This window comes from Bidens hawaiensis, unplaced genomic scaffold, assembly GCF_021521415.1.
Source record: "Bidens hawaiensis isolate Kalapana, Puna unplaced genomic scaffold, B.hawaiensis_p1.1 tig00008947_1, whole genome shotgun sequence".
In the NCBI taxonomy this organism is placed as follows: Eukaryota; Viridiplantae; Streptophyta; class Magnoliopsida; order Asterales; family Asteraceae; genus Bidens; species Bidens hawaiensis.
Window position 1 is genome coordinate 152,994 of NW_027491651.1, and position 72,089 is coordinate 225,082.

Below are 72,089 nucleotides of genomic sequence, written 5' to 3' on the forward strand. Positions count from 1 at the left end.
CTCCTATGAGTGATCAAAGTGGAGCGATACTGTAATAATACCCGAATTTCCACTAACATTAATATTTTTTCGAAATAGTTTTAAAATTAAGCTTGATTACTTATTTTGTTGTCACACATGTAGTTTGCATAATCTCACAAGTCATAATCAATGTTCGGCCCTTTTAACTCCATGGCTCCATTTGTCATGTGTTAGACATCAACCAAACTTTAGGCCTTGGGTGGGCCAATAATTATATCTAGAAACACATCATTTTCGTTTAACTATTGATGGATATGTATTTATACAAGATATCTTTTCAAACTTTTAGTACAATTAACACTCATTTTATGTCAATATCAATCTACTACCTTTTTAACAGTTTTGAGAGTCAACGAGTAACAAAAAACAATAAAGTAAAAAAAAAAAATGAACTATACACACAAACGGGAGTTTGTCAAATAGTTTAATGGCCAATGCAATTTCACTTTGTAGATAGGCTTTCTTCACCTAAGGAGAATATGAATATGTTGTGTCTCATGTGGTTACAATTCTTTAATATAGTTATATTTCAAGTGTAATATCTTTTGTTTTATAATAAGATTTTTCTTCTAAATCGAGCCAATCGAACTTTATTTACACCGAACAAAGACAATGACACTAACCAAAACAAAACTTTTTAACTCTACCGAAGTATCGGTAGTAATTTAAGGGATCAAAATAGAAGAAAAGAACGACATAATAAAACTTATACCCTCTTATTTAAATTGTTTCAATCGTGTTAAAATGAAATTGATTGTTGAGAAAGTAAGAGGACAAAATGATGGTGAGGGGTGATCCCATGAAGTTAGTTAGTTTTCCGTTACAAGAGATGACGAGATATTGATGATAATGATTATATTCTTGGAACTAAAATGATAAGCCAGATCAAAGCATGTTGGTTTGTTCTTGAAAGTAAATAACGGTATTTTTATAACATAATGATCAACACTTGTCTAAGCTTTTTTAATATGTAAACATCCTAATGCAATTATTAAGTTTTTTTCTCCAATATGTTACCTATTGTTTAAGTTTTCCATTTTTCTTTTAAATGCATTTTTTTTCATAGAAAAATCCAATCATATTTTGAAACTTAGGATTTTAAACTTAGTCTCAATTGTTTATTTAAACACCATTGTATATACTGACTTTTTTTTATCATTTTAATACTTGTTTTTTTTTTAACGGGCAACAAGCATAGAACATATAAATACTCCGTACGGGGTGACCCAATGACAAAAGGTCACCGCCAGCTAGCCCAACCCAGCCGTACGAAACCCTTAAGCGTCTCCAAATTGTCTACAGTTTCGGGGGAAACCTACCTGCCCGTAGGCCCATTAGTGGTAAAATCTCGACGTTCTCAGGATCGAGCTGAAGATCATAAAGATCTCAGTCAAAACCTAAAGTGTTGTGAGGATTGAATTTGAGTCTCTATTGAAAAACGCATGTTTCCTATCACTACATCATATTAGAAATGACACTTCGTTAAATAAATATAACAAAGTGTCATTTTAGTACTAACTTCAAATAATTTAAGATACAAATTTCGTTAAATAAATATAAAAAACAATAATAAGTTAAGGAAAAGAAAAGAAAAGGAAATTAAGGCGGGAAATGGCCGAAATTTGCGGTGAGTAAAGTTGGGGGAAAGAACACTGAAGGGTCAAACATATCAGCTTTTGACCTCGACTCACTTCTCCAAGGTTTCTCGATTTAATTAAACTAATAATAAATCTACATTTATCATTTATTTGTCTTCTTTTATCCTTATCAAATGAATAAATAAGACAATATGACCGAACATTCCATTTTTAACGTATGAAACCTTATACTAACCAATTAAATGCCACATAAGTTAAACTTGAAGGTATATAAATCTCATACTAAGTAATTAAACGTAATTTACATAAGTTAAATTTGGTATTTGTCTTATATAGTTTGATGCGCTTTACATATGTTTACTTTTTTTTTGTTAGTTTTAGTTTGATACAAATTTGAACACGGATTTTCCATTGCCTTTGAGGTCCTTGAGGACATGATCGATATAGGAGTTTTTAGAGGGCGTATATGTTCGTCTTAGCGTGTATGTTTGGTCTTACCTTTTTGTGATTATACATGTCTCTTTATTATAATTGGATCCTTTTATTTTTAATATATGAATGTCAAAATTATTTATGCTTTTACATGTTAAACAAAAAGAACAAAAGATATTGTTTCTTTTTATCTAGAGGTCTCATTGTGAACAAATGATACCGATCTTTTAAAAAATAGGTAATGTTTGCACTTATTTCACCATCCCACGCCATATGTACGGATGTGATTTTTAATGGATATGTTCGTTTGTTATTTTTCAATATTGTTCACTTATGATGGATGGCATGGAAGCGAGAAGAACCAACCTGGTAGGGTGTTTAAGAAATCCGAAATTCGAAAAAAACCCAAATAAACCGATCTGAATTCTTATTCGGATATTCGGATCGGATCAATCCGAATAACTAATTCGGATTCGGATCGGATTCGGATATGGAAATTTAAAAAATTCGGATTGTTCGGATTATTTGGATATCTGTTTAATCCGAATAAAAACATGTTTTTAGTGCTATTTTCCTGTTTGGTATATTTATTAGACTATTATTTGAAGTTTAAACTTAAAATTTGTGTTCGTAGTAATTCTTATTTTTCGGTTTATATGCTTATTGTGATTCTAAACTATTAAATGTTAGGAACATAAAAATAGGAAATTTTTTATGTTTATTTCGGATTTTTGATAATTTCGGATTATTGGATATATCCGAATTGAATTCGGATAGATTCGGATCGGATAGGAATATTCCTAATTCGGATCGGATCGGGTTTCGAATAGGATCCAAAAATTTTCAAATCTGAATAACCCGAATAATCCGTTATCCGATCCGATGAACACCCCTACAACCTGGGGGGGCGAGGGGTGGGGGTGTGTGCTAGTTCAGTACCAGCTAGAACACCACCGCTTTTGATGTATAAATAGGAGAACCTGTGACATACTTCAGACTTGTTTGAAATTATTGTTAGATCAATGGGTTGAATTTTAAAAAGAGTGTTTGATACTTGAAGAGGTAGGTCCCAGCAGAGCCCAGTTGGACCCGCAAGACTCACCTCAAAGAGGGACGTCTGCGCAGTTGAGCCCGCAAGACACCTTCAACAGGGACGTCTGCGCAAAGGCTAAACTCGCAAGACTCACCTTGAAGAGACGTCTGCGCAGAAACCAACTGGGTCCGCAGAACCCACCATGCTCAGAGACGTGACGTCCTTACGCGCAGTACGCAAGCTGTTCCCGCAGGAAAAGCCTCCCAATGGTCGACGTACTCCGCCTGTTCCCGCAGCAACGGATACTAGCCATCAGGGGAGGCTACCCGCGCAGCAAGGCTACACGCACAAGGCACTTAACTCTTAAATAATTCAGTAATGTCACCTGAAGGAGTGAGCAAGCCGGGAATACTCCCGCCCAAAGCCGGGAAAACTCCCGCCCAAATGAGCCAGTCCGTACGCTACCGGAGGATCTTTTGTACTGTACCTGACGAGGTATGGACAAAAGATCTGACCAAAGCTACGACAGCTCACTGACAACAGTACAACGAGCAGCATGCTCTATTACTTAATGTCACTATCAGCCGCTGCCTACTCACCAACCTGTCGTAGCACGTGCATAGCCTGCAGTTGGTGGAAAAGGAATAGTACACAGCCGGCCTGGTCACTATCAGCCGCTGCCTACCCACCAACCACCAGCATGGCATGTGCGTAGCCCACAGTTGGCAGAACAGGAATACTATTCAGCCGGCTGTACCTTCTTTGAAACCTACATTCGGCTATAAATACTCCAACACCTTGGAATGGTAGGATTATCTGATATCTCATTATCTTATCTTCTCTAGCAATCTCTCAATATATACACTTATATTCAAGAGCAATCTAGTCTGATTCTCACGCCGGAGGGTGGTCACAAGGAGGTACCCCCCCTTCTCAGTGACGAGCTCACGGTGTCTGTTTTGCAGGTCATCAGAAGAACCATCTTTGCCGGACATAACCCTCGTGGGAAACATCTATTTAACCCCCAGATTATCCGTAATCTGCCTGTGGTCAATTAGTGTTTCTTCAATACTGAAAGTGAAAATCTTGAAAGTAATTAACCGTAGTATTTTAAAGGTGGATGCCATAATTAGCATACATTGGTTTCAGGTCACTTTTAATTCTATTCATCAAAAACCATTATATGGTGGTGACTCATTACCATGGATGACTTGTTGAATATATGATTCATTTCCAATCCATGGATGAACTTAGAGATAAGAGGATATACTATTAGGCCAAACGCAGTGGGCGAGATTAGGGTGAAATTAGGGTGGAACACCGCCCCCTAGGCGAAATTTGGGCGAAATGGGACGGGGGCGGGGTTAGTTTGTCACCTGCGAGATTGATTAATAATAATAATAATAATAATAATAATAATAATAATAATAATAATGTTACCGTTGGGTAACGGCTAAATATATAAAAAAAAATTAATTTAAAAACTTAATATATATATCAAACCAATTAAACCATTTTCACCCTATCATACACAAACCCAAACATAAAAATACCAATCATTTTTATCTTTTCCATACTTCTTCAAACCCAATGAGTTCCCCGGATTCCACGAACTCTGCCGAGATTTGGGATCAATTAATCAACGAGAGTCGAAAAATTCATCAGATTCATCGACAAGTGGCGGAAGAGCATTTAGAGGTTACGAACGCGGTTCGGGCCGTCGCCAATAACATGGTGTCCCGGCACCACGTAGACGGTCATATATCATTCGGGATCGTATGCAAGCGAACGCTCGTTTAATGAAGGACTACTTCGACAACGCACCTACATTTAACGACGCTATGTTTCTACGTCGTTTTCGGATGTCCAAGCGTTTATTTTTGCGCATCGTTGGAGATATGGAGCGGGAGTATGAGTATTTTCAACAGAAACCCGACGCAAGAGGATATATAGGATTCTTCGCCATCCAAAAGTGTACTTCGGCTCTACGCATCCTCGCATACGGCAACACGACCGATATCAATGACGAGTATTTAAAGATGGCTGAGAAAACAACGAGAGGTGCGTTGGAGAATTTTTGCATCGGTAATATTTAAATTGTTTGTATTAACTATTGTTTTTAATATAAATATTGTTTAATAATTTATTTGTATAGGGATAATACAATTATACTCTCGTCGTTATCTGAGGATTCCTACTTCAATCAACCTGACTCGCATATATGATGTACACGAAATCAAACATTCTTTTCCAGGCATGATCGGGAGTATAAATTGCATGTATTGGGAGTGGGTCAACTGTCCAACCGCAGGGCGAGGTCAATACACTCGTGGTGACCATGGAGTGCCAACGGTTAGTCTTCAAGCCATTTGTTCACACGACATTTGGATTTGGTCAGCCTACTTTGGCTCAGTCGGGTCCAACAACGACATAAACGTTCTCAACGTGTCACCCGTGTTAGAGTATTACATCAGCCGTAGCATACCGGTCTTAGCGTTTTATGCCAACAATACCTTCTATCGTTACGGATACTATTTGGGAGATGGGATATATCCAGAGTACTCGATCATCGTCAAGACGTTTCAAGACCCTATCGAAGAAAAAAGAGATTATTTTAAGAAGAAGCAAGAGTCCGCGAGAAAGGATATCGAGAGGTGTTTCGGGGTTCTAACAAAACATTGGCATTATGTGAAAAACCCTTGTCGTGTATGGACGTTGGAAAAAATGAGCGATGCCATGTATACGTGTATCATATTGCATAATAGGATTTTAGAAGACGAGGGAAAAGCAATATGTCAACACTATATACCATGAAGCGTTCCAGAACAGTTCCCTGAACCAACCCAAGAACAACGAACGTATAACATTCACCAGCTCATATCAAGTGATATACATAACCAACTGAAGGCGGATTTGGTTCAACACGTGTAGGATAATCGTCCCGTTGAGGAGGAGGACGAAGGCGAGTACGGGGACGAAGACGAGAACGGGGACGAAGACGAAGATGAAGACGAATAGATTAGTTTTTTTATAGAAATTTTTATGTGTATTTTTATTTTGGTGTGTTTTTTTATTATAATTTATTTTTATTATTCGTGTATTTTTTTTAGTTTATGTATTTTTTTGTATTTATTTTTTAATTTTAATACATTTTTATTTAATTATTTAAATAAATTGGTTTTTATTTAATTAGTTTAATTATAAAAAGAAAATAATAAAAAAACACATTGTGAGCCCAACTTGTAGCCCCTACACCATTACACCCCAAAAACAAATTTCCACTCCATGCTGACTGGGTGTCACGTGTCACAATTCGCCTCTAATTGTAGCCTCTCAACTACGCATGGCCTTATGATTGGTTACATTGTACAAAAGACATGAAAAAGAAGATAAGAGCAGACTCTCTTGCTTGTATACAAGTACAATTTTGTATAGATTTTATTGCAAATTACATGCCACATTCTAATTCAATTCCACAAAACACAAAACAGAAAACTCTAAGCAAGTAAGTAATCTGTGACAATATTTTTTACGTCAATTGTATCATGAGAATTCGTTTAGTCATGTTTCTTCTTCTACTGTTTGATTCCAGCTACACTACAAGTAAGTTTTGAGTACACGTGATAATGTGGATTTGTAAGATGTTAATTGAGTAGTGAAGCTTAATCTTTGTATGAATATGTAATGTTTATTTTAATGCTTTATTAGATTGTATTTATTGGGTATAAATATAATGTTCTATTAAAGTAATAAAGTTAGTTATGGTGATGGTAGTCTCTAGTGGTTGATGTTTGGTGTATAACGTCTATTTTTCTTAATCTATCACTCTATTATGTCTCTTTAGTGGTTGATAATCGTGATGGTAATTGAAGAACTTGAAGAACGTTAAGACAAGTCTCATCAAGATCATTGAACACATAATTTAAATAAATAACTTGCAATGGTAAAAAACATTAATAAGTTAATAGCTAATAATAATATGTACAAAGTAAAATTTAAATAGTGTTATAAGGTGTGGTAAGTTAATCCCACATTCCCGATTCAGTGGAATGGTAAGATGGTTAAAGTGTATGTATGATAGGAGATTGTTGGGTTAAACCTTACAAAATGAAAAAAAAAACAATTAGCTATTCAAATAAAAAAATTCTAGATTTTAGTAAGTATTCCTCCTAAAGTGAATAAATAATTAATTATACAAAAAAAATATTATAAACTGTAGCACGCATTCCAAATATTTTTTACAATAACGGATACTTTTATTAAACTACAGGATATTGAAAATTTTTATAAGAAAGATATGTGTTTAAGTTTGATATTTTTTTTAAAAGAATTATATTTTTTAACAGATAAATAATTTTATAAAAGTATTTACATGAGACGTTATATAGGTAGAGATGTCACACAACACTTACATTATCTATCCATCTACGTGAAATGTCATGTAACTATGTAAGCACTAAGATGTTATATACTTCTTTTGTTAGTTTTCTTCTGACTACGCTAAAAACCAAAATTTTGATTTTTTCAATATCTTTAAAAGTTCATGGAAAACATAGGAAAAAAACATCTTTCCGATTCTTTATACTTTCTTTATCGGTTTATCCATAAATTATATGAATTGTATATATGGATAAAGGGTTAAATAATGCTTTCTTATATTTATCTTTTCACTATATATTCTTTCTTCATAATCTACTTGTGAGTTGAGGAGAGAAATAATTGTAAAAAAATAAATAAATGTGTAGTGTTCAATTGAATAAATATAAATGTAAGGAATGAGACGTGAAATTTTTTTAAGAGACGAACAAAAAATTAAGGTTAAGGTTAAGGTTAAAGTTTAAGTTTAGTTAAATTATATGAATAAAGACAAACAATGAAATGTGAGCGTTTTTAAAAGTTAGGGGTTGGATAAGAGCCGAATACTCATTTTGGTCTGTTTTACAAAACTTAGGTTTCGGTTTTAACTTTAGACCCTATAGAATAAAACAAAACAAACAATCAAACACAAACCTAAAACAAAGTATCAAATCAGTTATTCCGATTTCGGTCGTATGAAAACATTTTTGTTTTCTTAGTTTTAGTTTATAAAGCCATGCATATTGATTTCACATGTGAGATAAAAACTAACGTGCTACAGCTGGGAGGCTACTAAAGCAGCGTTGAACGTGATTGGTTTCACATGGTTTCCAAGAAACAAAACAAATATGAAATATCGTATTACATCACTTTACCAAGAACAAACTTTGGGTACAGCTTTTTAAAGCACGCAGTACAAGCATGCTGGCATGAAATAAAAAACAACTTTTAACCGTTTTCTAAAAAGTAAATTTACATGGATTTCGTAACCCCACTTTTTAATTATGTTTCTAATTGAATCCTATGCATTTTAATTATAGGTTTCCATGTTAAATTAGTTTTGGTTTTTATTGTTTTGTGTATTTTGTTTCAACAACATTGCCTTAGGTAATGGGGTGATGCGACGAGAGAATATGAGAAGTCGGAGCAGTATTTGGGAGACAGAAGTCAATTCCCGATGGCATGATACATTTAAAAATCAAATTAACCAATTAAGATTAGATTTTAAATGATTTAGACTTGCGATTGAAGTTTTGAAGGGTGAACATTTAGACTAAGACAAGATAATTGAGCTATTTATTACACTACAAATTAGGTTGGACACTACAAACTAAGGTTGGACGGTGGGCTAGGTGGGCCTTAACCCACACTCCTATAACTATGTATCCGCCTCTGAATAACACGTAGTACGAAAATAAATTATAACATTCACGATGCATAAGTTTACATTGTTCGATTCTGATGAGGCACCTACATTCACGAGCTACAATTACAAAACAACGTATATATAGAGATAAATCTAGGGTCAACAATTTAATGAACAAGAAACAAATATTGGACCGAGCCCTTGTTCTCATTGTCGCTGAAGAAACACAAATCCACCCCTCAAGGTCTAACACGTTAGTCCGAGGGGTTCGGGTAAGTATTCCCCATGATGGGTTATGAAACATTCTTGGCGCAGACGAGTGTACCCTGCAAAACAGAACACCGTGAGCTCGTTACGAGGAATTGGGGGATTCTCTCGTAACCACCATCCGACGTGAGAATCAGTACTTGGTAGTATGAAATAGAATGTATTGATAGTGATAGTATGAGAGTGTACATCCTTTACCATTCGGAGATCGATTGGTACTTATAGCCGGAGGAGAGAGAGAGAGGATGGTCAACTATCTTGTTAGGTTTCTTCACCAATATTGTTCTCCATCTGTGTGATCGTGGAAGTTGGTGGGCATCATGGCCTTTTGACAATGACGTTTTGTACTATTTTGTACCGTTCTTTATGTGTTGTTCACTCCCCATTGGTTGGGTGTTTATTCCTATGTAAATTGTATCTTTTTGTCCCATGCTTATGAGACCTTTGCGCCACCGTTCCCTAGATGTCAGGGAATGTGTATTATATTGAGAACTAACTTTAGCGCCATGTGTTGCGCCTGGCGCATGGCATTTATGCTCGCCGCTTGTTTCGCCCAGCGTTCTAGTTGCGATGGATTTGGGTGTTATACTTTGTTAAACGGTGGGTTTAATACCCTACCTCTACAGTCGCCAATTTGAACCCAAACCTAAAACCGAATGAAATCTTCACAAATCCTAACATATTGTCCTCAAATGAGAAATACTATATGTGTAAGGACTTTATATAGAAATTAAGCAAAAGTAAGGTGGAGTAAGTAAGGATGATCGCGTTGCGTACGTCGTTTTGTCATTTTGGAGTTTTCATGTCACCGCCAATCTCATTGATTGAGAACCAATGGAAGATCGACAGTCGACACTAGTTACTACTTTACCCAAAAACATCTTATAAAGCTAAATAGAAATTAATTTTTACAACTCATTTAAAGGGTTATTTAGCTTTGATTCTTTAAAATTCAATGTCCCTACATCGATTTGAAATTTTTATAAGTATTTTAAAAACATAAATGTCTTATGACTTAACTTAATTAAGGGTGTCAATCGTGTTGGGTTGATGGGTTAACGGGTTGATGAGTTTCAGGTTGGCGGGTTAGCGTGTTTAGATTCTTCAACCCTAACCCAACCCAACTCATATTTTTATTCGTGTCGGGTCGTGTCGACCCTTTTTTAAACCCGTGCCATGTTCGGGTTGTGCATTGGGTCAACTCATTTTACATTCACATACGTATATGAGTAATATTTTTTGACTTAGTAATAAATTAAACAATTTATTGCTCTTATTCATATAAAACTTGTTAATAATTTGTGATAAATCTAATTATTTTATTTATTTCTCATTCTCAGTTTACAAACTTAGGTTCATATATTTAGCTCAAAATAAGAAAAAAAAATTTGAAATAACCAGAAAATATACGGTTAGAACTACTAAATGAAATTATTAGAAGTAATAAGTAGATAAAAGTAGTGTAAAAATAAATTAGTTTTACTTTTAAAAGTTAATTGATATATGAAAAATTAAAAAACTAAGTATTTAACTTTAAAATTTAAAACATCTTATCTATAAAATAAAAATATTAGCTTAATCTAAAATTGTTAAACGGGTTAACAGGTCAACTCATTTTGTATCGGGTCGGGTTCGGGTTGACCTGTTTAAGAAAACGGATCGTGTCAACCGACCCAAAACCTATATTTTTTCGTGTCGGGTTTGAGTTGTGTTTCGGGTCGTGTCAGGAATTGACGCCCCTAAACTTAATCAATATTTACGACAAAGCCAAAGGTTAGTCATTAGATTAAATGGTCTTTTCCTACAATATTTCTTGATTTCTGTTTTATAAATAACAAACGCATTTGTCGACTTTAAAAATGGAAATGGAATTACAAGTTATTTTAATTTGTTAATTTTGTAAGTAAGTCCATATCATGAGACTTCCCCTTACCAATCACCATGACACCATCCACTTACCCATCCATGCTCATTACCAAGCTTTTACATAAAGGGGAAGAAGCAACCCATCTTTTTCACCATTATCAAACAATGGATTATTCTTTTTCTAGCTTCTTTAGATCATCTTTAATAGGCAGTTTTTGGAGCCGTCCATACTAGGCGTGGGTGTGGAGGAGATGAAGAGAGGGATGATATACAATCCAATGTAAACGAACGACCTAGGATGAATTTAGTGACACGAGAGGACATATAAACTATAAAGGAGGGAGAGGAGGTCACCAAAACGCGTTGAAGCAATCCTATGCACCGGTGTTTTTTGAACTTGCCATTAACAATGCTCCTAGTTGACCAAGTTTCGAGTAAAAATTTATACACCTTGTTACATTTTTTTCCCTTAAAAAACATGTATCAGTTAATAAATATTTAAAAATTCCAAATTTTATACTAAAGAATACGAGCAATAAAAGTAAGTCACGTTCAACCATTTCAAATATCTTATTGATATGTATTGTTTGTGAACTATTACGAAAGTTTGAACTAGTCGAGCTTGAAGTTGAATCAAACTTGGGCTTGGCTCGATGAGAATCCCATCCGTAGTGTAAGCTTTGTTTATGAAGTGAAAATTGACAAGAAGCAAACATGACCAATCTTTATGATAAGTTAAAGAAGGCAATTGCCTGGGAGACTGGGAGAAGGGATTTTAACAATGATAGATCAGAAATAGAAAAGAGAGCCTACAAAAAGGTTGTGCTTAAACTTTTAAAGATTAAAGAGGACAACATGGATCCAATGTAATCATCATATGTTTATTGCAAACCTTTAAACATAGTCTGTATATAAGTTTTTATGTAATTAATATCTATAGAATTACTTTATTTATAAATGTACATGCACAATTTAATTAAGTTTATCTATTTTTTTTTTAAATCAATTATACTTTTAAAACGTAAATTATTTATTTATAAAATTGCATGATATTTTATATTTATTTAGTTATTTAAGGTAATCAACTATAGAAAATATTAATAACGTATAAAAACTCTTATTGAACAAATATAGTTTCACATTTAATACTCGAATGCTTTAAACACCTACATGATATTGTTTTAGTAGTTAGATAATTTCATATTTAACAAAATGCAGCATGTAGCCAAAGCTCTAATGGTATCAAGATGTTAAAATAAACCGTTCCGGTAAGAGTTGAAATTTTATTATGGACAAATGATATTGATTTAAAAAATGTTTTGTTTTTCAATTAAAGATAATAAAGACTTCTTTGTAAGTAGGAAATACTCTATTACAATACAATATACTAAAACTGAATGAAGATAACTATAAAATTACATTTTATATAAACAAAACTTGATTCAAACCATAACATTCAATGATGCTCTAGCTATTAGTTACTACGTACTCAACCACAACAATTTATTGAATGAACTTATACAAAAAGGGAATGAAAATAGCTATAAAATACATTTTTTATGTAATTTTTTTTTGACTCAAAACCATAATATTTAATGATGTTTTAGCTAGTAGCTACTAAGTCCTCAACCACAACAATTTATTGAATGAATTTATGCAAAAACTGAATGAAGATAACAACTATAAAAAAAACTTTTCTATATCAACAAAATTTGATTCAAACCACAATATTCAATGATGTTCTGGCTAGTAGCTACCACGTACTCAACCACAACAATTGAATGACCTATTTTGTCGAGTGTTGGCCAATGTTTCATATATAACACGTATCATTTCACATTTCGAGTCTCTACAAAAGAACATGTATGTTTCTTAATGTATAACAATTAGAACGATATATCTATATCTATACTATATATAATACATGAGAAGCAAATTAAAACACATACTTTAAGTAATTTGCAACTTGTAAAGCATAATGTACACATTCTATTAGTTATTAGTTACTTTTTAAGTAATTTGCAACTTTTAAGTAATTTGCAAACTTGTCCATTAGAAAATATGCATGAAAATAGTTACAACATTGCTCCCTCAACTTTGTAAATTTAAAAAATTGTTACAACTTTGAATCTTCATTTTACCCATGTGTTTCTTTTGATGTTAATTGTAACCAACTTCCCACCAACGATTTTTCAACGGGCGTAACTTATTAATACGCTAATATATTTGTTTAAAAATTGCACAATAAAATGAGCATTTTATTGTTTTTAATTTGGGTATGGTATTACTATAGTTTTTTTCAATTAAAAAAATTAACATGTTACGTATGAGCGTTTACAATTCGGTTCTAATGGTTTATAAGTTAAACTGTGAGACAAACCGTTGGTTTGATTTTTTGTTATTGAAAACCGAATCGTCAAAAAATTATAAGCCGAATCGTTACTAACGGTTTGGTTTCACGCATTGAACTTCAATAATAAGTTTATAGTCCGGTCCGGTTTTATATGGCTTATTTTGGTATAAAGTGTACACTGATCTATTTGCTATAGTTTGAACTTTGAACATTCAGAAACTAGCTAATCAAAAGTGGTGATTGGTTTAAACGTTTTTAAAGTTTCAAACGAACCTTAAACATTAGTAAGTGTTACATGATTACTATAATTTTTGTTTTTTCGTCACATCACGCAGACACTCGTCTAGTATCGTATTATATGACTCACATTATAGATCAAAACTGTAACTTGACATTACCCTAATGAGAAAACATATTTATTTAAAAAAAGTAAAACCAAAGTAAGACAATGACAATTGTCTTACGCCATGACGCCACACACAAACCAAATAATTCAACCAAAAGATATCATAATAATCAATGTCACCAAAAAACACACACACCTGTATGTATAAGGCTATGTGTAGTGGAGGGGCTATAAATGGGGGCGAATTGTGATACGTGGCGCCCAATCAGCAAAGGGGGCGAATTTGTTTTTGAGTGTAATGGTGTAGGGGCTACAAGTTGGGCCCACAATATCTTTTTTTATTATTTTCTTTTTATAATTAAACTAATCAAATAAAACTAATTTATTTAAATAATAAAATAAAAATGCATTAAAATTAAAAAGAAAGAAAAAAAAAACACAACTAAAAAAAATATATAACTAAAATTATATAAAACATATAGCTCGGTTGCCATACAAGTTTAGGTTCGAGTCGGGAAATTGAAACGGATAGCTCGGTTGGTTTAGGTTCATCGGGTTCCATTGTAAGTTCACGTTCGGTTGGTTTTGCGAACCATGGTGTTGACCGAAAGGAGGGAATAGGTGGTTCGGTTGTTTGTAGGTTTCATTTTGCATATACATATATACACACACACACAACATATATACATATACATATACATACATATATATATATATATATATATATCACACACAACATATATACATATACATATATACACACACACAACATATATATATATACATATATATACACACACAACATATAATAAAATAATAATAATTCTTCTTCTTCCAGGCGATAATATCACCTCACCCCCGCCCCAAATCGCCCACTTATCGCCTAAGGGGCGGTTTTCGCGTCCAAAAATCGTCCAAATCCGCCCCACTAGTCATAATATTAATATTAATATTAAATTAAAACTGTACACATTCATTCGCACCATATATGTCGGTGCAAAGGTGATCTGGCTAAACAATATTACCCCCTTTTCAGCCTCTCACTTGTTACTTCCTCATCTTTCTCTTCTCTTCTCTTCTCTTCATTTCTTCCCATTTTCAATTTCAATTCCACCATGGAAACCAACTCGGTTTCCAAATGGGTTTTGCTAATCTTGCTCTTAATTCAACTGGGTGTCCATCAGATTCACTGTAGTGTCACTTATGACAGCAAGGCCATTGTTATCAATGGCCAAAGAAGAATCTTGATTTCTGGCTCCATACATTATCCCAGAAGTACCCCTGAGGTGGGTTTTCACTTTTTTAAAATTTTAACTTGAAATGCAGGTTTTTGATGAGTTTGAGTTATTATTATTTTTTTTAGATGTGGGAAGATCTGATAATGAAGGCAAAAGATGGAGGGCTTGATGTGATTGAGACTTATGTGTTTTGGAATGTGCATGAGCCTACTCCTGGCAATGTAGGTTAATTTTTTGTTTAATTTTTGGGTTTTTAGGGTTTATTGGGGTTGTTTAAGTGCAAATTTTACTTTAATTTTGTTTAAAGTTTAAAACTTTACTATATTTTTTGCTATTTGGAAGAAAAATTTAGTGTTAGTTTAATAGATCTGTATTTTTAAGTAACAGTTTTATAAAGATTCATGCTTTAGATACTTGTACTTTGATTTTACCTTCTGCAATGTAGGTTAAATTTTTTTTTAAATTTTGGGTTTTTAGGGGTTTTTTAGTTCAAATTTTACTGTAATTTTTGTTTAAAGTTAAAAAATTTACCATCTTTTGTTACTTGGAAGAAATTTTAGTGTTGCTTTAATAGATCTGTATTTTTAAGTAATAAATTTATAAAGATTCATGCTTTAGTTACTTGTACTTTGATTTTAACTTGTTGCATGTGGAATTCAGTATAATTTTGAAGGGAGATATGATTTGGTGAGATTCTTGAAGACGGTGCAAAAAGCAGGGCTTTATGCTCATCTCAGAATTGGACCATATGTTTGTGCTGAATGGAATTTTGGGTAATTTTTAGAAATAAATTTGTGAAATTTTTATGTTTCAGATCTGGGATTATTTTTGGATTTTAGGGTTTAACAGTTGATGTTATGTGAAGTTAATAAAAAATTTATTTGTGTTGATATTTTCAGAGGATTCCCAGTTTGGTTGAAGTATGTTCCTGGGATTAGCTTCAGAACTGATAATGAGCCATTTAAGGTTACAATTACCTACTTTAGCTTTGCTTATTTTTATAAAAAGTAAAAACAGACTGTAGATTTGTAGTTTAGTTTTATAAGAGATATAAAAAGATATTATTTTTGTAGATTAAATTTATTATGAAAGATATAAAAGTATTGTAAATTTATAGTTTAATTTTTTAAAAGATATAAAAACCTGTAATTTGTAGGTTGATTGTTTAAAAGATATAAAAAGGTTGTAATTTTCTAGCTTAATTCTATAAGAGAGACATAAAAGTTGTAATTTTGTTGCTTAATATTATATAACATATAAAAAGGTTGTAATGTAATTTTACAATAGATATAAAAAGATTGTAACTTTGTAGTTTTCAAAAGATTGAAAAAGATTGTAGTTTTCTAGTTTAATCTTATAAAAGATATAAAATTAAAAAATTTAAATTCTTGCAGATGGCTATGAAGGGGTTTACTGAGAAAATTGTGCATATGATGAAGAAGGAAAAACTATTTGAGTCTGAAGGAGGCCCAATAATCCTCTCTCAGGTACAATAATGACTTGTACTTTGTGCAGTTGAAGCTGTACATTGCTTTGGGTTAATGACAAGAAATGTAATGTGGTTGGATGCAGATAGAAAATGAGTATGGGTCTATTGGGAAGGCACTTGGAGGTGCTGGACATAACTACATGACTTGGGCTGCAAATCTGGCCGTTGGATTAGGGACAGGTGTCCCATGGGTCATGTGCAAGCAAGAAGATGCCCCTGACCCTATTGTAAGATTCATTTCCTTCTGTCACATGCAAAAGCTTCCATTTTTACATTTTATCATGTCATAAAGATCTACTTTTTTGTTTTGTTTTCTTGTATAAGGGTATTTTAGACATTTGGTAATCATCATTCATTACTAAATTTTAAACTTTTTTTTTATTAATTGATGAGGTTAGAAAGTAATAATTTCTGGTCAATGGTCAATACTCCATTAGGAATCTTTATTTCTTTATCAGGTGCTTATAATAATGTGACATAATTAAATAACCTTGAATTAATTAATTTATTTTAATGATAGATAAACACATGCAATGGTTTCTATTGTGATGCCTTCTCCCCAAACAAGCCTTACAAACCGACCATTTGGACCGAGGCTTGGAGTGGCTGGTTCACGGAATTTGGCCGCCCGGTCCACGAGAGGCCCGTTCAAGATTTGGCATTTGGCGTGGCCCAGTTCATACAAAAGGGTGGATCTTTTTTCAACTACTACATGGTTGGTATCTTTTTCCATCCCCAAAATTTATAACTAATATAATAACAACCAAAATATAATTATTTTCTTTAATAAATCAGTACCATGGAGGAACGAATTTCGGTCGCTCTGCTGGCGGTCCGTTCATCACTACCAGTTATGACTATGATGCTCCACTTGATGAATATGGTGAGTTCAAAGTTATAGTCAACCTACTTTGACTTTTAATGCCACATTTTGACTTTAACGGTCAAACTTACTGTTTAAAATTTATAGGTTTGATTAGACAACCAAAATACGGGCATTTGAAGGAGCTTCATAAAGCTATCAAACAATGCGAACCTGCTTTAGTTTCTGCAGATCCTACAGTCACCTCTTTGGGAAACCTTCAACAGGTTATCATTATTATCTAAAAACTCAACCAAAGTCAAAGCAAAATATACAATTACTGACTATTTTACATTTCAGGCAAATATACAATTACTGACTATTTTACATTTCAGGCGCATGTTTTTTCATCCGAATCAGGACACTGTGCAGCTTTTCTGGCTAATTACGATACTAATAATGCTGCAAAAGTTATGTTCAACAACATGCATTACACTATACCACCATGGTCAATTAGTATTCTTCCCGATTGCACTAATGTTGTCTTCAACACCGCAAAAGTATGAAAATTTCATTTAATTTTCTATGCAACTTTTTTATTTTTCATGTGTTTATATTTTATAATTTGTGAAAACCGAAACAGGTCGGAGTTCAATCGACGCAAATGGAAATGTTGCCGACAAGTTCTGAATTGTTTACATGGGAGACATATAATGAAGATTTGACCATGGGTGACGACAGCTCGACTTTCACGGTGTCGGGTCTGTTGGAGCAGGTTAATGTCACTAGAGATAATAGTGATTATCTTTGGTATACAACAAAGTAAGTTTTATAAGTTCCAACACATGTTATATTTACCAATTAATCTTTATTTTTTTATTTTTTTATAAAGAACTGGCTCCTTTTATTTACCAATTAATCTTTAATTATTCATCGTTTTTGAAAGAATATGTTTTTATTTTGTAGTGTCCACGTTGATTCTTCTGAGTCGTTTTTGAGAGGCGGTGACCATCCTAAACTGTTGGTCCAGTCAACGGGTCATGCACTCCATGTGTTCGTTAATGGAGAGCTTTCAGGCATGTTAAGTTATTTTCTTGAAAATACTCGGCTCATAAGGGTTATGTGTAATATGTGTATATATGTTTAGGTTCGGCTTTTGGAACGCGAGAAAACCGGAGAATTACTTACAAAGAAAAAGCCGATCTTCGTCCTGGGAACAATAAAATATCACTACTTAGTGTTGCCATGGGATTACCGGTTAGTTTCTTTTCCGTTTCACATGTTAATTCTTAATTCTACTGTCAAATCAACTTATTTATCGGCTAACTTTATTTTATTATATTTGAAGAATATTGGAGGACATTATGAAACATGGGAAACCGGGGTCACGGGTCCGGTGGCTCTGTATGGTCTTGACCAGGGGAAGCAAGACTTGTCATGGGCTAGGTGGACCTACCAAGTTGGCTTGAAGGGTGAGGCTATGGACGTTATCTCCACGAACCGTATGTCGTCGGTCGAGTGGATGCAGGGTTCACTTATTGCCCAAAAACAACAGCCACTAACATGGCACAAGGTATTTTACATTTTGCACCACCATAAATCGTCACAAATTGCTATTTAATTGTCGCTTAATAACCTTTTTGTAATACAGGCTTCTTTCAATGCACCTGAGGGGGACGAGCCATTGGCTCTAGACATGACCAGTATGGGCAAAGGTCAAGTATGGATCAACGGTCAAAGCATAGGTCGATACTGGACCGCGTACGCCACGGGTAACTGCCAAGGGTGCCATTACACTGGGTCTTACCGCCCGCCCAAATGTCAATTCGGATGTGGACAACCAACCCAGCGATATTACCACGTGCCTCGATCATGGCTAAAACCGACAGACAACTCGTTGGTGCTGTTTGAAGAGCTCGGTGGAGACCCCACCCGCATCTCACTGGTCAAACGGTCAACCACGACCGTGTGTGCAGATATGTTTGAATACCACCCAAATATCAAGGACTGGCATATCGAAAGCTACGGTAAAACACAAGAGCTTCAAAGACCAAAGGTCCACTTACACTGCGGGCCCGGTCTAACCATTTCAGCTATTAAGTTTGCGAGCTATGGAACCCCGTTGGGTACATGTGGAACGTTCCAGCAAGGCGCTTGCCACTCTCCGACATCTTACGATGTTATTCAAAAGGTATACTTGTACTTTTAGCATTGCTAGTTTTACCAACTTAACTGATTTGTGAATTGTGTTATGCAGAGGTGCATTGGTAAAGAAATGTGTGCGGTGACCATAGCTAACAGCAACTTTGGCCAAGACCCGTGTCCGAACAAACTGAAGCGGTTGACTGTTGAAGCGGTTTGTGCTCCAAATTCAAGGGGTTGAGTGGAAAGTAAAGATGAAAGGGGAATACTGATTAACAAAGAAAGTTGTGATTTAGTTTATAGTTTATTTATTATTAAAGTTTAGAAGGTAAGGTAATGTAGGTGTAAATTAGTGAAGATCTCAGGGGTTCTAAATTGGGGGCCTCGTGATGGATCCGAGTGGCGTACTGGTTGTCTGGCGTTTTTGACCGGAAAGTAGAACCAGCTGAATATGTGGTGTGATTTAATTTGTAAGAATGTTAAGGTTGGAGGATTGAAACCTCAGAACTAGGTTCAGGTTTTAGGAATGGATCCTATACTGAACATTTATGTTAATTGTGTGCAGCTTTTTAATGTCAAGAATAAATTGTGTTTTCTCATGTCTTGTAAATTCTGCTTTAATGCTGCTGAAAGCCTGAAACATTGAATGGTGCTTAACATTTGATATTTATAATCTGTTTAGTTTAATATCCCTCAATTAACCATGTAAGGTCATAAACGGGTGTGTAAATCTAACAAGTATGGGTAATCGGCCACGTATCAAGTAATGGTGTTAGCGCCATAAATTTGTCATTTAACAATGAATTCGAAATTTTATAATTTGCAATATTATGGTAAGAAAAGCATGGAAGCACAGGTTTATTTATAACATGATGTGGTGTGGTAGTATCCAACTATCCATATCTATACTGGGCCAGGGCCCCAGGCGCATAAGTAAAACAGAAGTAAGCAAAGAAAGGCCTGCACTCGCGGAGGACCATACTTGAGGAAGAGGACAATGGGAAGAAGGCCGGGATGCCCAGGTCACGGTTAGGCCCTAGTAGCTGTTACAAAGAAGTCAACCCATGGGCATGATATCCGCAATGGATACCGGTCAAAGCATTAAATGTGCAAGATAGCATTAGAAAGAGGATATTGCCTAATAATCTCATACCATGATAGCAGCGGGATTCGATATCAGCAGTCTCCCACATAATAAGTAAATAACAAAATGTAAATTTACATAAGACAAGTAATTTGGAACAGTTTTCTTGATTTACAAATGCAAATACAAGGTATTAAATATGCAGAAAGAAAATCTAAAGTGCAGTGCATGGGTTTATGAATGCGCTAATTAGGAAATGCGGATGCAATACTAATGCATTAAGAAGGAAACATGGGAACTATGAGTCTATGGTACGATGACGGATCGTATCAGACCACTGGGTACATCCAAAATATGTACACAGAAGATATACACATTATACATCCAAAATATGTAATCTTACATGCATTTCTAGTTTCCAACTTCAGGTGTACCACCATATTTGTCCAAAGTACATACAGAACAAGGAAAAAAATACAATCGACCGATTTCCTTATACATACACGGTCAACTTTAATAAAGCAATCAAAAAACATTTGTGAAAACTACTACCTATTACAACATAGAAACTAGATCAACACACGTATCACTTCTCACAATTGTATATGCATAACTGCACGCAATCAACAGCTTCAACAAGTGACAAACCTACTAACTAGATCTGTATAATGTTCTTGAAATAATACGTACCGCAAAGATACCATCCAAACAGAATAAACACAACAAAAGCCAAAAAACTTAGAAAGTTCGCACCGCCAAAGGTAACACCCATAAACAACACAACCATAAATGGTAAATAAGATCTAACCATAGACGGCGTGTCCACCCACTTCCCTTTAAACATAATCAAAGCTGCAACATTCACCACGTTCCACCCACTCGCCTGCGACTCCAACCGGTTAAGATGGTTAGCCAGAAACGAGTGACAGTTGCAAGTTAACACACTATAAGTCTGCCTTTGGTATTCTTGTGTCGTCTTTTTCAATGCCTCGTCCCAACCGTAATGATTTCTTGCCGATTCCACCAACCTGTATTCCTCTTCGGAACCCTGTTTTTTTTACGTAAATTATTATTATTACAACACTCGTTAACAATAAGTCAGGCGAATAATGGGGAAAGTCAACGTATACATTAAATTAACGTGCTACTTGTATATATAATTACACTACTTGATTCTCATAACTAGCACGTTAATTTAATTTGTATCTGATCCAAACCTGACGAATAATAATGATGATATTAGCACTAGGTATAGTGTAAATGTGTAATGTACCTTCTCTTTCGTTATTTGGAGATAACGCGCAACGGGCCCGAACGCAAAGTTATCAACCGACACAAAGTTAGGCCCTGCAAAGTCCACAATAACTCCGTCCTCTCGGCCTATCCCGACATGACCGATGAACGGAAGCAGCCATGAAATAACCGGGAGGGGTGTCCACACGATGCAGCATGGAAACCGGGCTCTCGCCGGATCAATCTGCATACTGTTTGGAACATGATCAAGCTCAATCATCATGGACTTAGGTTCTGTGTCCAATTCCATGACTAGATCTGCAGTTATTAAATTGTATAATTTATAATGGGAAATTGAAGGTTAGTAACTACATTTAACATATACAGAATCAACATACAGATCTGATATAATCTGATATAGAAGTAAAACTAAAGGCCTAAAAACATTTGGATATAATTGAACAAGACCTAGCAATAGGAAACATGAAGAATGTAAAATAAAAATAATAATAATAATAATAATAATAATAATAATATGAGAATGAGAGTACCTTTGATGCAGCAGATAGATCTACCAAGAGGAAGTTAGTTCATGTATCCCTTTCCTCTTTTTCTGTTAATATTAATATCATAGCTGGTGACAGTTCCCATGATTTCTTTTTATTTTAATATAAGTTTTAATTTAATATTTAAGTAAAATATCTTTCTACTTCATTATAGGAATATTATTAAAGAAATGATTTGTCTAAAGTCTAAGCATTTTTATTTATAAAAATACTCCTGATAAAACTTTTGGTATTAATTCAAGAGATATAATAAAAGTGTTGACAAATCATGTCTTTAGATAAGTGTATAATTGAAATTTCAATACAAAATTCATTCTAATTTGTAGTGATTTATACGTGTGAAGCAAGTTGAAGGTGAAGATGTGGGTGACGATTTAAGGAATATCACTTTCGTTATCTCATCTTTAATATAACTGAATCGTTTTAAGGTTTTTTTTTTCATGATTGATCATCTATACACCCCTTTCAATTGTATATGCTAGATTTGACACGACTGTGTTGAGCTTCTTTTATTATATAAAATTCTTCCAAAACTCTTTGATGGTCATTATCGTTTCTCGCAACCACCCTCTCCTTACGAAAGCATTAAAAACGATTTAGAGTATGCTTTGGTTCTTCAAAACAAATATTATACAAGATAATGAGGTATAAGTATGAAGAATACATAGCATGAGGTGAAGTTATGCGTTACAAACTTGCTTAATAATACAATTAACAAAGAGTGAACTTGCATTTTTTTTTTCAAACTATGGAGGTGTTTGGGATTCCTTATTTTTTCTCCTTATAACTTTTCATTAAGTTAATAAGTTACAACATTGTAACCTATGGAACATTTCCTCTCATAATATAAGCAATTCCAAACACCTTATTACTTTTCAATAAGTTTATAAGTTGGTGAAAATAAGCAACCCCAAACACCCCCTATGTATATAATAAACAAACAAACAGGATCAAAATTACACCAAGTTGACCAATTTAAGGTTCTAAGTTTTGACTTATATTTAAACCACAAAAAAACCAAGCAAATTAATATCTCATATAACCTCTTCAATCTTGACCTCTTTACTTTCGAACACCTTCTTGATTCTCGCCTTCCAAATCCTCCAACAAGCGATTATCACAATCCCATGAAATGCCCTTTCTCGACCGGTTCGAGTTTGACAGATTTGTGTAGATCTAACAAGTCTCTAACCCAAAAACCAAATATAAGGGGAACTTTACACCAACGACTAACATGATCCCACACAATAAATTCGACCATACATCCGGTAGAACTATGGCCAGCTGATTCTTTCCCTAAATCACAAAGGGAACACAAGTCATTCGTAACCGAAACATTCCTTCTATCTAACACCACCCGTGCATAAATTCTATTTAAACCCACAATACTTTGAAATAAATAAAATTTACTAAATGAACTTACAAAATATAATGACAAAAAAAAGAAAAATCCCTACTTCAAAATAAATAAAATTTACTAAAAACATAATAATTGATGATAGTAGAGGCCGCTATGACGGTGTCGAGAAAGTACGGTTAAAGAGAGAATTAAATGCAACAAAAAAACAAAAAAAGTAATGAAATACAAAGTAAATGATAAAATGACTCTCATAATTTGATGCATTTAAAGAAAATAAAATTAGTTATTAAATAGATAATTCCACCCATTAAGACCATCTCTAACAATTTTAGGTTCAAACCAGCCACATCACTGCCACATCATCTTTCTTAAAAACCATCTTTTTTACTCCAACAATACATCTTCTCAAACCATCTTTATATTTCCACATCATCACTTACTTTTACAATTATTTTAAATAAGAATTTCACAATACTATATAATATTTATTTTTTATAATTTTTATTTAAATAAATAGCAATATAATAAAATTTTAGGAAAAAGCAGATTAACTAAAATATAACAAATAGATAAACTAAAAAGTTACATAATTTAAAATGCCAATTAATAAATCAATAATAAAATCATTAAAAATAAATAATAAAATCAAATTAAGCGTTGTAAAATCGATAATAAAATCGTTAAAAAACTAGCCACTAAAAAATTTAACCGTTAAACTAGCCGTTACGTAAATTATACACAAACAAAAAGACATGATTTTTGAAATAAATATAAAAAATATGTATATATGTATAATATTAAAATATGTATGTGTGTATGGAGTGAAAGATGTGAGTTTGGGGCCCACAATGATTGGTTTTTGTTTGTTTGAAAAACCAAACCTCAAACCTTGGTTTTTGGTTTGAACCAGGTTGGTCTAAACCTAAAAAAACTAAGCATTAAAGATGGTCTAAGAGTTCATTAATCATTACCCGAGTTTCTAACTTATCATTTGTAACAAACTCTACCAAATCTCTTTCTCTCCTTTTATTAAATAATAATAATTTACCCTCTTTCTCTCTCTCTCTCTCTTTTCATTCAGTCGTACTTACCGGGCCTTTGACTCAATTTGACTCCATTAAGTTACTTTTTATCTTTGATTGTTGGTAGAATTGGTTTGTTTACAATGTCTAGGGTTGACGGGAAGCATGCGAAATTCTTGACAGCAGCGATGACGAAGAAGACGGTGGTCAACAACCATTACCAAGCAGCAGACCACAAGTTCAGACCAACGCTAACGATGGTCGGAGTCTGGAGAATCGAAGTTTCTGGAAAGCCGGAGCCTTTGATATCGGTCCAACTAAATGGACTCCTTCTCAAGGTCCATTTCTACATATTAATCACACCCACATTTGCATAATTACATATAATTACATAACACATTGGGTATTTTATATGTTGGTTTTGTAAAGTGAACTCAATTTTGGGTATAAAGAGAGTGTCAGACTGTAGTTTACGAACAAAGTTTCAAACTTTTGACCTAATATTAATCAAATGCCTTGTTTCAAACTCTTTTTCTAAAGCTCGAGATCAGCTGGCCAGTCGTTTTTTTCTAGCTCGAGCTCGGCTCGTTTGTTATTTATTTAATTATGTACATTTTTAATTTTTTTTGAAAAAAAATCCTTAATGAGCCTAAACTTGGCTTGAGCTCATATGCAGTACCTTAAATGAGCCAAAGCTTGGCGAATTTTTTGCTGGATTAGGTGATTTAAAGAAAAAAAAGGTGGTTTCAGGTGGTTGACTAGAATTTAAGTGGATTCCTTTTACCGACGTTTGCATAATCCGCTATTTGAGATAACGGATTACACATGGACGACACTTGTTGAACAAATTGGATGACGTGGACAGCCACGTGGAAAGTAAGCTGACGTGTACTGGTAATCCGCTATTTGAGATAGCAAATTACCTAAATCTACTTAAATTCTAGTCAACCACCCCCCCCCCCCCCCTTTTTTTTTCTTTATATCACCTAATCCAACAAAAAATTCAATCTTGGCCGTGTAGTGTAGAACTAGTACATCGAAGTCCAAAAGAGTTTAAACATAAAAATACACTAGGCTTGTTAACGCTCGGCGAGCTTAAACGATCTGCCCGTACAAGGCTCTAGCTCGATGACTTAACGAGCTTTGTTTTGAGGATCGGGCTCTGTAAGACTTAGATCAATTTGAGTTTTTATCAATCCGATCTCGAGTAGCTCACAAGCGACTCGGCTTGTTTGCACGCCTAGTTTAGATCCTGATGGAGTTATGGTTTGTTGCAGGCGAATTGGAACATGCTTGTGTGCACCCGAAGTTTCTTCATTCCAATGCAACTTCTCACAAATAGGCTTTTGGAGGTGTGATCTTTATTTATCCTTCTAATCACTCAAAGCCCAAGTTATATATATTATATATTCATATGTTATTGATTATTTGATGTATCTTATTGCAGCAATTGCTGAACTTTTGGATAATGCTGTTGATGAGGTAACCATTAGTCTTAGATACCACAATAATTTCATTGCTATTTTATTAATTGTTATTATTTAATGTGTATAACATTATCGTTGTCAACCTCGTGTCACAGATGGATAATGGGTCAACTTTTGTGAAAGTTGATAGAATTTACAACAAAAGGGATAATTCTCCTGCTTTACTTTTTATTGGTACGAATCTTTTATGTATTTACAGTTTTGCACTTCCCGGTAGATTGAAGAGGTATGTACCCGCCTCAACACCGAGCAAGGCGGGTCAACCCACAAGATAAAGACATTATGAAGGCACAAAGCCAAAACCTATGCGCATGGCGCATACAAAACATGCTCAGGCATCATATGCCCAGGCACACATATGCTCGCGCATCACATATGCGCGCGGCGCATATCACATGCTCGTGCATATCACATCTGCCCAGGCACACATATGCGCGCAGCGCATCAGCGCGCGGCGCATATCACATGCTCGTGCATATCACATCTGCGCATGAAATATCTGCGCGTGAGAATAAAGAGAAGACCTCGCGCATCCTCAGGGTGGGCGCATATCATACGTGCACATAATCAACCTCGTCCTTATCCAAATCAGGATTAGGGCAACCTTGATTGTGCACATCAGACAACCTTCCAGAAGGCATCTTTTTAAGGAGTAAGAATATGCTGATGTTGACAGCTGCCAAATGAAAGGTCGACAACTCAGCATGACACATGTGTTACCACGTGATTACAACCAACGAGAAAGCGCCAGGTGTCCCAGAGGACACGTGGCGCAGTGCGATTGGAGGAGGCCAACGAGGTTGAGCCCAATCAGTGGAAACCCTAGCATTATAAATACAGCATCAACTCCACTTTGATGACACATTCATACTCAATCATTGACAGTTACAGGCAGTGATATCACATTCAATCATATTGAATTACATTCACTCACAGTCAGTTACATACAAACACACAGTCTCACAATCAGAGGGTATTCAGCTATTCAGCAATACTCTTGAGATTCCCTTACGGACACATTATTATCTTCTCCACAATATACTGATTCTCACGCCGGGGGGTTACCCCAAAGAGGACCCCTCTGTCCCTTTCTGAGGGGTAAGTAACGGCGCTGTTCATTTTGTAGGTGGAAGAACACAGATCCAGAAGAACCATCGGTGAAATAGCATAATCACACCCGAGGAAAGTAGATCTGCTACCAGTGAGTAGATCCACGTTTCTTCATTGGCGCCATCCACTGTTACAAACGGCAATCAGATCTCATCAGATCTATAAAAAAAAAAAATCAATCACCATGGTTTCTGGCGTTCGTAACGTTGATCAAGCTCTGGAGGATATTGAACGTGAGGGTGTTAACGACGGACAACAGGTTCTGAGGGTTCCGCGTGATTCTACGCGTACCACCAGCAACCGTCCTTTCGTCACAACCCCTCACGGCCAGACTGAAACTCCTCCAGACGATCTCACGTTACAAAACATGGCCGGCGCGAAACTGAAAGGACCAATGGGTCCAGAAGAAGAAACAAATGATCCGAATGAATGGCTCATAAACGAGCAGCGGCGTCTGATGGAAAAGTACAATGAAATGGTCAAACAGAAGAAGCTAGCCGACCAAACACAAAGGCAAGCGTTTGATAAGCAGACTACAAAAAGGCCGCGCGCGCCGGAAGAAGGACATTCTGTTCACACTGCACACACTGAGTTCAGTGATGAAGAAGTGCATAGCATGAGGAAGACGCGGGATACTCATGCAGGAGGCTCACAGCTCCGCGCACCTGTGAACATGGCGCCTGGAGCCAGAGCCGATCTGGATCTGCACATGCCGTACAGCCCACCAGTCAGAGGGCAAGTGGACGTAACCACACCCTACAGACCAGCCATCTTGGTGTAACACTCAAAGTTCACTGCGCGCATCGCGCAGGCTCCCATCCAGCACAAGACCAAGATGCCAAGTGGTTTGGGCAAATATGATGGCACAACAGATCCAGATGACTTTTTGCAAGGCTTCTATAACACGGGAAACCTAGAGAGCTGGACGATGCCAACATGGTGTCGTATGTTTGCTCGCTGCCTCACGGGCGCAGCGCGGGTATGGTTCGAGAGCTTGCCGACTGGGCAAATTGATGGGTTCGAGGAACTATTAGAAAAGTTCCAAGCCCACTTCGTACAGCAGCGCAGGCACACGCGCGATCCTGATGACATCATGCACTGCATACGCAGGAATGATGAAACGATTGAAGATTACATCACTCGGTTCAATCAGGAGTCTCTGGCAATCGGAGGTATAACCGAGCAACTCCTGCGCGTGGCCTTTATACAAGGCGCGCGCAGTGATCAATTACGACGAGCTCTCGTAAGCAAAGATGGCATGCCTACCACGTGGGCCAAGTTAATGGAGGCATCGCGAGTTTTCGCGAGAAATGAGAAACAGATTGCCCAAGATAGGGCAAGAGAAAGAGCGCATCAGGCTGAATCACCGCGCAGCAAAGAGAAGAGGGCCAAACAGAACTCTGTATGGTCCAGGTTGCAGCCAACAAGTTTTTCTTCCGCAGAAAAGCAAGCGCAACCAAGCTCACCCCAGCCCCAAAAAGATGTTCGTAATCGCGGGGAGGGTGACAAGAGGGAGGGCGGCAGAGACCCAAGCAGACCTCTGCCAAGAATATGGACTGCCTTCACTAAAACACCTTCACAGGTGTTAAGTACTGAGAATGTCCAATTCAAGCCCCCCAAGCAACTACACTACAAGGGACCGCAAAACAGTGGCAAATATTGTGAATTTCACAGGTCCCCGGGCCACAACACCGACGCATGCCATCATTTAAAGGATGCGATCGAGAAGGATGTAAAGTCAGGCAGGCTGGCTCACTTGGTGAAAAACCAAAGAATAGAAGATGAGCAACCGGAAGGAGCCTCTGCCAGCAAGAAATACAAAAGAATCTGTGTGGCTGAGGGGGGACGACAAGGGCAGACGTCAAAAAAGAGAAGCGCGCAAATCCACGGGGATTGGCGCGAGCAGCAAGTCATCTTCCCAAGAATCAGGGGAGGCCCTTCAATAAGCAGTCCTCTCGTCATCACCACACACATTGCTCATTACGAAGTGTCAAAAGTCCTGTTGGACACTGGAAGCGAATCTGACATTATGTATGAGCAATGTTTCAGAAAGTTAGACCCGGCAGACCAAGCGCGGCTCGAAATTGTGAACGCACCAATCTGTGGTGTTTCAAATGAAATCATCCATCCCCTAGGCCAGATTCAGTTTGAATTAACTATGGGGGATGATGAGCACAAGCGAGCCGAAGTTGTCAACTTCTTGGTCTTGCCCACCACGTTATGCCACAATATGATCCTGGGTAGGGGAACGATTGCCCAATTTAATGCTGTACCGTCGCCAGCGCACGGCGCATTGGGGTTCCCTACACCAACAGGCGTAACATTTGTTTACCGCGATCATTTGTGCGCAGTGACAAGTACGCCGCGGGAAGGGAGAATGAAACTTCCAATGGCAGACAATGCGCCAGAGAAGTGGATTTTAAACCCAAAATTCCCAGAGCAAACGGTCACAATTGGCGCTACCATTTCAGACGAAACGAGATTGAGAATGAAAAGGTTGCTCACAAAATACACGTCGGTTTTCGCGTGGCAACACTCCGATATGACGGGGGTCCCGCGAGACTTGGCGCAACATTCTCTTAACACGTTCAAGTCGGTGGAGCCAATTGCTCAGAAAAAGAGAATCATGGGGGATGAAAAGGCGAAGGCCATGAATGAGCAAGTTGAGGACCTGTTGCGCGCAAACATCATCCGCCCGATCCGATACCAGACGTGGGTAGCCAATCCTGTGATGGTAAAGAAAAGCAACGGGTCATGGAGGATGTGTATTGACTTCAAGGACCTCAACAAAGCATGTCCGAAAGACTGTTACCCCCTACCAAACATCGAGGCAAAGGTGGACTCCGTGGCGCCATTCAACATCAAATGTTTCCTGGATGCCTACAAAGGCTATCACCAGATTCAAATGGCACCACAAGACGAAGACAAGACGGCCTTCAGGACCGACAAGGGTGTTTTTTGTTACACAAAAATGCCCTTTGGTTTAAAGAATGCGGGCGCAACCTATCAGAGACTTATGGATTCGGTTTTCAGTGAACAAATCGGAAGAAATCTAGAAGTCTACGTTGATGATTTGGTGATCAAGAGCAGGGAGGAGAGACAAATGCTCAAAGACATCGAGGAAACTCTTCAGCGCCTAACGGAAGTTAACATGAAGCTCAACCCAAGCAAATGTACTTTCGGCGCGGAAGAGGGGAAATTTCTTGGTGTAATGGTCACTAAGGATGGTTTCAAGGTGAACCCTGAAAAGGTGGAAGCCATCCTTGACATGCCTTCACCATCCACCATGAAAGAGGTTCAGAAGCTGAATGGTAGACTGGTGTCAATCAACAGGTTCCTAGCGAACCACGCCACCAAATCTACTCCATTCGTTAACACTTTGAGGAACTGCTTGAAGAAGAGCCAATTCAAGTGGACGCCTGAGGCTGAGCAAGCTTTCACTGAGATAAAAGAATGTCTCATAAAGCTGCCCGCGCTCACAGCTCCACTTCCTGGCGAAACCCTTACATTGTACTTGTCAGCTGGAGATCGCGCCATCGGCGCAGTATTATTGGTGGATCGCAAGGGGATCCAAACGCCAATATACTATGTGAGTCGGGTGCTCACAGACCCTGAGACGCGCTATTCCATCATGGAAAAGTTAGTTTTGTCACTAACACACGCGTCGCGCAAGCTCCATAGATACTTCAATGGTCATCCTATTGAAGTTCTGACTGGTTACAACATCCAGCAAGTCTTGCGACGCCCTGCGCTCTCCGGAAGGCTGACAAAGTGGGCGCTGGAATTAGGTGAACACACGATCACCTATAAGCCCCGTCCAGCAATAAAGGGTCAAGTTTTAGCGGATTTCATCACGGAAATCCCAGAGGGAAAGATTGAAGAAGCTCAGCGCGAGGTAGACCCTCCGCGAGCAAATGATGAAGAAGATGTTTGGAGGCTATTCACTGATGGAGCCTCCAACAGCGAAGGGTCCGGCGCAGGCCTCAAACTGGTGGACCCTGATAATCATGAATATACTTATGCTATTAGGTTGGACTTCAAGAGTACCAACAATGAGGCTGAGTATGAAGCCCTGCTGGCTGGTCTGCGCATTGCGCGCAAGTTTGGAGTTAAAAGGCTAGAGGCCCATGTTGATTCTTACTTGGTAGCTGCTCAGGTCAACGGCCTATATGACGCCAAGGAGAACACAATGCCTCTATATCTAGAGCAGGCAAAAAAGCTCATTGAGCAGTTTGACTTCTTCAGAATCATACACATCTCGCGCAGCGAAAACAAGTCCGCTGACGCGTTGAGTAAAATGGCATCAACTAATTTTGATCACTTTGGCAAAGATGTCAGGGTGGAAGTAATGAGCAACCCGTCAGTGCAAACGCAATCGGTCCTTGTAATTCATACAACCCCTTCATCCTGGATAACTCCAATAATGGAATTCATGAAGGAGGGGAAGTTACCGGACGATCGCGCGCACGCGAGGAAGATAAGACACAAGGCGCAGAACTATGAACTACTTGAGGGTACATTATATCGACGCTCTTATCTTGGACCGCTCATGAAATGCCTGGATGCTGAAGACGCAAGCTATGTGATTAGGGAGATTCACGAAGGAATCTGCGGAATACACGCTGGCCCGCGCATGGTGGTTGCCAAGGCAATGAGCGCAGGCTACTATTGGCCAGGCATGTACTTGGATGCGCTAAAAGAAATCCAAAAATGCAAGGCATGTCAGAGCCACGCGCCAAACACCATGCGGCCAAAGAACAACTTGATTCCAGTGACCTCCGCATGGCCTTTCCACAAATGGGCCATTGATATTGTGGGGCCCCTGCCGCAAGCGCAAGGGCGAGTGAAATTTTTGGTAGTGGCAGTAGACTATTTCACAAAATGGGTTGAAGCCAAGCCACTAGCAAAAATCACAGCTGAGGCGATGAAGCAATTTATCTGGAGCCACATCATTTGCCGTTTTGGCCTTCCTATGGAAATTGTGAGCGACAATGGCAAACAATTCACTGACAGGAAGATATCCAGCTGGCTCAAAGAATTGCACATCAACCAAATCTTCACTTCGGTCTACCACCCTCAGGGGAATGGCCAAGTGGAGCGCGCGAATCAAAGTTTGTTAAATGGGCTGAAGAAAAGGTTGGAGGGAGAATCCCATTCTTGGGTCGAAGAGTTACCTAATGTCCTGTGGGCGCACAGGACATTAAGCAAAACTAGCAATGGCGAATCCCCGTTCAGCCTAACCTATGGGACAGAGGCTATGATCCCAGCAGAAATTGGATGCCCATCCCATAGGGTACTCATGATGAGCAAGACTGATAACGAGCGCGAAAGAAGATTGGACCTCAACTTGCTTGAAGGGCGCAGAGAAGCGGCTATCATCAATGAAGCCAAATACAAGAAAAAGCTGGAAAAATATTATAATCAGCGCGTTAAAGAATGCCACTTCAAGAAAAATGATTTTGTCCTTCGAAACAATGAAGCTAGCCGCGCGATACCCCCAGGAAAAATGTCCCCCAATTGGGAGGGACCTTATCAAATTTCAGAAGATTTGGGGAAAGGCGCGTACACTTTAAAAGATTTGAATGGAAAAAAGATACCGCGCGCGTGGAACGCGGCACAGCTTAGAAAATGCTTCATGTAAAAGTTCAAATATGTAATCAAGGCTTTTAAGCCATCATGAATGATGATTCGCGCTATCTTTCAATATTTGTTCTATTACCTTTGCATACATGTTTCACACTTCCTTTATTAATTTGGAGCAATATGACAACACTATATTGACTTCAAAACAAAATAAAACGAAGTAAAACATACATGCGCGAGCATTAGCTCAAACGCGTTAACGAGTCTTAACTCTAAAACGTCAGGGCCTTAGCCCAAACCTACGAGCCTTAGCTCAAACACGTTAATGAGTCTTAACTCTAAAACGTCAGGGCCTTAGCCCAAAACAAAGAGCCTTAGCTCAAAACACTCACAAACATCCATCTTACATCCCGCGCAGCCTGATCATAAAAATCCTTAAACACAACTAAGGCAAAGTACATGCCATATCATAGTTGTTAAGGTCTCAGGTCGAGGTCGCGCTCGGAATCATAGTGGGTATCTGAGTAACACATGCTGACATGTAATGGCTAAAACTCATACTTCCATATAAAAACCGCGCGACAACGACGCGCGAAAAAGGAATTGTGAAAAGTTATCGCGCATGTCAGCATAAACAAGATACTGCGAAACCACTTACAAAATAGGACTATGGTTAAGTGAATAATTTCCTTACAACCTTGTTCTTATTTTAACGTGCAAGCATATCTTATATCTATACAAGCAAACATGAAGAGATGAATGGAAATGCGCAAGATGTAAAAAAGAGAAAACAAGTTTCATTCCATAGCATTGAAATTTACAAGTATGATGAGTTACAAATTACAAGTATAAAAAAAAAAAATTATAAAATTTGATGAAGGGCTTCTCAAGTCTCCACGTCGACGTCAGCCACTTCATCACCCTCATCATCTCCCGCAGCATCTGGCGCGGCCTGCTCCTCATCTCCGAACTGACCATAGTCAAGTTCTTCCTCCTCATTGGAGTCTTCTATCACGACGGTGTCAGGAGCAGATTCTTTCGCAGCGCCAGAGCCGCTGGCAGGGGCAACATCCCCCGCGCCACCATCATCGCTACCAGCCCTCTCGCATTCATCGAGCAACTTCTTTAGCGCGCCGAGATCGGGCTGGTCAGCAAGCGCAGCTATCTGCAAAATCATTAGAAAAGTATTGAGTACAAAACACTTGGAAAATTAATCAAGTAAAACTCATTGAGGTCAAGGTACCTGCATAAGGATGGGGATAGCAGTATTCATATACTTCTCCCCCACCGCGGCCATGTCCGCGCAGGCCGCGTCGCTCTTGAAAGGGTACTCGGATGGGTTCTTCTTCAACATGCCATATTCATACCCATCCGTAAACCCTTCAGCTCGACCCACCAAGCGCGCGGCAGCATTGCAGTCCATCACAAGGGCCTGAAACTCGGCGGAATATTTCATCGCCAAAGCGCAACGAGTCATGCCCTGTGACACCAGCCATTGGCGATCCTGCGCGAGGCCAGCAACAGACGTCTCGAGGGCAGGAACCTGGGAGTTTAATAACTCAACAGGTTCCTTGGTTTTTATTAGCTCCTCCTTATCAGACGCTGCTGCCGCCAAAATTTTTTCTTTCTCCGCCTGCGCAGCACCAAGTGCTTCCTGGCTGGACGCTGCCGTCGCCAAGGCCTCATCTCTATCGGCCTGCGCGGCCGCCAACTCCCTCTTCAGGCGCGCAACCTCGCTCTCCAGTGATGATTTCTCAGTGATACTCTGGACGATAGCTTGGTCACGCGCCTCAGCCTGCTGTTCCAAGACACGCACTCTACGCGCGTACTTGGCAACTTCGGCCTCCGCCACCTGCTGCTTCTCCCGCGCTTAATATAGGCGGTGTTGGCACTTGCTCGGTTTTCGCTGAGCTCCGCCTGGAGTTTCTCAGCTCGTGCGCGAGCATCAGAAAGGTTCCAGGCGGCCACCTTAGCCTCTCGCTGGGCTTCCACAAGAGCATCGCGTACTTTAATATAATCACGACGAAGCTCCTGGGAGGCAGCAAAGAAAGCCGACCCAGCGAAAATATGGTCATTCAGCAAGTCCGCGCGGGTGCGCTCCTCCTGATACCTCCTTTCAGTAGGAGGCACGGCATGAGCCCAGAAGTCCTCGCATACGCCCATGGATTGGAAGGAACTGTCTTCATTAATGTTCCATCTCGGGCGGTAAACGTGGTCACCTTCCTGCAAAACACAAGAAATGTTCTAAGTCATAAAACATACTTATATGGAGGTACGCGCGGCGGAGCAACAAATTAAAACATACCTGCGGAGATGAAGCAGAAAAGTCAGCGCCAGCCCCACCAGAAGTATGCGCTGCGAACTCTTGTGGCATCGCAGGGCTGGCGCGGTCTCCCAAGGAGTCTTCAGCTTGAGCCCCCTCATCCTCCTCATCTTCTTCAATACGCCTCTTCTCCTGCGACCTGGAGGGCTCCAAACCAGTCTCGCGGGGAGGGCTGCGTGTAGGAGGAGGCGAGGGAGGTCTCGACGCCGCCAGTTCGGCGCGCAATACGGTTTCCTGCTCCTTGGTAATCCCAATAAGGGGAGACTCAGCACTAGCAGGAGCAGGAACAGAACCAGCGGCGCCGGCAACGGCGCCAGGAGTGTCACCAGCAACTTGTGCGCCAGCTACAACTCCTATGAACAAATCAACAAGGAAGAATGGTTTATGACTGAATCCAAAAGAAAAATTCAGAAAACAAATGTGCAAAACATACCTTGGCGCAATTCTGTTCGCGCGGCGAACATCGCCATAAAGTTCATTCTACCCTTTTCAGAGGGTAGAACAGGGGACTCCGAAGCAGCCCCCGGCGCAGCCTTAGCACCTTGTGGCGCCTGCGGCTGATCTGCTACCGTCGCCGGTTCTGCAAACATTCAAAGGAGCAAAGGTTTAATAACAATTCAACCAGATGAAGACAAGCACGTATACCTGTTGCAGGCGCGGCACTGCTTTTCTCTTCAGCCGCGCGAAAGGAGGTGACGCCACCATACCTCAAGTGGACAGGAGGTCTGCCCACTCTCACAGGCAGGGAAGCTAAAGAAACCTTGGTGGTAAACACCTGGGTTTCCTTAGGTCCCTTCGTTTGAGCATGGGGATGAGCGACAGGGGTGTCATCTTTCTTCTGTTTCTTACTGGCCCCTGCGCCAGATTTCCCCTTAGCTTTGCGCTTTAGTAGGGGCGCCTCCTCTTCCTCCTCCTCCTCTTCCGCGAGCTCCAGCTCGTAGTTTTCAAGCGCATCTGCAAAAACAAGCAACATAACTGTTAATAAACTTGGGTATTCTAAAGGAGTGAGCATAAGTGCAAAGGCTTACCAGGCGCGTCACTGTCAAAGTCAAAATCCAGATCCACTGGGATGAACATGTCATCGAAGCGATCTGGGAAACCAACCTCCCCAGCGCCAAGCGCGACGGAGCCACCCTCCACTTGATCATCATAAGCGGCAAGGATATAATCCTTGGTGACTGCGCAAAAACAAGTCAAGTGATATCAGCAAAAGAATTATGTTCGCGCAGAAAAATAAATAAAGCAATGAAATAAACTTACACAACCCGTCGACTTGGATAACGGGCTCAAGCGCGCTGTCGGCCCATAGCTTACTCATGCCGACCCCCACCAGCGCCTCCTCGCAAATTTTCTTCGCGGGGGATGGTTCGGCGGTCAGTTTCTTAACCCAGGCGCCGGTTGGGTTTTTAATAACATCCGCATCCGCGGGCGCAGAATCGATCGCGCTCATCGTCATGCGGATGGGGATTACACCAGCCCTTGTAAAAAAACCTCTCAGACCAGTCATGAAGGCTCTTAAATGAAACAGTGGAGCACTTCACCTTCTGACTGCGAGGAATAAAGGAGATCCAAGAATCTTGGATCTTGGGCTTGTAAAAAAATTGAAAGCGCCGAGGGGTGGGCTCCTCGCGCTGTGATTTGCACATGAACTCGAAATGAGTCATGCGCACAAGTCCAAACGGATGGACTTGGGATATATGAATCCCGAAAAAACGTAACACCGCGCCTACAAACCTTGTCATCGGAAGACGAAGGTTGCAGTGGGTGAAAAAATGGGTGTACAATGAAATATAGCCGGCAGGCGGGTCTGCCGCCGTTTGCCCGGCCCCAGGCAACATGCAGCCAAACAGGGTGGGAAAACCCTGAGAGGCGATGAGGCTGTCGAGATCGGCCTGCCTCAATTTGCAGGGGATTTCATTCCACCTTTTGGTGGCCTTGGTCCTCCCTACTTCCTCCGATGTGGTCTCAAAAACCCTCTTCCCCTTCCCCTTTTGCTTCAATGTCGACATCACCACAGATTTCACACGGCGTCTTCGAGAGGCAATAGAGGTGATTGAGGGGCTAGACGAGTCTGAACTATCAGACATACAACTGCAGCAGCAAATAATAGAAGTTTTGAAACAATGAAAACACTCAATTCAGAATATGAAAGACAGAAATTCGAAAATTAGTAACAATGAAGATGAAGATAAAAAATTTTCCTAAGGGCCTGCTTTTATAGGCCCAGGAGAGAGAAAAGTGGTAACTGATGGGATTTCACGCGCCCCCACTCGCAGGTGTAAGCCAACGAGGGCGCGGCACGTGTCCCTAACACTGTTGAGGGGACATAAAAACGTAACGGACCTGCCACGGAGCAGAGACGCGCCCCCACTCGCAGGTGCAAACTAATGCGAGCGCGACACGTGTTCCAGACAGCTGTGCGAGGGGACATGAAAGGCAACTGTAGCACCTCGAGCACATGAAACGTCTGACACGTTTACGGCGCACGTCACCACCAACCAACCACGTGTTTGGACCCTTCGTTTCAACCAAATGGATAGAACTTCGCGCAACCATGGAAAAAAACCAGGAAAACGACAAAACCCCATTAAAAGACCAAAATCAGTAAGTCTAATATCTATCTTACCGCGCTCGCGCGAGATAAGACACACATTAGACTGGGGGGGCTTGAAGAGGTATGTACCCGCCTCAACACCGAGCAAGGCGGGTCAACCCACAAGATAAAGACATTATGAAGGCACAAAGCCAAAACCTATGCGCATGGCGCATACAAAACATGCTCAGGCATCATATGCCCAGGCACACATATGCTCGCGCATCACATATGCGCGCGGCGCATATCACATGCTCGTGCATATCACATCTGCCCAGGCACACATATGCGCGCAGCGCATCAGCGCGCGGCGCATATCACATGCTCGTGCATATCACATCTGCGCATGAAATATCTGCGCGTGAGAATAAAGAGAAGACCTCGCGCATCCTCAGGGTGGGCGCATATCATACGTGCACATAATCAACCTCGTCCTTATCCAAATCAGGATTAGGGCAACCTTGATTGTGCACATCAGACAACCTTCCAGAAGGCATCTTTTTAAGGAGTAAGAATATGCTGATGTTGACAGCTGCCAAATGAAAGGTCGACAACTCAGCATGACACATGTGTTACCACGTGATTACAACCAACGAGAAAGCGCCAGGTGTCCCAGAGGACACGTGGCGCAGTGCGATTGGAGGAGGCCAACGAGGTTGAGCCCAATCAGTGGAAACCCTAGCATTATAAATACAGCATCAACTCCACTTTGATGACACATTCATACTCAATCATTGACAGTTACAGGCAGTGATATCACATTCAATCATATTGAATTACATTCACTCACAGTCAGTTACATACAAACACACAGTCTCACAATCAGAGGGTATTCAGCTATTCAGCAATACTCTTGAGATTCCCTTACGGACACATTATTATCTTCTCCACAATATACTGATTCTCACGCCGGAGGGTTACCCCAAAGAGGACCCCTCTGTCCCTTTCTGAGGGGTAAGTAACGGCGCTGTTCATTTTGTAGGTGGAAGAACACAGATCCAGAAGAACCATCGGTGAAATAGCATAATCACACCCGAGGAAAGTAGATCTGCTACCAGTGAGTAGATCCACGTTTCTTCAAATATGTTTCAAAAGATTAATTTAGTAACCTTATATATTGCTTGCACAGATGATGGAGGTGGAATGGATCCGGATGGCATTCGGAAGTGCATGAGTTTGGGATACTCGACAAAGAAGGGAAAAAACACAATTGGGCAGTGTAAATCCTTTTCCTTCTAGAGGCTTAATTCCTTTTTCTGTTTGTTTGTATAAAAGTTTTGACTTTTCTTTCTTTCAGATGGTAACGGGTTTAAAACGAGCACTATGCGGTTAGGAGCTGATGTTATTGTTTTCAGCCGTGCATCTCGGAATGGGTACTGTTTTAATGCTATTTGGTTTTTTTAACTAAGTTCTTGGAAATGATGATTGTGCCCTTATTGTTGTGTAGGCAAGTGACCCAGAGTGTTGGTTTGTTATCCTACACGTTTCGACGCAGATCAGGACAGGATGATGTTATTGTCCCAATGGTAAATATTTTTATTTACTTCAAGTTAATTACACTTGGTCCAAAGGTGTAGTTTTTTGAAAACTGGGTACTAAAGTTGCAATCTTTTTACATTCTTATGGTGTAATCTTTGTTGCAGATTGATTTTGATGTCTCGAGGAATTGGCCAGAACCTATATTATATGGCACTCCGGAGGACTGGTATAATAACTTAAAAATCATTCTTGAATGGTCACCGTTCGATTCAAGAGATTATTTAATCCAACAGGTTTGTTTAGTTTTATACTTCATTTATTTAATGATGTCACACTTATATGTTTACTTTTCAGTTTGAAGATATTGGTCCACACGGGACAAAGATAATCATATACAACTTATGGCTCAATGATGAAGGCGTCTACGAATTAAACTTTGACGAAGACGATGAGGTTAATTTTAAACTGTTCCGTGTCACCTTTTTAAAACGTTAATAATATTTAGTTATGTTTATAGGATATAAAGTTGCGAGATGAAAGTGCTCATTTGTCTAAATTGAGAAGGAAAGAAGTCGAGACACAAGCGCATATTTCCTACCGCCTTCTTCATTCATTAAGGGTGATTGATTATTTCTTAAACACTTAAAACCATTAAATATTTTATTTCACGTGTCTTATATATTTCATTTGGTTTCTTTTCAGGCATATGCTTCTGTGTTGTATCTTAGAAAGTTTAACAACTTCAAAACCATTTTGAGGGGTAAACCCGTAGAGCAGTATAATATAGCAGATGATTTAGTAAATCCACAAGTAGCTATATACAAACCACATGTTTCTTCTATGAAGGAGGTAACAGTAACACTGCATTTTTTATTTATATTTAATTTTAATGTAATTTTTTTAGTAATGAATTTGACATTGTAGGTTGTTGTGGAGGCAAAGCTTGGGTTTATTAAAGAAGCACCGGCTATTATAGTTAATGGATTCTGTGTGTACCATAAAAACCGTCTGATTCGTGTATGCATATCTAGAATTGAGACTCTTGATTTATTATTTTTTTCTTTTTTTTAAAGATTATTAATCAATGTTTCAAATTGTTTCAGCCATTCTGGAAAGTAACAAAAGATGGAAGCTCTAAAGGTTTTGGCGTTGTTGGAGTTCTTGAAGCGAATTTCATAGAACCCGCACATGACAAACAAGATTTTGAAAGATCGTTCGTGTTCTCAAGGCTTGAAACAAAACTAAAACAAATGCAAATGGATTACTGGTTAGTTTTTTTAATAAAGTATTATGTTTTAGTAATTTAATTACTTTTTGAGGTTTTTAGTAATATAATGTAAAAAAACACAGGAAACAATACTGTCACTTAGCTGGGCACCCACCCGATCCGAGTTACGTGCGCAAACAGCAAAAGACTGCGGATCAAGTCAGCCCGAGCCCGGCTCGTGCGGCTAACCCTAGGCTCGGTTTGAGTGGCTCACAGATGGGGCCAACGGTTGGGCCGCCTCCTGGATTTCAAACAGCGAGTCTTGATCAAGACGTGGCATGTGAAGATGATCCACGGACTTTTGATGATATATGTGAGGAAAATATTCAACTATATATGAGGTATAAGTTGCTATAAATAACATAATTCTTATTTTTGTGACATGAGTAATTTATGATTATGTCTTTTGCAGGAGCGAGCAGTTACTGCAACGGGAGACTGAGTTGAAAGCTGAGGTAGGTTCAGTTTTGATTCACGTTATTAGATAAAAAAAATCCTAAATTGAGGCGCGTACTAATGTGTTGAAATGATGAATCAGATGGAGGATTTGGAGAAACAAATTGCAGAAACCAAAATGAAATCTGCTGAGCTGGCTGCACATATTGATCATGTGAGAAGGCAGGCACATGTAAGATGAGAAAAAAAGGTTACTAGGTTATCACGTATCAGTTCACTGATATTTAGGAAACCCTTTTGTTGATGTTAATATTGATATTGATATGCGAGTTTAGGATATCGTTGTCGAATGATGAAATGTTTTAACATTTGCCTTAACATGCTTTAGATAATATAAGCACTTAGAACTATCTAATGTGGTTTATGATGTTGCTAACTTGCTATGTTTGGATGTCTATTGTCGAAGCACGAAATGAATCTTACCTGATCCATGACAATGTTTCCACGGATTTTCGAGATGAACGAACCACGTCTTGATCTTCTTCTTCTTCGGCTGCGCATGGTGACCTGCAATGTTGAGACCTGCAATTGTTTCGGGGGTGTGGAGGCGACTGCTAAGATATCCTGAGGATTTCTTGTTCACAGACACAAAAAGCACGAAATGAATCTTACCTGATCCATGACAATGTTTCCACGGATTTTCGAGATGAACGAACCACGTCTTGATCTTCTTCTTCTTCGGCTGCGCATGGTGACCTGCAATGTTGAGACCTGCAATGGTTTCGGGGGTGTGGAGGCGACTGCTAAGATATCCCGAGGATTTCTTGTTCACAGACACAAAAAGTGGTGGTGGCTCTTATTGAGCATGACCCATGATAAGGAGGTGGAGACCTCCTTATATAGAGTCTCATGGCCACCATCATGGTACCCTAATGGGCCTAGCCCAGTTAGGTTTACCTCCACAAAACCCCCTCAGCCCAATAACATTGTATTAGTCCATGTAATGAAATAAGCCAAACATAATAGATTTAGGGTCGTAGAACCGGGTTTTAGTACCATACCCCTACAAGCCCCCCCAAGTCCAGTGTTGCTCCTGGGCGCGCAAGCGTCTAGGTGGAGCGCTGGACTTTATAAGGTGTGAGGCGGTTTTTTCCCTTTTCTTTGGCTTTGTCTTTATTGTCTGAGTTTTGGGAGGTTTTCCCCATGATGGTGACAAGCTGTAAAAATAATGAAGCCTGCGCGTGAGGCGGCTTACAAGCTATAATAATAGAGCCTGCGCGAGAGGCGACTTGCGAGCTATGAGAATAATAATGCCTGCGCGCGAGAGGCGACTTACGAGCTAAGAATAATAATGCCTGCGCGCGAGAGGCGACTTACGAGCTTTGAGAATAATAATGCCGCGCGCGAGGGGCGACTTACGAGCTAAGAATAATAAAGCCTGCGCGCGAGAGGCGTCTTATGAGCTTTGAGAATAATAATTGAGCTGGCGCGTGAGGCGATTTACGAGCTGTGAAAGTAATAAAGCTTGCGCGCGAGAGGCGTCTTATGAGCTTTGAGAATAATAATTGCTTGCGCGCGAGGCGTCTTATGAGCTGTGTGAATAATAAAGCCTGCGCGTGAGGCGACTTACGGGCTGTAAGAATAATAACAGCTTGCGCGCGAGGCGTCTTATGAGCTGTGTGAATAATAAAGCCTGCGCGTGAGGCGACTTACGGGCTGTAAGAATAATAACAGCTTGCGCGCGAGGCGTCTTATGAGCTGTGAATAATAAAGCCTGCGCGTGAGGCGACTTACGGGCTGTAAGAATAATAACAGCTTGCGCGCGAGGCGTCTTATGAGCTGTGTGAATAATAAAAGCCTGCGCGTGAGGCGACTTACGGGCTGTAAGAATAATAACAGCTTGCGCGCGAGGCGTCTTATGAGCTGTGTGAATAATAAAAGCCTGCGCGTGAGGCGACTTACGGGCTGTAAGAATAATAACAGCTTGCGCGCGAGGCGTCTTATGAGCTGTGAATAATAAAAGCCTGCGCGTGAGGCGACTTACGGGCTGTAAGAATAATAACAGCTTGCGCGCGAGGCGTCTTATGAGCTGTGAATAATAAAACCTGCGCGTGAGGCGACTTACGGGCTGTAAGAATAATAACAGCTTGCGCGCGAGGCGTCTTATGAGCTGTGTGAATAATAAAGCCTGCGCGTGAGGCGACTTACGGGCTGTAAGAATAATAACAGCTTGCGCGCGAGGCGTCTTATGAGCTGTGTGAATAATAAAAGCCTGCGCGTGAGGCGACTTACGGGCTGTAAGAATAATAACAGCTTGCGCGCGAGGCGTCTTATGAGCTGTGAATAATAAAGCCTGCGCGTGAGGCGACTTACGGGCTGTAAGAATAATAACAGCTTGCGCGCGAGGCGTCTTATGAGCTGTGAATAATAAAGCCTGCGCGTGAGGCGACTTACGGGCTGTAAGAATAATCACAGCTTGCGCGCGAGGCGTCTTATGAGCTGTGAATAATAAAGCCTGCGCGTGAGGCGACTTACGGGCTGTAAGAATAATAACAGCTTGCGCGCGAGGCGTCTTATGAGCTGTGTGAATAATAAAGCCTGCGCGTGAGGCGACTTACGGGCTGTGAGAATAATAACAGCTTGCGCGCGAGGCGTCTTATGAGCTGTGTGAATAATAAAAGCCTGCGCGTGAGGCGACTTACGGGCTGTAAGAATAATAACAGCTTGCGCGCGAGGCGTCTTATGAGCTGTGTGAATAATAAAGCCTGCGCGTGAGGCGACTTACGGGCTGTAAGAATAATAACAGCTTGCGCGCGAGGCGTCTTATGAGCTGTGTGAATAATAAAAGCCTGCGCGTGAGGCGACTTACGGGCTGTAAGAATAATAACAGCTTGCGCGCGAGGCGTCTTATGAGCTGTGTGAATAATAAAAGCCCGCGCGTGAGGCGACTTACGGGCTATAAGAATAATAACAGCTTGTGCGCAAGGCGTCTTATGAGCTGTGAATAATAATGGAGCTTGCGCGTGAGGCGGCTTACGAGCTACTTTATGTCCCGCGCCACGTGCAGATGTTGCATGCGCGTGCGCGTAGACTTTGGTTTTGTGTTATGCGCCACGCGCAGATGTTGCGTGCGCGTGCGTGTAGACTGTGACATGTGTGAGCATGTGATGCGTAAGCATGTGATGCGTAAGCATGTGTAATATGCGTGAGCATATGTGATGCGTGAGCATATGGTATGAGGATTCCCAACCCCTAAGTTTGGCGTGTAGCCATATGGGATATTATGAGGATTCCCAAACTTGAAGTTTGGCGCGTAGCCATATGGGATATTATGAGGATTCCCAACCTTGGCGTGTTGCCATATGGGATATTATGAGGATTCCCAACCTTGGCGCGTGGCCATATGGGATATTAGGAGGATTCCCAACCTTGGCGCGTAGCCATATGGGATATTTGGAGGATTCCCAACCTTGGCGCGTAGCCATATGGGATATTAGGAGGATTCCCAACCTTGAAGTTTGGCGCGTAGCTATATGGGATATTAGGAGGATTCCCAACCTTGGCGCGTAGCCATATGGGATATTAGGAGGATTCCCAACCTTGCAGTTTGGCGCGTAGCCATATGGGATATCAGGAGGATTCCCAACCTTGAAGTTTGGCGCGTAGCCATATGGGATATTAGGAGGATTCCCAACCTTGGCGCGTAGCAATATGGGATATTAGGAGGATTCCCAACCTTGGCGCGTAGCCATATGGGATATTAGGAGGATTCCCAACCTTGCAGTTTGGCGCGTAGCCATATGGGATATTAGGAGGATTCCCAACCTTGAAGTTTGGCGCGTAGCCTGATGCGCGCATGCACGGCGATAGAGTGGTGACTCGCGAGTGCGCGTGCATGGCGGAGGTCTCTTGCGCAAAACCCAGATGGTGGTTTCCGCTGCGGCACCTGCACGGCTGCGGAGTGAGAACCCACGGGCGTGCGTACCTAGCGGCGGAAGTCTGGTAATTTCTGGATCTGCAATTTAAGAGTCAGATCTGCAACTTTAGACCTAAAATCCAGGTCTGTAATCTAGACCTAGATCTGTAAATCAGATCTGGACAGATCTGAAGCCCGGAGCAGATTTAAAACCATCACAGATTCGGAGATCTGATCATTCAAATCACGGATTTTCCTTCTTGCCCAGATCTGGAAGCCTCTTTTTAGATATATGGATCTTTTTGAGCTTTAATAGAACAAGCTTTGAAGCCTTTTTTTGTAAACTTCCAGATCTGTGTTTTTCTTGGGAGAGATCTGACAGCCGAGATGAAGATCGAAGGGCAGTTCGTTGCCGTCCCACGGATGGCGCCAATGTCGAAGCACGAAATGAATCTTACCTGATCCATGACAATGTTTCCACGGATTTTCGAGATGAACGAACCACGTCTTGATCTTCTTCTTCTTCGGCTGCGCATGGTGACCTGCAATGTTGAGACCTGCAATGGTTTCGGGGGTGTGGAGGCGACTGCTAAGATATCCTGAGGATTTCTTGTTCACAGACATAAAAAGTGGTGGTGGCTCTTATTGAGCATGACCCATGATAAGGAGGTGGAGACCTCCTTATATAGAGTCTCATGGCCACCATCATGGTACCCTAATGGGCCTAGCCCAGTTAGGGTTACCTCCACAAAACCCTCTCAGCCCAATAACATTGTATTAGTCCATGTAATGAAATAAGCCAAACATAATAGATTTAGGGTCGTAGAACCGGGTTTTAGTACCATACCTCTACATCTATCAACTTGATATACAAAATTTTGAAGGTAGGGTTGGATTATTAATATTGAGTTAAAAATGTAAAAGGTTACATTGTATAACTGCTCTACACTAGTTTTCATCTTTTAAAAACGACTTCTTACATATTCCTTAGATAAAATGTTTTACTAATTGATGGCGCAAATATGATTTCACAAGCTTTATTGAAGTAAAACATCTTTAACGGATCATTGAACCTAGGGGTATTCTTCGGGTTCGTTTTTCGGGTTTCGGGTTATTCGGGTTCCAAAGTTTTAAATCTTGACCCGAAACCCAACCCAAATCTCTCACGGGTTTTTCAGGTTCGGGTTTTTCCGGGTTGGGTTAATCGTGTTTCGAGTATCATAGAAAACAAAAAAATCAAAAAATTTAAAAAATTACAATGTTAAAACTAAAACAACATATTCTTTGCTTATAATGAAATAATCAAACAACAAATTACCAACATAATTTGATAAAACAATTTAATAGAAGAGTAAAACTAATTCAACCATAATCGTATTCAATCGGACGTGATTTGGTTGTTCGATTTCGGTTGCTATTAGTAATAAACGGAAAACATAAATTAATAATAAACAATTGATCCATAATAGTTAGAATTATAACAGTCGATTATAGCCAGATTCTGATACCATGGACCGTGGTGAGCAGATAAACACAAACATGACCATAGAACTATTGGTTCGATCAACTGGTTTCGTTTTGGGTAGAACTTAGAATTGCCAACCAAATGTAATGGGTAACCGTGACACCATTCACGTGTTCGTTATATTTTCAATTATAAGTTGTGAAAGAGTCATAGGTTTAAATAATGGATATAAATATCATGTGAAGGTAGGGTGGTGTTGGTACTTTTTCTTTAAGCTATGTATTTAGGTGGACCATAACCATGCATGCATCCTTCATGATACATTGCTTTCCTTTGTTCTTCCTAGGATAGATAACACCATTACATTAACTATAACTAAATCAAACTTAAAGTGCTTTAGGATTAACAAATTATATATATTTAAAAGGGATTACTCTATAGAATAGTAACCAACTTTGAAAGTTGTTCCAGTCAGGTCACTGATAAAAACTTTTGTTCTAATCAGGTCACTGAACTTTCATTTTTATTCCAATCATAGATATTTTACATGTATAGCAGGTAATCTAGGTTTTTTTTTAATTTTTCAATGTTTTTACTTTAAATAATAACTTTTAAACTTTTAAAGGTTGCGAAAATTAGTAAAAATGCGAAATATAATTTTAAAATTCCGAAAATTTGTAAAAAAGTTCGGAAAATTGCAAAAATTGAAAAAAAAAATGTTCAAAACGGGTCGGAACGGGTTAAGGTCAACATGTTCGGGTTAGAACGAGTCAAGATCGGAACTGGTCAAAACGGGTTTCAGGTCAGATTTTTTTTACCAACGAATCATCGCGTTTTCAACACGTTACAGCTCGTTTTAACAGCAGAAGTTGGTTTAAGCGATTTTTTAGTCCGTTTCAGCACTTAACAGCTCGTTTAAGCGATTTTTCAGCTCGTTTCAGCACCAAACAGCTCGTTTAAGCGATTTTCAGCTCGTTTCAGCACTTAACAGCTCGTTTAAAAGTTATTATGCAAAGTAAAAACATTGAAAAATTAAAAAAAACTTAGATTACCTGTTATTCAGGTAAAATATCTAGCATTGGAACAAAAATGAAAGTTCAATGACCTGATTCGAACAAAAGTTTTTATCAGTGACCTGATTGAAACAACTTTCAAAGTTGGTTGCTATTCTATGGAGTATTAATCCCTATTTAAAATAACCAAAGTTCAAGAAAGTGTCCATGTGAAAGAAAATCTGTCCAAATTAAAAGGCCCTAGAATAGAACAGTTGGATCGGTCCAAGGATAACTAGTTATTCACTTATTCTCCATTTAAATTATCTGGTTGCGGATTTGTGGCCCATTCATCACTTGTCATCCAATCATGCATGTTCATTTACTAGTAGTACTACTCATAATTTATATTACATAACCTATATGATATAGTATGACACGGTATGAAGTTATTATATGTTTTGTTATGGATGTTAAACTAGAACTTACTCAGCATATATAGTTGACTTTTAGATGCACATCAAGTTGGCTGCAGGTGAAGGATGATGTAGGATTAGAGTGCACCGGCAAGCTATCCAAGATTAGACCGGCATCCATTTATGAATTTATGTTAAACCAATTAGTTATTTTATGACAATGTGTAATGTTTGAATGATGATGTATAGCTTCCGCTCCCATGGTTGTTTTATAAGTAAATCCAACCGCTTCGAGCTATCTGGGTTTGGGTCCCTACAAATTAATAAAGAACTAGTTGTGGTTTCTAGAAGTAAGACCTCAAGTATATATTTCACCTTAAACCGTTGTAACGTTTTGAATTTGGGTTTAGTTCAATTCTATCTTTATGTAAAATTTGATATTTTGTAATGATAACACGTTAGCCCCGGCAGGACTAGGGTGTTACACTGGATGGGCGACTATATAATGGAAGTCGTCTAAGAAGACAGTTATAGTTACGCCCACTTGTTAATGTGGAATAATCCTTTGATCACTGCTTGATATATGGCACAATGCAATCCGTATTATAGGATGTATCTCAAGTTTCAAAGCAATCTCTTCATATTTGTCCAATATTCTAAACCTAGAATATACCTAATATAGAATATGCAAGTATGGTTAATTATAAGATACATTAGGTTACTAATGATACCGGAATATTTTTAATTGAGAAACTTTATCACCTCTATTTCTCGATATATATTAGGTGGCATTGACACAATTAAGTCCACTCTAGGTTAGTATGATCTTTACTTTCAGTCTAATACATAAATTTTTGGAAAAGTTTTCAATGATAAATCTAAATCAAAACAGATAGAATTTAGATCTGACACGTAGGTCAAACCGTCTATTATCACATAATCCGGCTTGTCAAGATACTTCCATTCGTAGCTCAAGTTATAATCCCTTTTAGGTTTGATATTTTCTACAACGTTTCCTTTATCTAGATGGTATATGTTAAAGTAATGCTAACTTTTGGATAAGCTCCTTATTAGACATGAATTAAGAATGTCCCGTCATTATACGAAAATTCTTAATAACAAGAAAATGTTACTTATTCAACTCTTGCTTACCAACACCAAACAAATACTTTTGAAGATTGACTGTAGAAAGAATTCAATTTAAATTCTTTTCTCATTGTGACGAGGCTAACATTAGTCAAGTTTTTCAAATTACACATCATCGTCGGTTGCTTCACCTGACATATCTATAAATTAACAATCCGGAGTCATATGCAAAATGGAGTTTTACGAAATTGTAGTTGTGGAAATTTTATTTACGATCCGGAATGTCAAATATTTAGTCCTTTGATTATAGGTATAAACAAACGAGTTTTACAAATAGTTTTAATCATATAGTCCAATATGCTTCGCAACTTGAAACCTGGAGATTGGTTATTTCTCTCACAATTGTTTACAACTAAAAGTAACGGTGTCATTCAACAAATCTTTGAAACCGCTTGACATTGTCTGTCTACTTAGTTAATTAATTGATAAGTCATGAGTTTGATTAGCACTTTCTGCTGATTTCATGTGGAGACGACCTTAATTACCCATACTAGTTATATGTATTTAAGTCAATAAAATTTTTTTTTATTAGAGCAAGACATTTACATTAAAGTTCCAATGAAAACAATTAGTGTGAAAGATAAGATTGGTGACAACTTCTACATGTTCCAAATAACTATACGCTACATCTAAATCAAAGGTCAAAATAACTTCTACTGGTGACAACTTCTACATGTACGTTCCAAATACCTGCTGACAACATCTAAATCAAAGGTCCAAATAACTATATATTTATAAATTAGCATGCATACTACAAAACAAACAACACCGTCAACACTAATTCCAAATATTTCTATTTGCACATGTTCTTCAATACTTTTTAAAACGATATTATAATATATTCCCCCCTTATGTGTATACTAAATAGAGTATTATACTAAATCTTATCATCATAATAAAGAAGAAAAAAAGCAAATCGTACGGATGATTAATTAAATTAAACTATATATCTTAAGTTAATTAAATTAACTAGGGTTTGTGCGTGTTTGTATATTTATAGACAATGGACCACCCTGATTGAGGAACCAATGCATGTGTTTGAAATCAATTGCCGCCCGCATTGCATAACCTAGCTAGCAATCTAGCAGCCACTCTTTGACAACACTTTATGTTCATTGGAGGTTCTATAAATAATGGTCTCTGTCATTATAATGTTTTAATTAAAGAAAAACATAAAATCAATTACATGGATGCAGAGATGGATCCAGAAATTTTTACCAGGGTGGGCACAAACTGGATTGAGTAAAAAATGGGTTGGGTCAAGAGAACAACTGAACAGGGTCGTCCAACCATTTTAGAGGCCCAAAGCAGTATAAACTTTCGAACAAATGAGATAGTAACCTAGTATTTTTACACATCATCATTTAAAAGGTAAAATATTAAGTTGCGTTTTGGATTCACCTTTAACTAATATACATCACCAAGCACCACTGTCGTTATTATCGTCTATGGTTACAGAACTAGAAACTTTTAATTGAATGACCATAATATACTTTTTGTTTAACATGTTTCACAAATTACTATCAATAGTTGATAATAATTGGAGGGTCACTGATTATCTTTTCAAACAATCTTTTTTTATATAATGATAATAATATTGTTGAGAAACTAAAATTGCATATCTGACCAAATAATATAATTGTTATAAAATTACAACGTAAAACATTGGCGGACCTATGTTAAAGGTAAGGGGGTGGCCGCCCACCTTAATTTTTTTTAGTGTTATTTAATGTGAAAATCCCCATCGCTCCCATTAAAACTAGTGTTAAGTTCCAATGTCGCCCCCAAGGAAATAATTCATGGGTCCGCCTCTGACGTAAAACATAAAAAAGAGAAAGTTCATACCCAAATGTTATTTTTTTAAAACGGCTACTTGTCTTGCATTTAGGCTATCGTGTTCTTTAAATTTAGAGTGTCACAATGTCTCACTATAACCGGACTATGTTATCTTAAACGAACCCACATTGGTTTTATAGTTATCCATACCCAAATGTTGTTAATATATTAAACAAACTATTAATAAAATGACAAAAGGAACATTAATTAGATACTTAATCTTGAATAACAGATATGTAAGTGCAATATGAAAATCTTTAAATTAGTTGAATAAGATTTAGAAAAGAAACATTATAATAAAGTAACAGTGAACCTTATAATTAAATATATCAAGTATAGATAACTCCAAGGTATCTCTATATGTAATTAATATAAAATAATAATATAGAGCATGTTCATCTTCCATTCTATCTCTCTGGTCTTCAAAGCTATTCAACAGCATCGTCGCCGCCACCGCAAATCAATACATCAATGTAAATCCGCTGATGATGTTAGCAACGGTGGGCACGACTAGCAGCTGGACGGTGGGCACGGACTTATGGCTGAGTCATAATATACTTAAGCGTACCTGTAAACGCAGCATTCCGGCAGCCGAACAGTGGGCACTGGCCCACCGTTGTCATGCGCTGGATCCGCCCCTGCATGGATGCTTTCTGTCATTAGATCATATTGTATCTATGCTCGTCATCTTTATAATATTACACATATGCTTTCTTTTTACGTTCAACGGTAATACATGATGGTCCTTAAAAGCGACGTTTAGTTGGTTCATCTTTTAGACCATCCGTAATGGCTCCAACTTATGGCGTTTTGGGGCTGAAAACGCCGGGAAACACCGTCCCCCTCGCCGTTTTGGGTGTGGCATTTTTTTTGGAGGGGGGAGGGAGTTTCCTACAAAACGCTATAATGAATGCATTTTGATAAAATGGTGTGTGGGAAGGGAAGAGAGAGGTGAATATATGTAATTATTCTAGGAGAGTTGTGACGTTTTGCCCACTACGTCATTGTTTGTAAAACTCTCAATTGATAACGGGGATGCCACATGACGCAAAATGCTTAAGAGTGAGACGTTTTGACTACACATGGTCGTAATAAAAATTTCTTATTCCCTAAATAATAAAGAAACAAATTTGAAAAGAAAATCCAAATCACTTAAAATTTCTTATATGTTAAGTGGGCCCTCCTACACCTTATAAAACAATTTTGACAAAAACAAAATGGGTCTTAGTAATTTGAACTGTTTCAAGTATGCTTGATACACAATGGCTACTATATAAGGTGTAAATGATTAGTTATGGATGTGATTTTTTTCCCGAATACCGTATATGTATCTGTATCGATATCTGTATATGAATCTGTATCTGTTTATTTGATACGTGTATTTAGATTTACTGATTTAGGTACGAATATTGCCGGTATATGTACGGGTATTACGGCTACTCGGTACCCGTTTAGAATATGTAGGGTTTTTATCGCGTTTCCAAAACTCATGACTTAACGTACCCGTGCTATTTGTTATCAGGGGATTTAAGATTTCAAGCGAACTATTCAAAACCTAATTTCCTGATATTTTCCAATCTTTCCATCGATTGATAGAAAAATCTCATCCCTAGTTACAGTTGATTATAAACCATAAGTTCCAATCAAATCCTAGTTCTAGTCGCATTAGTTGTGTTATTACGATTTTGGCATTATAGATAAATGATTATCGGTACTGTACCAGTACCGATACCAAGTTTAATGAAGATTTTATTTTTATTAAAAAAGAAGAAAGTGGAGACCAAAGCGAGTACCGTAACTAAAGTATCCGTACCCGTACTATAAAATTCAGTACGTGTATGGGTACCCGGAATTACTGACTTTCGGTACGAATATTTTCGGGTACATGTACAGGTAAGGTACCGATCTCATTCATAATAGTGCGTATTTTGATTATTGTAACTTTACTATATGTGTACGAGTATGTTAAGATGTAAATTCCATGTTGCTAAATATATTTTATTCAAATATGAACTAAAGGATCATTTGGATGAACGATTTGTTTTATTAATCATCTTATCTTAAGGATATAAATTAAATGATATAAGTTAGAAATATGTGAAATAACCCATTTTTATTTGATTTTGGTATTTAGAAGTAGGTATGGAAAATTCGGGATCAAACTAGCAAGATGGAAAATGATAATCAATGCAACAGCTGGTGTACCATATGCCTTGGCGTATGCTAGTGGGCAATGTTGTAAAAATCGCTAGTCGGAGGTGGGGTGGGGACTAGCAATTAATCAGGATTAATTGAGATTAATCGGGATTAATCGGATCATACTTTAATGTATATTTTTTAGTTTTATTTATATACACGCACACATTTTTATATGTAATTTTCAGTTTTATACATACACAAACATATTTTGGCCGGAATATCGCCGGAAACCGCCGGTTTTTGCTAAAATATCGCAGGAAACCGCTGATTTTAGTCGGAATCTCGTCGAAAACCGCCGATTTTGGCCGGATTTAACCGTTGACCGATTAATTAGCTGACTAGCCAAAATTAATCAGTGAAGTGAAGACTAACAATTACTCGGAGATTAATTAGTGCCTAATCGGGATTTTTCCAACACTGCTAGTGGGGATCCGTCATATGTTGAGATGCACGTTGGTTGTGTTGTTTTTTAACGAGATGTTACAAGTCTCTAATATACCTTAGATGATTATCCTATTGTTGTGTTTATATACTAGTTCAAGTTTTGGGATGTACGGACAAACAAAGGATGCTGATGCTGCGGTTGAAGTTCCAAACCCTAAGTTTTATGTAGTCATTAGAACAATTACCTTGGAATAACGAGGTGGAAGATCAAATGCTCGGGATGTGATTTCAACACACACCCAAATTAAAATCATATGTTGTGGAAATGTCATTTAAGTTAATTCGCTCAAGTGTAGTCTTTCAGTTAATGAATAATGTTTTTAACCATTAATTAAAAAGAGATTAGACATGTTGTTACAACATTGTTCTCTTATGAACTAAAATAAAAGAAAAAGATTTGGGGACCATTTTCCGCAATAATCAAAGCAAGATTCCAACACGAGACTCTCTTAGAGGGGAATCAAGTGCTTACCATTGCACCGACCAGTGAAGGTTATGGTTCGGGAGTTTAGAGATGAGGTTGTTCTAGGATTATATCATGAAGACGATATGAGGCGTGCAATGAAGGCCATATGCAAGATTGATGCTTCTAACATCTTCCTGCGCGAGATCACTCGAGACATAGTTATCTATTATCGGACGATTTTAAATCCCCGGGTGCCAATATATCGTGTTTGATTTTATACTCACATTATATATTAACAGTACTTAGCCTCTTAGGGACTGACACGAGAATATGCATCATGCCTATTTCATGACTTTGCTTGAAAGAACAGGAGCGAAGAACAAATCAAAATAGGTGAAAACTATTTTCTTTATGTTGAATAACTGAAAATCATATTTATTTATTTGAAGAGATTACAATGGAAACGATGTTATAAAGATAACTATTAAGAAGGTAGAGATAAAATAGTGATACTAAACGTCAAACTGTAACGATATTTAAGGTAGAGATAAAATAGTGAGTAATAACGATATATCATTATGGATATATCATTATGGGTTAAGTTATTCTACAAAGTGTAATAAAAAATAAGAAGTGTTAGAAGCCGTAATTAATTGATATGTGTTAAGTAAGAATAAAGAAAAATTGTATAAAACTAAGGGAGTGGGAGTGATCCAATTTCTATCACTCACCACACCCAATGGTGGTATGCCACCTCACCCCACCACATTCCATCACTAGTGATGGAATTTAGTGGGGGTGGTGGTAGTGTGATGGATATGTATATATATATATATAATATAAACGAAGATCTAAAAATCCTATGTGTCGCAATATGGTCGCTCCCCCATTTTTTGGAGCCACCAGATTTGCTTGATTTTAAAATGGAGGCTTCTCATTGATTTAACCTGGTTTTGACCCGTTTAAGGATTAAATTTCGCGGGTCATGATTTTTACCAAACCGACATACACTTAAAATGGGTCAGTTCAATAAAACCCCAAGTACCGGCAATCAACAACCTTATGTTCATTCCCCAAGTTACATCGGAGTGCCACCGGCAATCAACAACTTCATGTTCATTGTCGATATGTTAAGGTGAGAGTCTCTGACCGAATCTAGACTTGTGATGCTATCCATTAAACCCATAAACCATAAATCACATAATCCTTACGCATCTTAACTTTAATCCTTTCTCTGTTCTCTCTGGTACTGAACCCTCCCTCTCAGCCACCCCAAATTAACAAAACCCTAGACCTCAATTCCGGCCAAAACTACTACTCTCATCAATTTGGTGATAATAGAAACTATGATACATCGATAAGGAAAATAAACCAGAAGGTGATTTGAATATGATTCAATATATTAATAGGTGTATATTATACACAGGTATGCTAATTTATATTGTATATGCGTAACAGGTGTTGTTGAACTCTTAGCCTCCTGTGATGTTCTAACTCGGAACTGGAAATTAGGTCATTACTACTAATCTTATGCTATTTGAAATTTGGTTATTGTATTTTGAATTCTACTGCTTTTGGTTGAACTGCAGGTTCATATTTAATGATTGTTAGAGGATGTGTTATTGTGTTGACAAAGGTTTGATTTTAAAGAATTGAAGAGGATGGGTAGTTACAGTGAGAGTGAAGATGAGTTTTTTAACGCCCACCATGTGTTCGACGTTATGTCTGACTCAGCTAATTTTTTGGAGGATTGCTCAAAATCTGGGTTTGGGTATGATTATTGGGCTGGGAGTTTGGATGGTGTTGATGCTAGATCTGAAAAATTATTGAAGTTTAAGGGTTTGAGCTCTAGATGTCATGTTGAAGAGATACAAAAGATGGTTTTGTTAATGAGATACGAATTAAACCGAACCTGTTCTAGATGAGTTCTTGTGTAGGCCATCTTTGAATGATTGATCAGTGAAGAGGTAGGTCCCAGTAGAGCCCAGTTAGACCCGCAAGACTCACCTTGAAGAGGGACGTTTGCGCAAGGACCAACTGGTTCCGCAGGACCCACCATGCTCAGAGATGAAGACCTTATGCGCAGTACGCCAGCTGTTCCCGCAGGGAAAGCCTCCCAATGGTGAAGTACCCCGCCTGTCCCCGCAGCTGCGGATACAAGCCATCAGGGAAGGCTACCCGCATTAATAGCAAGGCTACACGCACAAGGCACTAACTCAATAATTCAGTGTCACCTGAAGGAATGAGCAAGGCGGGAATACTCCCGCCCAAATGAGCCAGTCCGTATGCTTCTGGAAGATCTTTTGTACTATACCTGCCAAGGTATGGACAAAATAGACAAGATCTGACCAAAGCAGCCCATGAACCAATCACAGGGTGACAGCTCACCGACAACAGTACGAGGAGCATGCTCTAGTACTGTTTGTCACTATTAGCCGCCGCCTACTCACCAACCCTTGTCGTGGCACGCACATAGCCGGCAGTTGGTGGAAAAGGAATAGTACACAGCCGGCCTGGTCGCTATCAGCCGCTGCCTACCCACCAACCAGCATGGCACGTGCGTAGCCCATAGTTGGTAGAACAGGAATATTATACAGCTGGCTGTACCTGCTTGGAAACCTACCTTCGGCTATAAATACTCCAACACCTTGGAACGGTAGGATCATCTGGTATTTTACCTTCACTAGCTATTTCTCTCAATATACACTTATATTCAGAGCAATCTAGTCTGATTCTCACGCCGGAGGGTGGTCACAAGGAGGAACCCCCCCTTCTCAGTGACGAGCTCACGGTGTCTGTTTTGCAGGTCATCTGAAGAACATCCTTCTTTGCCGGACCTAACCCTCGTGGGAAACATTACTTAACCCCCAGATTATCCATAATCTACTCGGGGTTACCTAGTGTTTCTTCATTGGCGCCATCCGTGCATAAAAGCTAGAACTAATTCAGTTTTTTCAAAACTTCTGAAAAAATGGTTAACGTTACTCCGGTCCCAAGGCCAGTAAGTGACCAAGAAACCCCGGTAACCACAACCCCAGCTACCGGGGGAACACCGGCGGTTACACAAATTTTACGAACACTACCCCGGTTACCCAAGCCGGGGCAAGTGCAGTAAACAATATTTCACTGGGGTTCACTGATGCCCAGTTGGAGAAACAGACGAGGCTCCCTCGCCAAACACTCGATCAAGTTAAGGCGTGGGCCGAAGCATGTCAGAAGGAATTCCAAGCTGAGTTGGATGAACGCTTGCGTTCACTCCAACAGGCTGACGAATTCGGAAGCACTCGACAACAGCTCAACATGAACAGTGAGTGCGAGTACTCGGACGATGATCGGGAGGAATCCGACACTGACGCAAACCCTCGCCATAGGGCGAAAGGGAAGCGTAAAGAAACGGACTTCTAACCAAGAAGGAATTTCGGAGAAACCTTCAAACCAAGGAACGCGGGGGGAAACCCACGCGACTTCTCCAAAACCTTTAGACCAACTGCTGCAAATGCGGGAACATCCAAGTTTGCAAGGGACATTGCGGAAGCAATCGCCCCGAGAAGTGCCAAACAGATGTCCAACATCGGCACTTATGATGGTCTATCCGACCCAGACGATCACTTGAACAGATTCATAGCGGGGGCAACCGTCAGTAACTGGACGGAACCCACGTGGTGTTATATGTTCCAGATGACGCTGGTTGGAGCGGCCAGGGCGTGGTTTGATCGTTTACCGGTCCACCACATCTATGATTGGGCGGACTTTCAACACAAGTTCAGCCAACACTTCAGTCAACAGAGGAAATATACTGAAGAGCAGTGGACGATCCTCAACTGCGTGAGAGAGGAAGATGAATCTTTTACTAGACTTCATCACTCGCTTCAACTCCAAAAAGCTGAGTCTGGGCAACATAAGTGAAGATCTTGTTCGCGCCGCTTTCATTCAGGGCGCCGAATACCCAGAGCTTATCCGCACGTTGACGGGTAAGGACGGCATGCCATCCACATGGGATGCCATCATGACGGCGGTCAAGCGCTTTGCCGAGACGGAGAAGCAACTGGGTAGGGATCTTCCCCAGAGTACACATCTCTACACGCAGAGGACCAGAGAAAACAATGTTCGGATCGCCTGGCAGAACAAAAAGAGGAAGCTAGGTATTTGGCAGTCAAGGGTAAACTTTGACACCTCATCCAGCTCTCGCCCTCTTGTTGGCGGATGGGATAACACGCACCCTTCAAGCCGAAAACACCGGTGGACGCCACTCACTCAAAGCGTCACGGAGATATTTGCCACCGAAAAACTCCCATGGCCAAAAGCTCCAATGATCCGGCAACGACCTAATGCGGATCAGAGCAAATCCTGTGACTTCCACGGGACAAAGGGTCACAGTACAGAGGAGTGTACATCCTTGAAGGATATTGTTGAAACATTCGTCAAGGATGGAAGACTTGCACACCTTGTGGCATCAATCAAGAATGGAGGAATGAATGATAACCGGTATAAAGGCAACGGACGAAAGCCCGTTGACACCTGCATCCACATGGTTCATGGCAACATCAGAGGAAGAAAAAGACGAACGACAGAACCATGCGAATGGAAGGAAGCTGAGGTGCGCTTCCCGCGAGTGCCAGGAGGACCCAGCAAGGAAGGCCCTATCGTCATCAAAAGCCAGCTAGGGCATTACATAACTTCCCGCACTCTTGCTGACAACGGCGCCTCGTCAACGGTTATGTACAGGCAGTTCTTCGACAAGCTAGACGACGAAGACAAAGAACGCCTGGAAACGGTTTACGCCTCAATGGAAGGGTTCGACGGCAGCACAAACACCCCCCTGGGTATCCTATCTTTCCCCGTCATTCTCACGGACGGGAAATACTCCCGCACAGAAGACGTAGACTTCGTCGTAATGAGGAAGCCACATCACACATACGACATTCTCTTCGGGAGAGACGGGATGGCAAGATTCAACGCCGTGGTATCTTCAGTCCACGGCATGATGGGATGGCCAACTGCTGAGGGTGTAGCGATGATCACCGGTATCCCCCAGGTATGCATCGCATCCGTCTCATCTAAACCCAAACCAAAGATGACTAAACCAACCATTACCGAACCAGAAAAATGGGCCCTCAATGGCAAATACCCTGACCAGGCTGTTACAATTGGCCCAACAATCACTGATCCTACGCGCACCTTACTTAAACGCTTACTACAGAGAAACTCTGACATCTTCGCGTGGACACCAGCTGACATGACTGGTGTACCTCGAAGTAAAGCAGAGCATAAGCTCAAGTGTGACCCGGCTTTTACGCCAGTCATACAAAAGCGCAGAGTAATGGGGGCGGAACAGGCTAACGCGTGTAGAACCCAAGTCAAGGAACTCCTTGACGCGGGCATCGTACGCGTTAGTAGATATCAAACATGGGTTGCAAATCCCGTTATGGTACCGAAGGCTAACAAACAATGGCGCATGTGTATAGATTTCAAAGATTTAAACAAAGCATGCCCCAAAGATTGTTACCCGTTACCCGAAATTGACCTCAAAGTGGATTCATTAGCACCGTTTCGCCTTAAATGCTTCCTTGACGCATATAAGGGGTACCATCAAATCCACATGGCTGTAGATGATCAGGACAAAACCGCATTTCGGACGCCCGATGGCACATTTTGTTATCAAATGATGCCATTCGGACTTAAGAATGCAGGGTCCACATACCAACGCCTGATGGACAAAGAGTTTCATGCCCAAATTGGGAGAAACTTGGAAGTCTACATGGATGATTTGGTCATCAAAAGCCCTGAGCCAGAAGCGATGTTGAAAAACATCGAAGAAACTTTCAACACGCTCAGAAAGATAAACATGAAGCTCAACCCGAGCAAGTGTTCCTTTGGGATGGAAGAAGGGAAGTTCTTGGGAGTCATTGTTACTAAAGATGGTTTCAGAGCGAACCCTGAAAAAGGTCGAAGCCATTATCAAAATGGAATCACCTACTACCATCAAGCAAGCCCAGACACTGAATGGACGCCTAGTCGCACTTAACCGCTTTTTGTCAAACCATGCGGATAGGTCGTTCCCATTCGTGTCAACATAAAGAAACTGTTTAAAGAAAATGCACTTCCGCTGGACACCAGAAGCGGAAGCAGCTTTTCAGGAAATTCGGTCACGCTTGATCGAACTCCCAACGCTCACAGCACCAGAAGCGGGGGGAGGAATTAATCATATATCTTTCTGCCACAGATAGAGCAACCGGGGCAGTCCTGCTAGTAGAGCGGAAAGGTATCCAGATGCCTATTTACTATGTTAGCCGTGTCCTAACAGACGTAGAAACCCGGTACTCTACCTTGGAAAAACTAGTCTTAGCACTTGTACAGGCTTCACGCAGGCTAAGACGATATTTCCAAGGTCACCCAATCACCATTCCCACCAACTTCAAACTCGCAAACGTTCTAGGCAAACCCGAATTATCGGGACGTCTAGCCAAATGGGCAATTGAGTTGGGGGAATATGCGATAAAGTACAAGCCACGACCAGCTATGAAAGGCCAGGTCCTGGCCGACTTTATTGCAGAAGTCCCCGCTTCGCGGGAGAAAGAGTGCCAGGAGGAGGCTCAACCCTCCCCAGCACAGGACATCAATGATGTCTGGCGACTCTACACTGATGGAGCAGCCAGCAATGAGGGTTCAGGCGCAGGGTTGAAATTAACCAACCCAGCAGGCCAAGAATACACTTACGCTATTCGACTGGATTTTCCAAGTACGAATAACGAAGCCGAGTATGAAGCATTCTTGGCAGGGCTGAGAATTGCGCGTAAAATGGGAGTGAAAAACTTGGAAGCCCACGTGGATTCCATGTTAGTAGCCAACCAGATAAACGGAACGTACACGGCCGTGAACTGTCGTGTACACAATGGCCCTGTACGTCGCACAAGCAAAAACCCTTATGCGCGATTTTAATGATTGTAAAGTCATACACGTCAAGCGTAGCGAAAATAAATCTGCGGATGCGTTAAGCAAGCTTGCATCATTAGCCTTCACCCATTTGGGAAAGGACATCCGCATTGAACTCCTTGAAGCACCATCAGTCCCGCACAAGGAAATTTGTGTCATCCAAACCGGTACAGAAACGTGGATGACACTAATAATAAATTACCTTGCAGCGGGTATACTACCAGAGTCAAAAACACAGGCAAGAAAAATACGTTGTAAAGCATTAAACTATCAACTCATCGATGACATCCTTTACAGACGTAACTTTCTTGGCCCACTCTTAAGATGCGTGGACAACCAAGATGCTGACTACCTCCTAAGGGAAGTACACGAAGGCATCTGTGGAGTACACGCAGGTCCACGCGCTGTTGTAGCTAAGCTAAACAACGCGGGATACTTTTGGCCGGGGATGCATACGGATGCGCTGGCATACATCAGAAAGTGTAGGTCTTGCCAGCTCTACGCACCCAACACGCATCGCCCGAAGAATGAACTTGTTCCAGTCACCTATTCATGGCCATTTCAGAAGTGGGCCATCGATGTGACAGGCCCATTTCCTACAGCAGCAGGAAACGTTCAGTTCCTAGTGGTAGCCATCGACTACTTCACTAAGTGGATATAAGCAAAACCCTTAGCCCAAACAACCGCAAAACATATTAAAAAATTTATTTGGGAATTTATTATTTGTCGTTTTGGACTTCCACAGACTTTGGTGAGTGATAACGGCACCAACTTTGCTGACAAGAAGCTACAAAAGTGGCTAGAAGAACTTCAAATCACCCACACCTTTACCTCAGTGGCACACCCGCAAGGTAACGGTGAGGTGGAAAGAGCAAATAAAAGTATCGTCGAAGGCATAAAGAAAAGACTCCTGGAACACAGATCCGGCTGGGTAGACGAAGTTCCACACGTCCTTTGGGGCAAACAGAACGCTGAAAAAGGCCAGTACGGGAGAAACCCCGTTCAGCCTCACTTATGGCACTGAAGCCATGGTCCCAGTCGAAATTGGTTTGCCCTCACCAAGGGTCTTGATTCAGCCAGAAGACAATGATGTGGAAAGACGGTCAGACCTTATGCTAACTGAGGAACGCAGAGACTTAGCCGCAGCGCGTGAAGAAAACTACAAGCGACAAATGCAAAAGTACTATAACACGCGGGTAAAACTCTGCAACTTCAATGTAGGAGACTACATATTGCGTAACAACGAGGCTTCAAACCAAGAGCGCCCAGGAAAACTGGCACCGGTCTGGGAAGGACCGTACATTATCAAAGAAGTTTAAGGAAAAGGCGCATACCGGCTCGAAAGGCTTGATGGCACTCCTATCCCAAGAACATGGAACGTAGCTCAATTACGCAAATGTTACATGTAGATCAATTCCAAACTTGTAAAGAAAAGGCCTAGAGCCACTTCTAATGGAAATGATTCTCCTTTCACATTGTGTTGATAGCCTTACCTTTATACTTATGAACTTCCCACGCTGATATGCCGGTATTCACCGCATAAATATGGGAAGAAGTAAGTCGTTGCGTGTGGAAGGCGGCAAAACCCGCATAAACACATAAAACGGTAAAAATTTCTAAGGAAAACCTTCACGCAGGTCAGCTATAGGTGAAGTTTGGTCATCCCAATAAATGAAAGTGACGGTCCTACCCGCACAATCATGATAGAGGAAACTGAAGATTGACCTATTGGCAACCGCGCGTCGAAAGGTTAACTTATTCAAAACACTTACAAATTTCAAATGAAAAGATGAGGAAAACTTCCACGCAGGTCAGATATAGGTAAAGTTTAGCCATCCTACTAAGTGAAAGTGACGGTCTTATCCGCACAATCACGAAAGAGGAAGCAAAACTTTAACTTATTATCTGCCACGTTGAAAAGTTAACTTATCTAAGTACTAAAGAAATTGCTAAGTTAAAACAAAATATGAGCGAAATAAACAAGGAAAGGCATTAACAAATAATTTTTATTCCATCAACATTCAAACATTACAAGAATTGCTGGGTACATACCCGCATACAAGATTAGAAGTCTACAAACATAAAAATCTACTCTAATGGTGGAAAGGGATCTAAAGTATCAAGCTTCAGGACCACTCCCACTTGGACCCGCACCATCAGTAGAGTGTGGCGGTTCAAGGAAAGCTTTGAGGATAGCTAACCCATCATCAGCAGCAGCAATCTCGTTTACCTTCTCCACCACCGGATGCGGGAAGGAGGCATACTGATTCACTGCTTGGTCATACGCAGCTTCAGTATCCACATTGTAAAGAGGGAAGTTGGAAGGCGGAATGCCTTGTTCAACAAACCCTAGACCAAGCAGGAAGCCAGCCTTTTCCCCATCCTCATGAGAAGCGTTGAGGGCTGCGCTCATCGCATCGTCATATGATGTGTTCGTGAACACCCGATGCACAACCTAAAAAACAGAAGTATATCAAAAACTCTTCTAAGGAAAAGCGTAAAGAAATTGTGAAACTACGCATACCTGCGACAACGCTTCTCGAAGAAGCCATTCCTTGGTAACCAGAGCCTCCTGGAGGGCAGCTTGAGCTTCATTACGGGCGCGTTCGGCTTCGTTCTTTGTAAGGTTGGCAAGCAACACATCTTTGGCTGCAGCCTCTTCGACGCCCTTTAGCTTACGCTCAGTTTAGTCAAGCACCCCCCTCTGGTCCAAGATCTCTTGGAGCTTATTGTCATCTTCCATAGCCAAAGCATCATGAGCCTGCTGGAGCCTCTCTAATTTGGCTTTAAGTTCCTCATTCTCGATGCGTAGAGGCTCAGCAACAGCTTCAGCCTTGGTGGCCCTCTCGGTTGCATTCCGTCCAGTTTCCTTAGCCAACCGAAGCTGTTCGTTAACAGCTTGGGCAGCCTTGGAACGGGCCTCGAGCCGGGCCTGAACTTCAACCTCGAGGGCCTTGAAGGCCTTCTCCTTTTCCGCAGCAACGGCGGCAAGCTTCGCATTCTCCTCCCGAATAGCCCGCGCCTGAGCCACTTCAAGGCTACGCGTCGTCTTTAACTTGACGTTTTCACGACAAAGTAGCTCGACGCGCGGCTGCATCCGGGCGAGGAGGATTCGGAGCTCGTTGGACAGCCTACCTTCTTGGTAGCTGGCCATGGCCTCCCCCAGCGCACCGCTTGGGGCGGCGTGACGCGCCCATTCTACGCACTCCTCAGCAATCCGGAGGGTCGTTCCCCGGCGGATCTTCCACCGAGGAGCGTACACCTCGTTGGAATCACGAACTGCAATAAAACAAAAAACAGTTAAGAGAGAGAAATGATGAAAGGGATATAGGCCAAAATAACCCTACGCACCTGTAGGGTCGACAACAGGCCGATAGCCACCAAACCCATCACCTGAACCTAAGGGATATCCATCCAAAAGGTCAAGGAGACGAGAAGGAGGCAAGGATTGGCTAGATGCCCCAACCCCAAACGTACCTGAAGGACTGGCCGTAGTCGCAGGCGCCGGAGGAGGCATGGTGGAGGCTGCCGCGGTGGAAACCAACGGAGGTGAACTCACAACCGTGGCCGCGGCTGCGGAAGAACCCGCAAGAGAAATTACCGCTGGCTCAGTGATGGATTCTGTGAAAATGGCACTGACGGCCGGCAGGGATAATGTTACAGCTGGAACAGTTGGCTCAACGGGATGAGCAACTGAACCAGTACTGCAAGCAGGCGTAGCCGCCTGGGTCATCGCCTCGGGTAGGTTGACCAAACATACCTTCATGGGTCCAGAGCTGCTCCCTCCCGCTCCACTCTTGAATGCTGTAGCATCCACGCCTGCACGAAGGCAAGATATATAAGTATAATAGCGGAAAGATATGAAGTTAAAGTTATGTACACTTACGGGTCCTTTTGAGCTTGAAGGTGCGAACAGGCGGGGAAGAACCCGATGGAGCCGGCCTCTTCGTACCGGTCACCGTCGTCGTCCTGGGCTGCTCGGAGGTAACAGCCGTTTCAACCTCCGGAGCAGTGGTCTCAACACCACCTGGGTTCCCCGCCGCTTCTTCACTCTCGGTCTCCGACTCAGAACGGTTCCCCTGATTGGCAGTGGAGGCAACATTCGCATTGCCCTTCCCGCCGACAGCCTTTTTCTTCCGCGCAAGAAAAGGACCATCTGCGGATTCCTCATCAGAAGATGACAAAATTAGAGGAACTCCAGCAGAGGTTTCAGCATTCAGAGGGCGAGGGTTAAATAGTCTTTTACCTGGCCGCGTGGCGCTCAGTATTTCGTGGCCTGGCGGGTAGGCCTCCATAAACCGATCCGCAGTCTGCGCAAGGATGGGCAACTCGTTCCCGTCAAGAGCACGAGTACCCAACCGAGCGGGACCGTCAGCTTCCCGCGGATGCAGGAGGGACTGCAAGTCATTTCCCTCTGAAATAAAAAGAAAAACAGTTAGAAAAAACCTTATATCAACAAAGAAGACGGAGCATACCGTAAGGGATAAAGTTCAAACCGTATTCAAGTACGATGGGAATCTGTGGCGCATCCGCCCCAGCATCCTTCCACACCCTGCTCATACCAAGCATCACCATCCCGGACTCCGGAAAGCGGTAAACCGGAGTCTGGATCCGAGAAATCTTGGAGAACCATTCCGCCTCCTGGTAGTTGGAGGCGTGAAGGCTGGGGAGAGCTCTCCCGTTCTTAAATGTCATCGCTATAGGGACGACACGGGCAGAGATGTAAAAGAACTCCCGCTTCCAAGACCGAAGACTGCGCTCGGTAGCTCAGATCTTCAAACCCTTGATCCGGGTGACCAGGGTATACCAGCCTTGGATACACCTCCAGGAGTAGAAGGTCATCAGGCGGTCGACGTGGGGATCCACGCCAAGAATGAGGCACACCCACTCAAAATGGCGGATCTTGGCGATCGCCATTGGGTGTACCTCGGTCAGGTGCACACCGTGTCTATCCAGAACACGGTATACAAACTTCGTCAACGGGAACCTAAGATTCCCATAGACGAAGAAAGCGGCATATACCCCTATTTTGCCCTTGGGGGCATCGTACACCGTCTGGTGTGGCTCCGGAAACTCTGGCTCGAACGGCTCGAGCATGAACTTCCGGATGATGTACCGGTAAAGCTCGATGGGAAGAGCACACTGGCATTCGCCAGTAGTGCTCTTATCGTCCTTATCGGACGTAGACGTCGGGTTCTCGACATACAAGTCAGACTCCTCGACGGTAGCTTCTGGATCATGAGTAGACATGTTTTGGAGGTAAAGAACGATTTCAGGAGAATGCTCGACAGAAAGTTAGTATTCGCCGGAAATCGCTTAGAAGAAGAAGAAAGAAGTGAAAGTGTGGATTACCGTGAACCCTCTCCCCCTTTATATACTCATCGCAATGAATGCGATGAATTTAATGCGGAGGAGAGAGAAAAGAGCTGGTGCAATGAAACTATGACACGTGGAAAAAACAAGCTGGCAACAGCTGTTGACGGGACGCGCGCCGTAAAATCCGCACCCACGCGCCTGAAAAATCGTGCCCACGTGCCAGAAAAAGCGTCTGGAATGACCATATACTGTCACGTCGCTATAACTTCCTGCACGTCCTGACACTGTCAGAAGAAACCGTCGGACGACGTTTCAACAGTTTGGACTGTTCTTATCCTTTCACCAACTCTTCGAATTTCAAAAAGATTCAAAAAGATTCAAAAGTAAGCGGGACTATACCTCTTACCTTGGCAACCAAGTAACTATTAGACAGGTGCGAGTACAGTGTTAAGGCAAAACCCTTCGCATACTTAGCACCTGCAGGGAATTGAAGCCAAGAATACCTCGGCAACCAAGTAACTATAAGACGGGTGCGGGTACAGTGTTAAGGCAAAACCCTTCACATACTTAGCACCCGCAGGGAATTGAAGCCAGGAATACCTTGGAAGTAAAGTAACTATAAGACGAGTGCGGGTACAGTGTCAAGGCGAAACCCTTCACATACCTAGCACTCCGCAGGGAATTGAAACCAAGAAGGATCTTCTGGGCCATGCTTGCAGAAACGGGAATAACATCCCCGCATAGCGGGAACGTCGAGAATTGGATTGTTTGAAGCTCCAAGATGGAATTGGTTGTTTTAACATAATTGATCACTATGTTCAAAACTACCAAAACCTCATGGAGAATCTACACAAGTGGAACTCAACGCTCCTGACTTGCGAGGAGGTTACATACCTACCCGCATCATACCCAAAGATCAAGCAGAAAAGTCGGGAATTTCTGCGTGACATTAGGGAAACCGCGGGAAGAATCCCCACGGACAACCTTAAAACTAAATCCTTTTCAAAACCCCTTGATTAAGTCCAAAGTTCACCTCACTTATTAACAATTCATGAGAAGAACATTGGACTGGGGGGACTTGAAGAGGTTGGTCCCAGCAGAGCCCAGTTGGACCCGCAAGACTCACCTTGAAGAGGGACGTTTGCGTAAGGACCAACTGGTTCCGCAGGACCCACCATGCTCAGAGATGAAGACCTTACGCGCAGTACGCCAGCTGTTCCCGCAGGGAAAGCCTCCCAATGGTGAAGTACCCCGCCTGTCCCCGCAGCTGCGGATACAAGCCATCAGGGAAGGCTACCCGCACTAATAGCAAGGCTACACGCACAAGGCATTAACTCGATAATTCAGTGTCACCTGAAGGAATGAGCAAGGCGGGAATACTCCCGCCCAAATGAGCCAGTCCGTATGCTTCTGGAAGATCTTTTGTACTATACCTGCCAAGGTATGGACAAAATAGACAAGATCTGACCAAAGCAGCCCATGAACCAATCACAGGGTGACAGCTCACCGACAACAGTACGAGGAGCATGCTCTAGTACTGTTTGTCACTATTAGCCGCTGCCTACTCACCAACCCTTGTCGTGGCACGCACATAGCCGGCAGTTGGTGGAAAAGGAATAGTACACAGCCGGCCTGGTCACTATCAGCCGCTCCTACCCACCAACCAGCATGGCACGTGCGTAGCCCATCATTGGTAGAACAGGAATATTATACAGCTGGCTGTACCTGCTTGGAAACCTACCTTCGGCTATAAATACTCCAACACCTTGGAACGGTAGGATCATCTGATATTTTACCTTCACTAGCTATTTCTCTCAATATACACTTATATTCAAAGCAATCTAGTCTGATTCTCACGCCGGAGGGTTGTCACAAGGAGGAACCCCCCCTTCTCAGTAACGACCTCACGGTGTCTGTTTTGCAGGTCATCTGAAGAACATCCTTCTTTGCCGGACCTAACCCTCGTGAGAAACATTACTTAACCCTCAGATTATCCATAATCTACTCGGGGTCACCTAGTGTTTCTTCAATCAGCCAAAAACATGGAGTTGGTAGTCAAAACTATGATTTGGGATAAAGAAAACATGTTCATGAAATCATCAATTGATTTAATTGCAGAGAGTAAAGTGGGTCTTGGTTCATCGAAAATAGACGACAAATGGATGAGTTTGTTAAATAGGAGGAGCAAAGTAAAACAGGTTGGTTCAAAAGCTAAACATCATGGCTCGAATCACAAATTCAATTAACCTCAGAAAAGATTGCCATAGTGAACGAAGAGATGATGCCAAGTCAGTTGCCATCTTTTCTTCCTTTTTTTTTGTCTTATCTGCCACTAATTCAGTTTACTTAGGTGCTCTTGGTGTTTTACTTATTAGCGAGCTTACGTGTACGTTCATTCCTTAAATGTTAAGTAATGGTGATTTTGGTAATGATTTGTGTTAATTACCAACGTTTTTCTTGACAGGTCTCATTAGTATTTTGTTGGCGGTTACGACATATGTTAAAGACACCTAATATTATGCAATCTTTAAATGGCTTATATTATGGTTAATATAGTATGTACTTTTTTTCTATTTAATGTATGTCATCCAATGTAAGATATTGGTTATTCAAATGTTTTTTTTTAATATTAAAAGATACTTTAATTTAATATTTTAATATTAGGGTATATTCAAATTGATTTATATTCGCTTTGTCCAAACTCCATTGGCCGGGTTAGAAATTGGTTTACCAGGCCCAAACCAGTTTTTTGTCCATCACTGTTTTTTTAGACCAAGGGATGGATTGGCTGTATTCATTTTATGTCAGTCAACGGAGAATCATACATTTTTGCGTAGGGTTGGCGGGCTTTTTTCGGTTTACATTTTTCAAGTAAATGTAAGCATTTTCTGTAAAGACGAAATATTAATAACACTTGCATTATTTATATTAAAATTATGAAATGTCTAACATATGTAGATTTCTTGCTAGGTTCATAAAGTTACCTGCCGACAAGGTGTTGACTTTATGTCTGACTCAGATAACTTTTTGGAGGGTTGTTCTACTTCTAGGGTTGGGTATATGATTACTGGGATGGGAGTTTGGATCATGTTGATGACATAAATTATTGAAATTTAAGGGTTTAAGCACTAGATGGCATGTTAAAAGAGAGACAGAAGATGAATATGAATCATCTCAAAATTGTCAAGAGAATTTCCGGACCAACCCGGACCTGACCCGTTTTGTATGTGTGTTTATAGAGGGTATGTTTTAAGTGGTCGGATATTCAATCTTTATATGTACAAGCTGTAACCATTGTGTAGATTTACTATTTTAAGAACGGTCATGTTTTCTGATGATGTGAATTCCATAATGATTAAGGTGGAAGTTAAGGTTAATAAGATATTGATACGATTTTTGTTATGATTATGCATTTATTGAGTGACCGATAGATTTTGCTAGAAGTTATAGAGTTCATCATTGTTTTTATGTTGTTTGTTTAGATTAAATGGGTGTCTAGATTCCCCACTGGTCGTGAACTTCTTTTCCCGGAGAAGTTGTTGGCATATTGAAATTCAGCTATAGTCTATATAGGAAACTTAATGTGAAAATGAGTTTTTACTTATTTATTTATTTATTTATTTTGCTGATAGCTTTGCATCAAGTTTAGAAGGGTCAAAATAGGAATTAAGATTATTAAATATTTATGTTTAAAACAAGTTTAGAAGTGTCAAAATCGAAATTAAGATGATTACATGTTTATGTTAAAAACGATATGAATAGAGATTTAATTCATCTTAATGTAAGCTATAAATTTAAAACAATTTAATTCAAATCAAAAAACATAAAAAATTAAAAATTTGAAACCGAATTGAAACGAAACCAACCAAAAAAATCTAACCGAAATTAAACCAACAAACTGTAACTAGATATCGAAAAAACTGAAACTTAAGTGAACAGAAAAAAGAAAAATGAAAAAAAAACCCTAAATCAAAATAAAACCAAAAACCGTAAAATGCTTTCGTTGTTATCATATGAATATTCCAATACATACCGAACATGATGCGTTTCTGGTAATTTCTTTACCATTAACGACAACATATCTAAAGAATATCAAATCAAAGGTGTACGTTCTACACCTCATAACGCTTTAAAGGTTTGTAATAACTATCTTCACAAAAGCTCTATCAATATCTTCATACTAAACCATTTTGATACAAACTACATGTTTTTCATCTTCAATATATCATTTTTAAATTTCAAAGAAATCTCATTCAGCAATGATGCTTCTATTTTCTTCTTATCAATAGAATATATTTGATATTGAAACCTATCACTCAATTAAAAAAAAAACCTCCTAACTATTAAATTTCTCAATTTTTGACCAATCGCTAAGAAAAAACACAAAACCCTTCAATACCCCACAATACTTCTCAATAACAATCACCATCGGATTTCACAAACTAATTCCGTTGATTTACAGTGAACGATTAGGTTAGTGTTTGTAAAGAAGATAATCAATCAACAATGATTTTATAAATAAGAAAATAGATTTTCAAACGTTATTCCGATGCAATTATAAGCGGGATCCCCAAACGACGGCAACAAAGATTTTTCAGTATTACCAATTTAATCATTTATGAAGTATTTAAAAAAATATAAATTACAATATACGTAAGAAAAATTAAGCACATATCATTTATAAAAGAAATATAAATATTATAAGAAAAATATGAATTACTATATATGTAAGAAAAAATAAATATATACATATTATTAATAAAAAAAAAATATATTTTCATTCAAAACATTAAAGAATACATAAACAATTGTAACATCCCGTTTTTCGGGTATCGGTAGATAAATGAAAGTATGGGTTATTAGGAGTTGGGCTAGTGTTGGGTTAAATAGATATGGGTTATGGAATTGGGTTATGAAAGAAAGAGGAAAGGACCATGGGCTTAAGCCCATGATCCATAATTATATAAACTTTAATTACCCATTTATTACTCATTTCACACATATTTCATACACCACCAAAACACACATTTAAGCTCTCTCTCTCTCTATCCGAATCATAGAAGAAGAACCGATCCCGATCCAAGATACGATAGTATGATATTGTATGAGCTTAAACCCGTTAAATATAATCACGAAACGACGAGCCGATACCGTTATACCATTTAAATCACGAGATCCGGGTGGAATCGGGTATAAACCGAACCTATGATGAGCTTAGGGGTCACCCTAGCTTAGATCTGGATCAAACGGGACGAAAAACGGTGAAAAACAAGTTAAAACTCGTTTTTCCGACGTGTTTGCGGTTTTCCGGCGATTTTCCGGCGCCGCCGGAAAGTGGTACGAGGTTAAGAGGAATGTCAGGGAATGTTCTGACATTCCCTGACCTAGCCCTAGTTCGCTAAGGGGTGACTAACGAATTAGAAGTAATTCGCTAGTTAATTCGTTAAGGAAAGACTAACGAACTAGCTTCAGTTCGCTAAGTCTAATTCGTATGTTGACCAGTTCGCTATAAGGTTAATTCGTTATGAGGACTGGTTCGTTATGAGGGTTTAGTTCGCCAAAGAGTTCAATTCATTAGACAGACCAGACGAAAATGGATCAGTTCGCTAAAAAGGCCAATTCGTTATGAAGTAACGAATTAGCCAATTCGTTAAGGAAGACAGAAGTAACGAACGAACCCCAATTCGTTAAAGGGTATATTAACGAAATAGACTTTTTGTAGGTTCCCGAACGGATCTTACACGGGATATCGCTATCTACGTAGGTGCGGAATCCCTGCGTAGGTAGTTACGAGCGTAGAATACGTAAAACAATCACACGCGATACAAACGAACACGTTATATATTATAACTTGAAACACGTCTATTACAGACTCTCGGCACGTTCACTGAACTCAACAACTGACTCCTCTCTCGTTCCTTAAACAATCCATCGGCTACAGTATATATAGACACGACAACTTCGCCCGATATGTTCAGGCGAAGTTGTCCATAACTTCGCTTGTTCAACAAGTTCGCCTAGGCGAACTTGTCGACAACTTCGCTTGTTCAACAAGTTCGCCTAAGCGAACTTGTTGACAACTTCGCTTACATACATAAACATAAACTTAAACATAATTACATTACAGACTCGATTACAAACGCTAGACTATGAACTACTGACATTTATGTACCAACAGACTCCCCCTTGGCAGTAGCTTCATGTCTTG

The 72,089-nt window shown here is 40.1% G+C and overlaps 2 protein-coding genes, 1 long non-coding RNA gene and 2 pseudogenes across 4 annotated transcripts; 4 read left to right on the forward strand and 1 right to left on the reverse strand.

The window, feature by feature from the left end:
• The first annotated feature begins 4,814 nt into the window (after positions 1–4,814).
• On the forward strand, positions 4,815–6,015 carry LOC143530532 (uncharacterized; annotated as a pseudogene).
• An 8,597-nt stretch (positions 6,016–14,612) lies between these two features.
• LOC143530508 (beta-galactosidase 3-like) lies at positions 14,613–19,896 on the forward strand (annotated as a pseudogene). Its single transcript, XR_013134864.1, has 15 exons — positions 14,613–14,924; positions 15,002–15,097; positions 15,537–15,649; positions 15,776–15,842; positions 16,271–16,363; positions 16,449–16,592; positions 16,886–17,080; positions 17,161–17,248; positions 17,336–17,454; positions 17,563–17,727; positions 17,811–17,989; positions 18,134–18,424; positions 18,516–18,740; positions 18,819–19,358; positions 19,425–19,896. The product of XR_013134864.1 is annotated as a beta-galactosidase 3-like (transcript).
• A 910-nt stretch (positions 19,897–20,806) lies between these two features.
• LOC143530490 (protein RTE1-HOMOLOG-like) lies at positions 20,807–22,277 on the reverse strand. Its single transcript, XM_077026016.1, has 3 exons — positions 22,178–22,277; positions 21,667–21,944; positions 20,807–21,441 (listed from the first exon to the last, which is right to left on the reverse strand). The coding sequence occupies exons 2-3, from the start codon at positions 21,934–21,936 to the stop codon at positions 21,049–21,051; spliced, it is 663 nt and encodes a 220-aa protein (XP_076882131.1). The 5' UTR covers positions 21,937–21,944; positions 22,178–22,277; the 3' UTR covers positions 20,807–21,048.
• A 2,492-nt stretch (positions 22,278–24,769) lies between these two features.
• On the forward strand, positions 24,770–41,175 carry LOC143530491 (protein MICRORCHIDIA 2-like). Its single transcript, XM_077026017.1, has 16 exons — positions 24,770–24,912; positions 25,852–25,926; positions 26,022–26,056; positions 26,157–26,235; positions 38,800–38,889; positions 38,968–39,043; positions 39,118–39,196; positions 39,314–39,442; positions 39,504–39,602; positions 39,667–39,768; positions 39,852–39,998; positions 40,074–40,166; positions 40,253–40,416; positions 40,500–40,757; positions 40,829–40,871; positions 40,955–41,175. The coding sequence occupies exons 4-16, from the start codon at positions 26,157–26,159 to the stop codon at positions 41,051–41,053; spliced, it is 1,458 nt and encodes a 485-aa protein (XP_076882132.1). The 5' UTR covers positions 24,770–24,912; positions 25,852–25,926; positions 26,022–26,056; the 3' UTR covers positions 41,054–41,175.
• A 13,725-nt stretch (positions 41,176–54,900) lies between these two features.
• On the forward strand, positions 54,901–55,362 carry LOC143530492 (uncharacterized). The gene is made up of 3 exons (XR_013134859.1): positions 54,901–55,010; positions 55,091–55,144; positions 55,222–55,362. It is a non-coding gene; the product is annotated as an uncharacterized LOC143530492 (long non-coding RNA).
• The last annotated feature ends 16,727 nt before the right edge of the window (positions 55,363–72,089 follow it).

Coding starts and splice junctions, on each gene's coding strand:
- LOC143530490 (XM_077026016.1), bottom strand. CDS start 21,936: ATGGAATTGGACACAGAACCTAAGTCCATGATGATTGAGCTTGATCAT. Junction 21,442..21,666: donor TCCAAATAACGAAAGAGAAG/GTACATTACACA, acceptor TAAAAAAAACAG/GGTTCCGAAGAGGAATACAG.
- LOC143530491 (XM_077026017.1), top strand. CDS start 26,157: ATGGATAATGGGTCAACTTTTGTGAAAGTTGATAGAATTTACAACAAA. Junction 40,167..40,252: donor ATAAAAACCGTCTGATTCGT/GTATGCATATCT, acceptor AAATTGTTTCAG/CCATTCTGGAAAGTAACAAA. Junction 40,417..40,499: donor CAAATGCAAATGGATTACTG/GTTAGTTTTTTT, acceptor AAAAAAACACAG/GAAACAATACTGTCACTTAG.